Source organism: Perca flavescens, chromosome 8 (assembly GCF_004354835.1).
Source record: "Perca flavescens isolate YP-PL-M2 chromosome 8, PFLA_1.0, whole genome shotgun sequence".
NCBI classification, from domain to species: domain Eukaryota; kingdom Metazoa; phylum Chordata; class Actinopteri; order Perciformes; family Percidae; genus Perca; species Perca flavescens.
In genome coordinates this window covers 11422220-11494308 of record NC_041338.1, presented here as the reverse complement: position 1 = coordinate 11494308, position 72089 = coordinate 11422220, and the positions used below count along the sequence as shown (strand labels likewise).

At 41.0% G+C, this 72089-nt stretch overlaps 1 protein-coding gene and 2 long non-coding RNA genes across 3 annotated transcripts; all 3 read left to right on the top strand.

Moving 5' to 3' along the window:
* Positions 1-21314: 21314 nt before the first annotated feature.
* cry2 (cryptochrome circadian regulator 2) lies at positions 21315-47428 on the top strand. Its single transcript, XM_028584236.1, has 13 exons — positions 21315-21616; positions 24440-24548; positions 27709-27851; positions 32053-32237; positions 34237-34325; positions 34738-34878; positions 35078-35203; positions 37128-37313; positions 38453-38604; positions 38798-39000; positions 40082-40162; positions 40288-40856; positions 44365-47428. Exons 1-12 carry the CDS (start codon positions 21459-21461, stop codon positions 40848-40850), a joined length of 2136 nt encoding a protein of 711 aa, XP_028440037.1. The 5' UTR covers positions 21315-21458; the 3' UTR covers positions 40851-40856; positions 44365-47428.
* A 10701-nt stretch (positions 47429-58129) lies between these two features.
* LOC114560437 (uncharacterized) lies at positions 58130-59626 on the top strand. The gene is made up of 3 exons (XR_003693188.1): positions 58130-58382; positions 59126-59145; positions 59287-59626. It is a non-coding gene; the product is annotated as an uncharacterized LOC114560437 (long non-coding RNA).
* Positions 59627-60828: 1202 nt separating this feature from the next.
* LOC114560436 (uncharacterized) lies at positions 60829-65285 on the top strand. The gene is made up of 7 exons (XR_003693187.1): positions 60829-61713; positions 61824-61909; positions 62085-62258; positions 63034-63136; positions 63384-63446; positions 63728-63799; positions 64509-65285. It is a non-coding gene; the product is annotated as an uncharacterized LOC114560436 (long non-coding RNA).
* Positions 65286-72089: the final 6804 nt, after the last annotated feature.

The following is a 72089-nucleotide window of genomic DNA, read 5'->3' as shown; positions in this document are numbered from 1 at the left end:
CTAGTACAGCTAATCGCTAATTAGCCATCATGCTAGGTAAACTTGCAAACTCACCTGGTCTTTACTATTTGTTAAATCAAATGCCAATTGAATATGTTGATTTAGATAGTTTCACTCCTTATTTAATGAGTAGTGAGCTAGCTCGTTTCTACCTTTGCACTTGCTAGCCTCAAAGCACCTGAAGAGTAACTGCTTGTTCATCATATACAACCTCAGTTTTACTCCATGGACACAGAATAAACTATTTTGTTTTAAGGGCAATATGATACTGTCTACTTCATAGACTTCAAAGACAATGCAATCAATTCATTAGAAACACCTGTGGGTCCTCAAAATGGCAGTTCTGGGACTAAATGGTACCCATAAATACAGGAAATGTACATGTTTGTGTAAAATAAAAAGTTACTGTCATTGTAATGTGCATTCTTGCTTCTTTTTATTTCCACCATGGAAAATCACTGCAGTGACCGCACACAACCTCCGGTAAGTAATTGCAAAGTTTATTTCAGTGGTTGTTGCCACACAATATGTTTTTGAGGTGTCCTTACATGCAGAATCCCTTTCAGTCTTATGGCCATGAAACCGAGAATGTGCAACACCTTCCTAAAGTTCAGGTACGAGGCCCTCTTTACCCAAATGTTGAATTATCTGTAGCCTATCTGCACTTCATCTCCTGGTTGATTTTTTTTTTTTTCTTCTATTTTCCCTCTTACAGGTATCAATTAGGTTGCAGCTATTAATAAGGGCCAGGGATAGACTGGCTGCTGTAATCAGTCGGGAGCCCATTGATTTCGAATATCTTCACTTCATCACCTGTCAGGAACTGCAGTTTTTACGGGCAGGGGCAGCTTATATGGATATTCCTCAATGTGTTATAGTTGGCTTTGAGCAGCTCAATGAGGTGATCAAGGCTCTGCTTTCCAACAGTCCTGTCACCCCTTTAGTTGACAATGTAGCTGTAGTCGAGTGGAATGGAAGTGTGGGGCAACCTAGATTGAGTATCGGTAGGGATGTTATTGAAAGTCTTTTAAGCACCAACCTACCTTTGACCACTCTGGCTAATGCTCATGGCATTTCAAGATCCACCCTGTGTAGGAGGATGAGAGAGTATGGTCTCTCAGTCAGACGCAGCTACTCTGACATTCCCGATTTTGTCTTTGACAGGAAGGCAAGTATGACAGTAAATTCATGATGCATCAAACGTTATATACTCGAATATGGCCAGATTCCACAGGGGAGTTGTGAATTTGCATAGCATGGTCTTAACCTTTACATACTGTTCAGGGTCCAATTTGACCAATTTTAACATTGAGAGCTGTACAAACACATATCTGCTCGGTGGACTTTTAGAGCCAGACTCCATGTAAATAAGAGAGACTTTGACCTGTATTCATAACAAAAAATTCAAAAATCACCATTAAAGCATGTTACTGTATTATTTATATTCTAGCAGAGTTAATTAATCAACTATTAATTAATGACTGATGGGGAATTTGATGTGAATTGGGGCAGAGAAAGAACATGATCAGTATGTGAGGGTTAATCTATTGTGTTTTTCGTTGTCTTGTTTTTTTAAGACACCCACAATGCTTTTTTTTAAAACTTTGATTCTCCAATGTTAACAAGAGAAAAAATTCACCATCACATCATCAAAACATCACACCATGAGGATTTTTTGGAAATCTATGTATTCTTGGTGATTTACAGTTCAATGTATTAGCATCCAGATATGCTTCTGTTCGATTGGGAAGTCTTTTATTATTCCTAGACTTATGGTCTTTTGATAGATTTTAAAGATCATTATAGTTGTCCTCAGAAATTCATGTAAAAGGACATTTTCTGTTTTCAAGGACTATAAACCACAATGTTACTACACATTTTTGCCTTTGTCTGTAAAACCATACTTCTCTTACCATACATATCTCTTAATAGGGAAAATGGATAAATATGTATATAATAAACTGTTTGGACCACTGGCCATCCTTGTGTTTTCTGGAGGGAAGGAGTCCATCATTCTGACTAAAGAATACAATATATGACAATACTTTCTTTCAGATTTATTCCTTATGCTTTGCGTTACTACTTTCCATGTTCACCATTTACCATGCATAATGGATATATCCTAATTTTCCACAGATAAGCGTTAAAGTTTTTTCAGTAATTTTTGCCAACGGCATGTGTGATGAAATAAATCTTTAATTTCTATATTCAGCTTTTCTGAATATACTGAAATGAACTAGTCTATTAAATGATTAACACAATACTTTTATATACATTTACGTAAACTAATTCTAAACTGTACCTCAGAAACCCTGACTGAGACGTCCGTTGTGAGCAGGTGGGTCAATGGAGAATTAAGTTAATACATGGGGTAATAGGCTATTTGCACCAGTTAATCAATTGAAACTGCATTCCCCTCAAGTTTTGATTGAGTAGGCTATTTGTATTGGCTATTGATAAAAGGTAATACATGATTTCTAGGTGTGGTGCCATTCAATTACATGGATTTGTGTGCTATTGCAATAACTAAACAGACACAATAATTCCTGATTGATGCGTCAAGGTCAACCTGCTAACTTGTCCTGCCATCTTGTAGCGGTTCAGTTACTGCAATAGTACATACACGTCCATACAGCATAAGAGCTCAGCCCTATTCTAAATAGAAAAAGTAATTTAAAAAAAAAAAAAACTTTTTAGCTTTATTTGTTGTCGACAGTGCAAATGCTGGATGGTTGGTAAATATTATTCTTCATACATTGTGTCCATAATAGGCTATGTGCAATATTATAGTAATAACAATAAAAGTAATAATGCACACAGTGGGTAAGATCACCAACTATCAGTTTATTACCAGAATTTGTCACAAAAAAAAACACTTGTGGGCTGGAGCCTCCTTGCACAGCTGATTGACATGCTAGTGCGGAGAAAGAGATCCTTACAAAAGATCATACAGTTGATTCAACATGTCCTAGAAACAGTTAACACAAACTGAACATTCTGACAATTTTTCATATTATGGCCACCATTACCCTATCACTATAGAGCAGGCATTGGAGGTCTCTTACACGGAGACTGCTTTATCCCATTGTTGCTTGTGTAAGGAGTTGCTGTGTGGATATGGCCCTTAGGTCCTCTTGTAGTTGTTGGAACCCCACATCACCAACTTTGCTGCATCCTTGGAGATGGATGGAAGATGAAGAGAGAGACAAAGGGTGACAAGAATTTAGGTGATGTTAGCGGCCACATCTTCAATCAGTAATGCCAGCAAAACTGTCCTGTTAGGTAATGATAGCTCCTGTATGATTGATTTAATTTAAGTGTCATGCTTCAAAAAGCCCAGCTGATGTAGGCTTACAACAAACTTTAAATCCAAAGAAGTCAAATTGTGTTAAATAATACGACAGAAACAAATGCTACGTTTTGTAAACTGCTTATCCAGCACTTACAAAAGGAATGAGACCAATTGAAGAGCATGCATATAGATATCCCGCCCAAGAGAAGAGGACTCTGCAGTGGAGTTAATATCTTGTAAGGCCGCAATAGCCTCAGCTGACAAGGGGCATGCAGTTTCTGGTACTATGACTCCATGTTCTGGATCAGCACCACAAGCTTCCTGGTCATGCAAGTGTTCGATCTGTAATAGAAAATGAATGAAAAGTCAAACAAAATACTATTATAACAATTTTCTTCTAATGTACTGTGAGATTGAATATTCATACTATGTTAGGTCGTAGTTATCTAGATCCTTTATGTACATATAACCCACTTTAAAACTAATGTATTGCATGCTGCAATGTTTGGGACAAACCTCAGACAGATCTGGCTCTTGCACCGGTACTTGCATCCTCCCAATTCTCCAAAGCTGATTAGGGGTCAGGTTTGCTTCGGTCCTCAAGGGGTGACAATTCCATGTCTCTACAAAGTTTTGAAGGTCTGCTTGTAGACGTGGAATGAAAACGTACCCAAGACAGAAGAGGTGAACAACATTTGAGAGGTCTACAAACCCCTCTTCCTCCAAGGTGTGAAGCATGTTGTAGTACTGAGATGTTACAGCGTTTCACACATCTCTCCATAGTCATTCCACTCTGCAAATTTGTTACATGGTAAAGTGGTCAATTGCACTGAGAAAAAAAATACTAGTATTTACAAAATTATATTAGCCTGGCTACAAAAGTTAGAATCCAATTGACTGACGGTTGGTCTAGTGTAAGGGAAAGTGTCTTTTCCACTCTGAAGTTTAATAAACAGCGGCATCAATTGTAATGATTAGTCAATCGATGCCAAGGGCAGAAGTAATGCTTTTGTCAAAACGGTAGTCTGGACTAGTATCAGCTTTGGTGCCTGTGGCTTCTTGTCTATTCCGCTAGATATCAGTCTACTTCAGGTAATACCTCTCAAACGATATCTGTAGAGCAGTTCTTCATGCCTGAAAAAAACAGACAAGGCTCCCCCTAGGATGTATATGTAATACCCCGTAGTTTGGGGGACTTGCAATCAGGTTACTATCAGGTGTCAAACATAATCAAGCTAATTGTTGGGATGGATGTAGCTCACTGTAGGTAGGATACAATGTGAACCCTGGATTGAGAGGAAAGTAATAACATAGACCATCTTCACCTTTGGTTGTGCACACTTTTCCCAGCTATAAAGCTGCCACGACCTGTTCCTCGCACAGTGAACATGGATCTTGCTATCTCCACATTTTCTACGCCTTGGTCACCGCGTACTCTGAATGACAGAGATTATTGTGAGATTAATTTGAAAGCAATACTATTTGAAACTGGAAGGAGGGAGAAGGTCCTTACTTACCTTGATGGCCATCCATGTTTCTGCACACTCTCCATGAAAAACCTCAAACCAGTCTCTGCCTTATTATTCCCAGCCGCATTGAGGTACAAAACCTGATTGAGGATAGGAATTAAAAATGTTAGATTCCAAGCAAAACTAAAAATGTAAACCAGTAGTTCAATTTAAAAATTGTAAAGCCAACTGTACCTTCCGGGAAAAGCCATCGATGATTCCAAACACCACTATGTTGTACCTTAAAATTATCAGATTGGATATTATCTCTGGAACAGGCAACCATTGATAAGAAATGTGCAATTTGCTTATATCCACTGTAACAAATTATTTGAACATCACCCCATCCAACCCATCATTAACCTAACTACAATGTTTTCTCCATCCATAGACCAATGTGTGGCGCAGCACCAAAGAATCAACATAAAGGGCCACAAATTGATTCCGCTTTTTCTTTCCCCAACACTATTTTTTAAATATAAATATTATTCCATTCATTCCTCTTGGTGAGTAATTCTCAACATGAAACTTAAAAGACAGGTCTTCCTCCAACATAAAAAAATGTTTTTAGTTGTCTTCTCTTAAAGAACTTACTGCAGTTCCTGACAGGTGATGAAGTGAAGATATTCGAAATCAATGGGCTCCCGACTGATTACAGCAGCCAGTCTATCCCTGGCCCTTATTAATAGCTGCAACCTAATTGATACCTGTAAGAGAAAAAAATAGAAAAAAAAAAAATCAACCAGGAGATGAAGTGCAGATAGGCTACAGATAATTCAACATTTGGGTAAAGAGGGCCTCGTACCTGAACTTTAGGAAGGTGTTGCACATTCTCGGTTTCATGGCCATAAGACTGAAAGGGATTCTGCATGTAAGGACACCTCAAAAACATATTGTGTGGCAACAGCACTGAAATAAACTTTGCAATTACTTACCGGAGGTTGTGTGCGGTCACTGCAGTGATTTTCCATGGTGGAAATAAAAAGAAGCAAGAATGCACATTACAATGACAGTAACTTTTTATTTTACACAAACATGTACATTTCCTGTATTTATGGGTACCATTTAGTCCCAGAACTGCCATTTTGAGGACCCACAGGTGTTTCTAATGAATTGATTGCATTGTCTTTGAAGTCTATGAAGTAGACAGTATCATATTGCCCTTAAAACAAAATAGTTTATTCTGTGTCCATGGAGTAAAACTGAGGTTGTATATGATGAACAAGCAGTTACTCTTCAGGTGCTTTGAGGCTAGCAAGTGCAAAGGTAGAAACGAGCTAGCTCACTACTCATTAAATAAGGAGTGAAACTATCTAAATCAACATATTCAATTGGCATTTGATTTAACAAATAGTAAAGACCAGGTGAGTTTGCAAGTTTACCTAGCATGATGGCTAATTAGCGATTAGCTGTACTAGCGATTAGCATGCTAATAATATAATACACATTCATGAATATGAGTGCTATTCTTTGTCCATGTCAATCTGACAAACACATCAGTAATGGCAAACTAGCTTATATTTAGGATAGCCTATTTAACGTGATTTAATCTTCAGTGATGCTGAACTTGCCCAGCCAGCTACCCATTGAGTTGTGTGTGTCATCATCTTACCCAAACATTGGAGTCTTCACACTCAACTAAGGCAAGCGCATCTATGGCCGTTCTTCTACTCTTCTTCAGTTGCTTGTTTAACAGCGGATGCGGACTAACTTAGCGCACTACCGCCACCCTCCAGATAAATTGTGCATGATCATCACTAATCCATGGCCGTTGAATCGACAATGGTGTAATGATTCAGTTCGACTCCCAAGACAAGACGGTGCTCACCCGACTGGCCAATAGGAACGTGGCCCCGCCCATGACATTATTTTCACAGCGAGAGCAAAATCCTGACACGAGAGCAAGACATTATTGCATCGAGAGCAAAGACTTAGGTCTTGAGAACGAGAAGAAAAACGTTTTGAGAGAAACACATTTTTTTTGAGAGAAAATGTTTTCACACTGATAGCAAAAAATATATATTTGAGAGTTTGAAAAAGTATTTTGAGAGAGATTTTTTTATATTTTTTTATGTTGTATGAAAAAATACTTTCTCTCAAAACTTTTTTTAGTCTCATATATTATTATTTTTTGCTATTGGTATGAAAACTTTTTCTCTCAAATATTTGTTTTTCTCTCATAAAATGCTTTTTTGCTATCAGTATTTTTTGTTTTTCTCTCATAAAATGCTTTTTTGCTATCAGTAGTTTTTTTTTCTCTCAGATCATTTACTTTCTCTCATGTAATAAAGACACAAATCTAGCTCCATAGAATATAACCACAAAATGGCGTTAACTGTTATCTACATCGCAAGAGAAATGGACAAATCAGTCATATAAAAAAGTTATTGCTTTGGACAAAAGCGTCTGCTTTGGCTTGTTAAATAACAGATAGATAATAGATGGACAATAACAAATGTCACCAATGACATCTATAACTAATGGTTGACCTTTTCATTTTTCTTTCCTCATAGGTTCAAATACTAACGTTTAGCTGCACTTCAAGTTACACCATACCTAACAACAAAGGTTAGCCATGTAACTATAGTATAATTTAGATTAAAGTTGAATATAGAAACCAACACATTTACCGTAAGAGAGAATAAAATAATAAATTAACCTTGTGTAATACCTATATTGTAATATTATTATTTCAATGAACAGATTGAACAGCAATTCATTTGTGTTTTATTGTATATCAGCATAGACTTTTTTTTTTCTGTTTTGTTCGGATAGAGAGAAATCAATGGCCCGAGACAAGTTACTTGTGTGTGTTAACATATGTGGACTGACTCTAACATATGTGGACTGACTCTGACAAAACACTGTTCTGATTGTGATTACTGTATGCTATCAACAGGTCCAGTGATTTGGATCATGGGCAGCAGTTACATTCGTCGTCAGGGGTGTCGGACTGGGGGGAAAAATGGAACTGAGTACTGAGTAGATGCTAGTATGACTAGCTGTGGATGCGGGGAGGGGCCAATAGAAAATGCCTTTCTACAGGGCCCAGAATTTTGTGCTACGCCCCTGTTTGTCGTGGGGAAGAGAGGGCCAGAGAGACCATGGGGGCCAATCTTGGCCTAGAAGCCACTGTTCACTTGTTTGGCACAGATTCCTTCCTTTCTTCTACCGGTCCCTTAGAGGAAGAGCAGCACCGGATGTCCTGCTGATTCACTGTGGTGGGAACTACTTAGTATGCAGGAAGAGCATCGATCTCGTCGCAGTGATGAAGCAGGATCTGCAACATCTCCATCAGCGTTTCCCTCAGATGATCATCGTGCTGTCTGACATCACCCAGAGACGTCGGTGGAGATCGGGCCTTCCGGGGAAAATTGAAAAGTCCCGTAAATGGGATAACAGTGTCGTGGCTACCTTTGTCTTGAGAATGCAGGGGGGTATAGTGCATTACCTTCAAAGTGAATTTAACAAGCCTTAACTGTTTCTTAGGGACAACGTTCATTTATCCACTATAGGGGTAATGATATTTTTTTTAAATAATTTAGCTGAAGGTTTGAGAGTCTTAATCCAGTAGGGGTGATGCTGGATTAAACCTCTCAACATGTTTTAAACATGAAACAGTTGAAGAATGTTAAATTATTTTGGGGGTTGTGTATGTGCCTTTTGTCTTTAGTTTAATACATTATCACAGTGGTAGACATAACACTGTTCAATAGTCACTGCCCTTCCTCTTTTTTTATTGTTTTTATTTGTGTTTTTGGCTGACACTGGTTGTACACAAATCATGTTCAAGTTTCAATAAAGCAATATTTATTAACCAAATGATTCAATATTTATTATTGAAAGACACAGTAGACACTGCTCCTGGAATCATCACCTTATCGTGGTGGAGAGGTTTGTGTGTCCCTATGAACCTGAGGGCTGTGTTGTCTGGAGCTTGGTGCTCCTGGTAGGGTCTCCCTTGGCAAAGTGGTTTCAGGTGAGGGGCCAGACAAAGAATGGTTCATAAACCCCTATGAGGAAGAAGTGAAGTTACCCTGCCCGGAGGAAGCCCGGGGTCCCCGTCTGGAGCCAGGCCCAGATGGAGGGCTCGTCAGCGAGCGTCTGGTGGCCGGGTTTGCCACGGAGCCCGGTCGGGCACAGCCCGAAAAAGCAACGTGGCACCTCCCTCTCCATTCCATGGGCCCACCACCTGTGGGAGGAACCGCTGGGGGCGGGAACACTGCGGGAATATGGGGTGAGGGGGCCCCTTCTCAGGGCCATCCAATCTCTGTACGACCAAAGTGAGAGCTGTGTCCGGATTCTCAGCAGTAAGTCGGACTCGTTTCAGGTGAGGGTTGGCCCCCGTCAAGGTTGCGCATCGCTGCTCTTTGCAGATGATGTGGTCCTGATGGCATCATCGGCCAGCAACCTTCAGCACTCACTGGATCGGTTCGAGTGTGAAGGGGCTGGGATGAGGCTCAGCACATCTAAATCTGAGGCCATGGTTCTCAGCAGGAAACCGATGGAGTGCCTACTCCAAGTAGGGGATGAGTCCTTACCCCAAGTGAAGGAGTTCAAGTACCTTGGGGTCTTGTTCGCGAGTGAGGGGACAATGGAGCGGGAGATTGGTCGGAGAATCGGCGCAGGGGGTGCGGTATTACATTCAATTTATTGCACCATTGTGACGAAAAGAGAGTTGAGTCAGAAGGCAAAGCTCTTAATCTACCGGTCAGTTTTTGTTTCTACCCTCACCTATGGTCATGAAGGCTGGGTCATGACCGAAAGAACGAGATCCAGGGTACAAGCGGACGAAATGGGTTTCCTCAGGAGGGTGGCTGGCGTCTCCCTTAGAGATAGGGTGAGAAGCTCAATCATCCGTGAGGAGCTCGGAGTAGAGCCACTACACCTTTCCGTCGAAAGGAGCCAGTTGAGGTGGTTTGGGCATCTGGTAAGGATGCCCCCTGGGCGCCTCCCTAGGGAGGTGTTCCAGACACGTCCAGCTGGGGGGAGGCCTCGGGGAAGACCCAGGACTAGGTGGAGGGATTATATCTCCAACCTGGCCTGGGAACGCCTCAGGATCCCCCAGTCAGAGCTGGTTAATGTGGCTCAGGAAAGGGAAGTTTGGGGTCCCCTGCTGGAGCTGCTGCCCCCGCGACCCAATACCGGATAAGCGGACGAAGATGGATGGATGGATGGACAGTAGACACTTCAAGTAGACAGAAATGATGCTTTGACAGAAATGTCATGTGGTTTTATTACTTATGTGGTAGAGCTTCGTAATGATATATATTCAAAGTCAGTGGCCTACACAGTGAATATTGATAAGGGAGGTGTCAAGACATCTTTAGATTAGATTAAATTAGATTTATCTTTATTGTCCTGCTCACCCAACACAGTGAGCCGTATACCGTTAGTTACATTGATTAAACGAAGCTTCGAGGCAAAGAATTTAGCATCGAGGATTTTTAGTAATCAAATTATTTGAGTTACTTGAAGAATCGTTTCAGCCCTAAAAATTTGCCAAAGTAAATTGTAACTCATCTGAAGATAGCAATGTGCTTTCCTATGATTTGACAAGAGCGTGCAACATTTTTACTAATAAAAAGGCTGGCCGGCTGGTAAGCTAGCTTGCTTGCTAGGGGGGTAATTGTTTAGCGGTGCAGAGAGAGAGGTCTATTATGGTCTTTATATTAAATATTACAGTATAGGATATTAATTTTTAAGATTATTTTTTGGGCTTTTCCACCTTTAGCTAGGTGAGAAAGATGGAAGACATGCAGGAAATCGTCACAGGTCGGACTCGAACCCTGGCCCTCTGCGTCGAGGCGTGAGCCTCTCAGTATACGTACGCCTGCTCTACCCACTGAGCCAACCCGACCACGGATATTAGTTTATTAACTATAGTTTATTTTGTAATGTCTAGTAGAGGTCTTTTAAAAGACATGTTATTGTTGGAATAAATATGCCTAAGCAAGTAGTTATGTATATCTCGTTGTAGGCTACGTTTGCCATCTTATGGACATAATGTGCAAAAATAGTTATTCCAATTGTTCGAACCTGTGTTTTTAGAAGGAACATTCGAACGTAATCTTTGACCAGTTTTGACAGCTCTGTGTGTATTGGATTGATTAGATGAGATGAAAAATTAAAGGAGCCTTGGGTGTGCCTGTCACACGTTTGTTTGTTTTTCTCACTCTTGATTCCAGGGGCCTGTTTCACAAAAGCAGAATATATAAATCCAGGATAACTGATAAAGCGAGGCTTGACCTAGTCTAATCTGTGCATCCTGGCTTGGTGCGTTTCACAAAGGCCAAGCCAGGCTGAGGAGGAGCGACTAGGTCGAGCCAGGCTGAACTAATTCAGATAGATGCGCGTCCACGGATTTCCTCAAAAGACCGCGAGGTCGATCACAGATTTACTGATGCCAAAATGGAGAATACGCATTGTACATACTTTATACAGAGTGAGCAGCAGCTTCTTGTGGAAGTATGATGACGTGAAACACATTATTTGAATAAAAAGAAAATAACACGGCCGCTGTAACGAAACAGCGAGAGAAAGTGTAGCAGACGATCACGGACCGACTGAATGCATAAGCAGCCTAAATATATACATTAACTGACCACTGCTCTGAATGGAAACCGTCATAATCCTACCATTCAATGATTAGGCTACTAATCATTTGCACAAATTAACAATTGTACTCTTTGCCTTAAAAGTAAGCAGAAGATAACTTTACCATGAAGATCCATTTTCTAAAACGCTAGAATATGAAGCGTAAATATCTCTTTCACTCTGTTCCTCCCTCTCTCTCATTGGCTAAAATATTAATTTCCTAAGTCATATTAACTTCCACTACTCGCTTTTAATGCAAAGTGTACAGGTGTTCGTTTTTGCAAATGACAAGTGACACATTGAATGGTTTTATTTAAGAGCAGTAGTTCATAAATGTATATTTTTAGACTATCATTTAGTCGGTCCGCTATTATCTGTCACGCTTTTTCTCGCGTTTTTTTATTTTTTATAGAGGACGAGTTTCCTTCTCTACATATTATATGCCTTGCTCCCTGGTATATATGGACATAGAAAATAAAGACACTGAAGAAATTGCACTGTAAAATCTTGAAACTATAAAGATAATAAAGTGATAAATTCCATGCACACTATAAACATGAATGGAGCAGAGTATATTCATCAGTTATTTCCCCCCAGGCAAAATATAAGGTCAAAAACCATTAAGGTGTCCTCACCCTGTTGTTCCATGAATGTACAGTAGCCTACATCACTAGATAGTTACTGGTCCAGTGAACTAAGTCTATAATTTGGGAGGATTGTATAGTTAGGATATGTTCTTAAAATTGTACAATCCTCCCAAATTATAGTCCCAGTTTACTGGACAACACAAATTGTGTGCTAAGAATGCCAAATACAATGCACATGGCAGCAGAACAAACATGATCCTTATTGTTAAAGAAAAAAATAAATAAATTATAAACTAAAATAATTTAAGGTGCAATGGGGAACTATAGAAATGTACAGCATTGTATGTATTGCCCTTAGTAACAGACTTCATTTAAAACTCATTTGAAATTTTATCAGCCTTTTCTAATTATCTCAACAACTACCATAATATATTCATCAAACTTCTTACAACAATATGAACAGCAGTCTTCATACAGCAATATAACAGTAACAATGACAAATTTATAATTATAAAAAAAAAACAATGGTCACAACTTTAAATAATAACAGTACTTAAATGAACAGCAATATGCATCTGTTGTATTTTACTCCAGGCTGATAATAAAAGGGTAAAACCACTGCTGAGTGAACAGGAAAGGTTCCAGGATTAAATAAATCCTGGCTGTTAGCCTGGTCAGGACCAGGCTAGCGGCACAGAATAAATCTCCATGGTGATTTATGTGCCTCTGCTTTCGTGAAACCGAGTCAAGGCTAAATTCATCCAGGATAACCAGGAAATCCCGGCTTAATCCCTTATCTTGGTTTTGTGAAACAGGCCCCTGGTCCGATAATGCAAACGCATTTTTGTCTCAGTGCACATTGTCTTAGTCCCTTCATTTCGTCATGGCATTTATATAGCACATACTCTATGGTCTTACAAAGCTAACGTTTTTGACCGATTACAATTTAATCATTTTTTGGGAGCTGGAGAGCTCTCGTTATGAGAAGCTAGCTATAGCTCTGTTTGCCATTCATTCCAATGGGGAAACATCGCTGCTAGAATTTCGACATGCATTCCGGTGGCGTATTCCTTTAAGCTTTTCTTATTGTTTGTATATAACTGCTGACTCAATAAAACATGATTTTAGTTGGATCTGTTTGTCGGTCTTTAATTTTGCAGTGTTATTGTGATATATATGTATGGCTATAATTATCATTTTAGGCTAATGTAATAGCCCGTGTTAGCAGCAGGGTTACTCCTGAGTGTATGGTTGGTTTATGTCTTAAAATAATGGCCAGGATTTCTGGGAAAAGGTACGATATGTTAGTTTCAAAACATCACTGCAGGTTGATTGTTTTTTGCAGCAGAGGTTGATTGTGGGCGAGAGGGCGATAACACTGTCTTGGTTAGCTCGCCGAAGCTCTACTGCCACTGTCTTGGCAACGTTAGCTAATGTCCGCTAGCTAATGTAGGCTAACTATAGTCAGTTAGCTTTGTATGTAACGTAACAAAACCCCACCCATCTCAGAGGAGCAAAGCTTAATATTTAATTAAATAAAGTTATGTACAAAATGAGCACTAACGCCACAGGTCCTATGTTGGCAACGTGGACGCAGGTATAGTAAAGCAGTCGTAATATTTACCTAGTAGGCTAGGCTAACACTGTTGCGCTAACGTTAGCAAAACATCGGCGTAGCTTTAGCTAGCTGTCTAAACTTGTCTCGAGTCCGGACCTTTAATTGTCTATGGTCCGGACTCGAGTACCACAGCCCTGACAGGTAGATATCACTGAGCTGAACAACCACAAGCTGCAACTTTTCTGATTGATACAATGGGAGCCTGACTCTTGCATATGACCCCAATCTGCCCCTCTTATGGCTTGAAGCCATAACCTCCGCTGGTTTTTGACAAAAGCATGCTTCTCCCTAGGTATGTTAAACATCAGGCACCCATCACTGGCTCTGTTTGTACAATTAACTACGCAACAACTCCTTGGCATTTTGACTTACGCTATGCCGCTACTAGCTACACAAAACACCAGTGGTGTAGTCCAGGGTATACGCTGGTATACAGCGTTTTTCAGTCAGCATTGCGTATACCCACTTCTAAATCCCCCCTGATGCGCACCATTCAGTAATATCTGTGAGCCAGATTGCCCATTTTTTCCTCAAGGATAGTGAAGCCATGACCCACCCTCCTCTTCCTCTAATTGGCTGGTACTCGCTGCTTTCACTGATTAGATTGATTAAGAATTTAATACCAGACTGATGAAACTGATTATCTCAATGTCTATGAAGCTTGTTTATTATTGTAAAGGTCTAAATTATAAAGTTAGCCAAGTTACTTAGCTCTAAATTATAACATTAGCCAAGTTACTTAGCCATAACTAACCTATATGATCTAGTTTAATTTTACAGTAGCTAGGCTGGTAATTGATTTTTAAGTAAGTTAAAACACAATAATGGGGACAAATAGTTTAAGATTCAGCCTAAAACAATATTGAGGTCTAATCAGACTGTCTTATTTTGTATAGGGACAGATAACAATGAAAAGGAAGGGAGATATTGCTGACTTTTTTGTAAAGAGGCACAAATCAGGCCCAGATCAGGCCCAGGCAGACCCCACCCCTGAAACCAGCAGCCCTGGCAGCTCTCAACCGGGAGCTAGCCAGGCAAGTCACTGTGAGCATAGACAAGGACCCAGTCTACCACCACCAGGGGCCTGTTTCACAAAAGCAGAATATATAAATCCAGGATAACTGATAAAGCGAGGCTTGACCTAGTCTAATCTGTGCATCCTGGCTTGGTGCGTTTCACGAAGGCCAAGCCAGGCTGAGGAGGAGCGACTAAGTCGAGCCAGGCTGAATTAATTCAGATAGATGCGCGTCCACGGATTTCCTCAAAAGACCGCGAGGGCGAGCACAGATTTACTGATGGCAAAATGGAGAATACGCATTGTACATAGGCTACTTTATACAGAGTGAGCAGCAGCTTCTTGTGGAAGTATGATGACGTGAAACACATTATTTGAATAAAAAGAAAATAACACGGCCGCTGTACTGAAACAGCGAGAGAAAGTGTAGCAGACGATCGCAGACCGACTGAATGCATAAGCAGCCTAAATATATACATTAACTGACCACTGCTCTGAATGGAAATCGTCATACTCCTACCATTCAATTATTAGGCTACTAATCATTTGCACAAATTAACAATTGTACGCTTTGCCTTAAAAGTAAGCAGAAGATAATGTTACTCAGGAAATTTACCATGAAGATCCATTTTCTATAACGCTAGAATATGAAGCGTAAATATTCACTCTGTTCCTCCCTCTCTCTCACTGGCTAAAATATTAATTTCCTAAATCATATGAATTTCCACTACTCGCTTTTAATGCAAAGTGTACAGGTGTTCGTTTTTGCAAATGACAAGTGACACATTGAATGGTTTCATTTAAGAGCAGTAGTTCATAAATGTATATTTTTAGACTATCATTTAGTCGGTCCGCTATTATCTGTCACGCTTTTTCTCGTGTTTTTTAATTTTTTATAGAGGACGAGTTTCCTTCTCTACATATTATATGCCTTGCTCCCTGGTATATATGGACATAGAAAATAAAGACACTGAAGAAATTGAACTGTAAAATCTAGAAACTATAAAGATAATAAACTGATAAATTCCATGCACATTATAAACATGAATGGAACAGAGTATATTCATCAGTTATTTCCCCCCAGGCAAAATATAAGGTCAAAAACCATTAAGGTGTCCTCTCCCTGTTGTTACATGAACGTACAGTAGCCTACATCACTAGATAGTTACTAGTCCAGTGAACTAAGTCTATAATTTGGGAGGATTGTACAGTTAGGATATGTTCTTAAAATTGTACAATCCTCCCAAATTATAGTCCCAGTTTACTGGACAACACAAATTGTGTGCTAAGAATGCCAAATACAATGCACATGGAAGCAGAACAAACATGATCCTTATTGTTAAAGAATAAAAAAAGAAATGATACACTAAAATAATGTAAGGTGCATTGGGGAACTATAGAAATGTACAGCATTGTATGTATTGCCCTTAGTAACAGACTTCATTTAAAACTCATTTGAAATTTTATCATCCTTTTCTAATTATCTCAACAACTGCCATAATATATTCATCAAACTTCTTACAACAATATGAACAGCAGTCTTCATACAGCAATATAACAGTAACAATGACAAATTCATAATTATAAAAAAAAATAACGGTCACAACTTTAAATAATAACAGTACTTAAATGAACAGCAATATGCACCTGTTGTATTTTAATCCAGGCTGATAAGAAAAGGGTAAAACCACTGCTGAGTGAACAGAAAAGGTTCCAGGATTAAATAAATCCTGACTGTTAGCCTGGTCAGGACCAGGCTAGCTGCACAGAATAAATCTCCATGGTGATTTATGTGCCTCTGCTTTTGTGAAACCGAGTCAAGGCTAAATTCATCCAGGATAACCAGGAAATCCCGGCTTAATCCCTTATCTTGGTTTTGTGAAACAGGCCCCCTTTCAGAACATACAGGCAGTAAATTGCATCTCCAGTTTATTGAAAAGTGAAGCCTCACACTGTAACAAAAGGTGATTTTGACAGATTAAGCCTCATTTTGAATGTTGATTTAGCTTGTAACAATAGTTGAATTTCTGTGTGATGTTATTTATTTTATTGACGTTCTATTTATTTTGTCTGTATCCATGTTTGTTTGTTTTTTAAAATGCTACTGTTATATAACATTTTGTAAATTTTGTGTTAAATTTGTTGTTTTTTGTTAAATAAACTCTCCCAAGTATTTCACTCACTAATCTCCTGTATGCTTCAGCTTTACTTGCTGAAAATATTTCCACTTGGTTATGCAGATTCTTAATGTAAAGAGGGGGACCCATGTCTTGCTGATGACTATTGTGATCACAGGTGTGTGTGTGTGTTTGTGTGTGTGTGTGTGTGTGTGTGTGTGTGTGTGTGTGTGTGTGTGTGTGTGTGTGTGTGTGTGTGTGTGTGTGTGTGTAAAGGACCATGCACACATACAGGAGTAGTTACATTGTTTGTTTATGCTTCGCAGGATGTCTGGTCTGTAGCAGTGTGAACTCCATTGGGATCGACAAGGAGCAAGGTGTATCGCTCTCAAGAGAATGGATGAACTTTGAAATTCAAGTGTCTGGCCAGGGAAGTAGAACAACAAGTTTGTCAGTCTTGAGAAATAAGGTGAGGAAACATGCGTTGTCCAAGGCCCACAATCAGGCTGTGAAGGTGGCAGAGCAACAGAAAGAAGCTGCCATTGAGAATGCAGTGGAGACTATGACTTAGTCCTACATGAAAGAAACTGAAGCTGTGTTTCGAACAGCCTACCATCTGGCCAAAAAGAACCAACCCTTTTCTGACCATGAGAGCCTCATTGAGCTGCAGGAACTGAATGGTGTAAAAATGGGCTCAATACTTCATTCACGTTACAGTGCAACACAAATAATACAACATGTTGCTAGTGAGATGCAGAGCAAAATCATCAGTAGCATTATAGCATCATCCAGTAAGTTAGCTGTCCTAATTGACGAGGCATCTTCTTTAAGTCACAAAGCTGTCATGACAGTTTCTATTAAAGCATCAATTCAAGAAAAAAGCCCTGAGTTCATATTCCTGGAACTTGTTGAACTGGAAAATCAGAGAGCAGATGGCATAGTACAGGCGTTACTCACCTGTTTAACTAATGCTGGCTTTACAGAAGAGTGGCTTCATGAAAACTGGGTCACATTTGTATCTGATGGAGCCAGTGTCATGCTAGGAAAGAAGTCAGGAGTAGCAACCAGACTGACTTCGAGATTCCCAAAGCTTTTTGTATGGCACTGCATGAACCATAGACTTGAACTTGCTGTGTCAGATGCAGTTGATGAGGTAAACTCTGTCAATCACTTTAAAACTTTTATCCAGAAGCTATACTCTCTGTATAGTGTGTCAAACAAAAATGAACGTGAACTTGTAAATGCAGCAGCTGAAGTAGGGTCACAACTTCTTCGCATTGGCAGAATCTTGGATGTACGCTGGGTGGCCAGTAGCTTTCGGACTGTTCGTGCTGTTTGGACATCCCTGGGAGCTCTTGTGCAGCACTTTAAAAATGCTTGCAGTGATGAGATGAGGTCCACCAAATCACTGCAAGCACTTTAAAAATGCTTGCAGTGATGAGATGAGGTCCACCAAAGAGAGGCAGATGTACAGAGGTTTGTTAGACCGTGTTCAAAGTCCAGAATTCATTTGTGACCTTGGCTTCATGTACGACACTCTCCATGGACTAAGTCTCCTGTCACAGGAGCTTCAGTCTCGTTCTATAACTCTCCTCAGAGCAGAGCATCTGCTGAAACGCTCAATCAGAGTGATCCAGTCATTCAAAGAGAGTCCAGGTGAGAAATATAGTGAGGCTTTAGAAGCAAAACAGACTGGGGAGTATCGGTCTATAGCCCTGAAAACAAATGCAAAGCTGAAGTCTATCAATCCAGGCCAGTTCATACAAAGCCTTGTGAACAATCTGGAGAAACGCTTGTCTTTTGAAGATGAGACCATCATGGACCTCAGCATCCTTGATCAGAGTAAGTGGCCATCAAAGCCCAGCATCCGCCATGGTGAAGAACAAGTTAAGCGACTGTGCAAGCGATTTAACTTGTGCACTGACCAAGCACTGAATGGGATGCGGGACCTACTGGAAGAGCACAGTAGTGAGCCCAAGGACCTAAAACAACTTATGAACTGTATGAAAACATTCCCTGTCAGTACAGCAGAGTGTGAGATGAATTTTAGCCTTATGAACAATATAAGCTCAGACAAGAGGGCTGTCCTTCTGATCTCAAACATATCAAACTTGATGATGATTAATATCAACGGCCCACCAACTTCCAAGTTTGATCCTAGAAAATATACAAGGACCTGGTTGAAGAGCCATCGTGCTGCCTCTTCTGTGCGTTCTAGACAGTGCAGTGTGAAAGCTCCTGCAGAAAACAAATTTGTCTGGAATATACTGTAGTATGAGCAAAGGTCAGAAACCCAGTGCTGGGTTGAGAGAGTATATCACTGTTGATGTGTTGTTAATGCATATATTTTTGTTAATTGTTAACTAAATATTGTTGTAACATTATTTTGTTGAATGATTTACCGGTAAATTAACATGTTCAAAACAAAGCATTAATTCAAAAAATGATGATATTCAATATTTGTAGTGATATTTATATATATCTAATGAAGTATTCTATAAAAATAGTGTTCAGCTATTGAAAACCAAATAATTTCGATTTTATGACAGTGCACTTTTAAGTTTATCTGATTTGGTTTTGATGTTTGGAAGAGAATGATTTGTGTGTTTTATTTAAGATGAAATATGAACAAGGATGCATTGTCAACTTCAGATTTGAAGTATTTTATTTAAATAAATGTTCAAAAAATAATCGAAACACCATGTTTGCCTCATGATAAATACATGTTACATTTATCCAGGCTGCTTGTGTGACCAGTAGTAACTACAAACTGCTCCTAATCAAGTCATGATCATTTTATAATAGTGAGCAAGTAGAAATGACAGATTTTGGGGTAAACTAAATCATAGTCTTACATGTCACTGTTTCTAAAACAGGGCTTTTTTTCTGGACTACTTTAAAAAAAAAAAAAAAAAAAGGTGAAAACTGAGAGTATACCCACTTCTCCAGGGACCACTACACCACTGCAAAACACGTCTTCTTTCTGCCCCCCGGTTGCGTGCGCAAGCAGTGATGACGTTGCTGAGAAACCCATGTATGGGGTATGATATACTGTCTATGGGCATGACGGGCATGACACTGCTCTCAAACGTGACACAGCCAAGGGGGTAAGCTTCGCTTCAGAACCATTGACATATATATAATGGACCAACAGAGCCCGTTGCTCTGGACGGAGACCAGTGAAGGATATTAGAAGCACTTTTCCGGTGATGGCCAGCTTTACTGCGCAGCCTCCAACTGAGAGAATGTGACGTGAGCAACGTGTCTGAAAGTTGTAAGTCTTCTGGTAGCTGTGCCAAGAGAAATCTCAATCATTCCCAATCTTACAGATACGGAGAGTGTAGGTATATGTAAGGAGATAACATAGACACAGGCTAATTACTGATCACTAACATGCTAGTTAACATTAGTAATTAAACCTAAACAGCTAATGTAAGTCCAAACTGCCTGTGAGCTTCTCCTGTACTATACGGTAATTCCTCTACTATGCGACAGTAAGTCACTTGGTTATGACACAATCTTTAGCCTATTTTTACAAAAACGTCTACTATAACGTGAGGTACAAGGTAATGGAGCCTTTTATACGTTGTTGTGTTTCTTTAGAACTAAACAATGGACAAATCGAGTTTTTAAACGCTTCGGATGTAAAGTTATTCTCAGTCAAGTGACGTAAAACAATAATGGCGGTCAGCGGAATGCTAACAGGAGGTGATTGCCAGTTAGCAACAAAATGGTGCCATGATGGCTCAAGTTCTGAAGCGAAGCTTACCCCCTTGTTCAGAACGCGAACCTCCGATGGCGCCATTTTGTTGCTACGAAGCGATCACCTCTTGTTAGCATTACAGTGACCGCCATTTTTTTTTACGTCACTTGACTGCTAATAACTTTACATCTGAAGCGTTTAAAGACTATTTGTCCATTGTTTATTTCTAAAGAAACACAACAATGTATAAAAGGCTCCATTACCTTGTACCTCACGTTATAGCTCCGTAGCAGACGTTTTTGTAAAAATAAGCTAACGATTGTGTCAATAACCAAGTGACTTACTGTCGCACAATAGAGGAATTACCGTATAATATAGGAGAAGCTCGCAGGCAGTTTCGACTTACATTAGCTTTTTAGGTTTAATTACTAATGTTAACTAGCATGTTAGTTAGCAATAATTAGCCTGTGCTTATGTTATCTCCTTACATACACCTACGATCTCCGTCTCTGCAAGATTGGAAATGATTGAGATTTATCTTGGCACAGCTACCAGAAGACTTACAACTTTCAGACACGTTGCTCACGTCACATTTACGTTGTCTCTGTCAGTTGGAGGCTGCGCAGTAAAGCAAGAGATCACCGGAAAAGTGCTTCTAATAGCCTTCACTGGTCTCCGTCCAGAGCAACGGGGTCTATTGGTCCATTATATACTGTCTATGGGCACAGCTCCTCAACCCGCGCTGCCATTTGCCAAACAACCAATCAAAGTTCTCCAGTTTTGTCATTCATGCTGACGTTTTACCATGTGCCCAATCCGCGAGCAGATACGGGGATAACAACATCACTGTACTACCCACGCCCCCCCCTTCCAGTGTTGCTTTTCGACTGACAGCTCGCAGCTAGTGAAGTTTACTGGGAGTCTACAAAACGGTCACTGTTTTAGCCTCCCCTAGTGGATTTTGGCTTTATTTCGAACGATCCCTCGGGATTATTCTTTAACAATGAAATAAGAAGTAATCATGGTAGTAAATTCAGTGCACTGGTTTCGCAAAGGTCTGCGGTTGCACGATAATCCGGTGTTGCAGGAGGCCCTCAATGGAGCGGACACCGTGCGGTGTGTTTATATCCTAGACCCGTGGTTCGCTGGCGCAGCCAACGTGGGAATCAACCGATGGAGGTTTGTCATTTAGCTTTATCTGTGACACGTTCCCATTCCGTTAAACGCTGGTTGCCAATAACGCATTATGTGAACACAATTTATCAGGTCGCCATTTGTGTGATTCATTGCCTTATACATGTGCAACGCTTGGAGTTTAGGCTCTGGCCTCCACTACATTTCAGTTAGCTAACGTTAACGCTATCTTACAATGGAGATAATTCCATGTCAAGCACCATGGAAAAATCGAACAAGTTTAGCTAATGTTAGCCTTGTACATCGGCAAAGTATTCCCCACCTAAAAGACCACAGTAGCTACTGTCCACTGGTATGTTCGGTATAAACGAGAACTGCCTTGAAACGGTTTGTCAAAAAAACCAAACCTAGCTTAAAAAACAAACAAAGGCACCACTATTTTGACTATCGCCCAACTGATTCTATTGAAGTTTGGAAGAAACTGAAACTGAAAGGTCGCGGTTATTCCAATTCACGGCTAAATAACATTTTATTTAAGCAAGTCCTTGATTTTGAATTGTGATTATGTCCACATTCGGACAATTTTTGGTAACATACTGTCAACAATTCCTTTTTTAATCACAAACGTAAATGGAAGTTTAATGGTGTAAAACCTTTATTTATAAATGTTAGCAACAAGACAAGTGAAAGTAGCCTACACCCCACACACTCCAACCCACACTCGTTGGTGAGTGAGTGTAATCAGTGTAGCGTAGTAGTGTGCGTTACATAGGCTAAAAGATAGCTACAAGAATCAAAGTTCCACTCGTCTCGGCTCTGACGTCTCCCAGGGCCAAAACTCTTCTCAGACAAGGGGCTGAGGTGGATTTCTGCTGTGTTATGTCATTCTCTTGTTTGGATTCCTCTCACCTTGGGTCCTTGGTAGAGGGAACATATGTGAGCAGGTAGTATAGGCTAAAGTAGGTCCTAACTTGTTTTAACTGTATTAAGTAGGGCTGACGTCTCCAAGTCCGTAGTTCAATTGGTTGATCAATATTCCCTTGTATGTAGAGCTGTAACAATTCAAAATGTTACTGTACAATTAGTTGACTAAGAAATAATTGTGATTAACAATATACTTGTCTCTTTCAGTCAATTTGTTTGTTACTTTTTCAAACAAATAAAGTTTTGAATGAATCCCAGATGACCCAGATAACACAAGTACACAGACTATGAATTAAACCACGCCTTTTTTTTATCATAAAACTTTTTTTTTTTTTTTTTTTTTTTTTTAAATCTTAAATAAACATAAAATGAACAATTACCAATACCAGTTATACCCCTTAGGAACTTAGCTAATGTTAGCAATCATTTGCGGTTTAACAAAGAAACGGCGATTATGTAAAAAAAATCGCGTTTAGACAATTATGTAATAATTGTTACAGGCCTACTTGTACGACCACATTGTCATTGGTCGGCAATCGATGGTGTTACTTTCATAAGGCCACCTTTCCCCGAAAGCATTTGTTCCCAGCTGAAAATGCCAGGCGGTCTTTTGAAAACACCCAGCTGGGATCGCTGAAGATCGTTTTCAAAATGTTATTTTGCGCCGAAACAAGTTATTTATGGTCACGATTCACCTTGGAGATGGTTGGCTTGGTTCCAGGCTTACAACTCTTTTATAAAAGCATTTAATGAAACGTCAGTGGAGATATTGAACGGGAACAAAACACTTCTGGAACCAGCGCCGTTAAAAAAAGTGGGTGGTCACTCTTGAGCTCTATTGTTTTTTTTTTTATTCTTTAGGGAGACCTGTAAAGAGTTTAACAGATGGGGTCTCCTGAGGTACATTCTTTGGTATAGAGGGAGAAGAGCAGTGTGGAGAGAACACATCCCTGGGGGGCACCAGTATTGATGGTATAGGTGCTGGATGAGATTTTCCCCAGCCTAACCTGGCTGCCTCCAGTCTGTCAGGAAGTTTGTGATCTACTGGCAGGTGGAGGCTGGCTGGGACAGTGAGCTGGGTGAGTTTGGAGTGGAGGATTTCTGGTTGACTGCATCATCCACTGACCTGTTTGCCCATAAGGCAAACCGCAGGGGTTCCAGCAGGGGTCCTGTGATAGCCCTCAGTTCAACACCAGCCTCTCGAAGGGTGGAAGAAAAGGTGCAAGGCAATGAAAATAAAGACAGTTTTTGTTTAACTACATTTTAGTGTTGTCTTTTTCCGTCAACTATACGTGTTTATATCGCCACAGTCAGCGTTTAATGACGCCGGTGCTGTCTCGTCTCGTCATTACTATCGTTAACGAATTTAACACTTTAGCAGAGGTGTTCATTTCCAAACAGGCTTAGTGGCTTGACAGCTAATGTTGAAGTATGGATTTGGTTTGCGGGGGTATTTTGCGGACGGTAATGTTATTATTGTTATAAGTTAGCAGCACACTTCAACAACCGCACCCAGGGTGAGTCTGAAGGAGGAAGACAGCTCTCTTTGCCCGTCAGCTCCGCTATGACGTTTTCTTCTGCTGTGTGCTTAGAAGTGGGGAATTTACAGCGTTTTTCTTTAACCTTTATTGTGCGACCGTTTAATTCACAGTTTAATAATATCCAATAGCCTGTGCTGTCCAAACTGCATACTCCATAAGATAGCGTTAACATACTCCATGCCCTAAGTTCATTGGGTACCCAGGAAACCAAGTAGGTAGTAGATTGAATATGGATGAGATACTATACACACACACACACACACACACACACACACACACACACACACACACACACACACACACACACACACACACACACACACACACACACACACGGACAATGACAATAAAAGGCATTCTATTAACTCAGAGCCTTTCCCACTAATTTCCCTTATGTGTGCAGGTTTCTGCTGGAGGCTCTGGAGGACCTGGACAGCAGTCTGAAGAAGCTCAATTCCAGATTGTTTGTAGTCAGAGGGCAGCCTACTGATGTTTTACCAAGGCTTTTTAAGGTCTGTATTCCTGCCCACCACCTGTCCGCTCTGTGTCTGTCAGGGACCAAAACTTACACCACGCACACACTGAAGGCTCATGACAAAAAGAACCATGCAATACAGGCAGAACTTTTTGAAACAAAACCATAATTTCTTGTTCGAACTGTATCTGCTGACTACTGACTGTGTCACTCAGAACAACAACTGTGTGTGAAATAGACTCTTTCCTGGCTCCATTATTTGAATGGTTTGAGGCAGGACCCCTAAACTGATTCATAAGATTTTCGAAAATGTTTGCTTTTAGATGTTTTACAACAGAAAGTGCATGGAACCTATGCCCAAAACAGTCATACATTCTGTTATTGTGTTAGTATGGATGAAATTATAGTGACATGTTTACTGAAACGTGTTCTCTTTTTCTTTGCTCATACTCCTACTACTCATACTTACTCGTAATAAAAATTGTCACTTTTTCAGGTTTTCCATTATACTTTTGTACTATGGCTGATATGACCAAAAAACCGGTATTAAATGGAATTCTATGTGACATTAAAAATGTCATAAAAGTAATTGCGTGGAAGTCTGGGACAGTGCCAAAGGAGTGGCAGACCTGGGTGGTGGTTCCCCTTTTCAAAGAGGGGGACCAGAGGGTGTGTTTTAATATTTATGGACAGGATATCAAGGCGTAGTCGGGGTGGGGAGGGGTTGCAGTTCAGTGGGCTGGGGATCTCATTGCTGCACTTTGCAGATGATGTGGTCCTGATGGCATTATCGGCCTGTAAACTTCAGCACTCACTGGATCGGTTCGCAGCCGAGTGTGAAGCAGCTGGAATGAGGATCAGCACCTCTAAATCTGAGGCCATGGTTCTCAGCAGGAAACCGACGGAATGCCTTCTCCAGGTGGGGAATGAGTCCCTACCCCAAGTGAAGGAGTTCAAATACCTTGGTCTTGTTCGCGAGTGAGGGGACAATGGCGCAGTAGATTGGTCGGAGAATCGGTGCAGTATTACATTCAATTTATCGCACCGTTGTGACGAAAAGAGAGCTGAGCCAGAAGGCAAAGCTCTCGATCTGGGAGGAGGCCTCGGAAGACCCAGGACTAGGTGGAGGGATTATATCTCCAACCTGGCCTGGGAACGCCTCACGATCCCCCAGTCAGAGCTGGTTAATGTGGCTCGGGAAAGGGAAGTTTGGGGTCCCCTGCTGGAGCTGCCCCCCCCGCGACCCTACACCGGATAAGTGGACGAAGATGGATGGATGGATGGATGGATAAAAGTCTTAAATTTAACTTGCTAAACCCTGGCCAAATATGGAAAATTTAGCAAAGGTTGGAGTACTACAGGTTTATCAATCCTGCAAAAACTGATTTATTTATTTTTTTTGTCACTTGGAAGTTGTGAACTATACATTGACATATCATCATCTTTATATTGAATTGTGAACTTGTTGGCAAACAGTTGCTAATTTACATGGATTGGATAACCTAGGTACAAAGAGCCCAACTACTTTTTTAACCCTACTAGGTCAACGCTGTTGTATATGACAGGAGAATACGCACTTTGTGTCTTATTTAATATCTCCAGATCAATAGTGTAGAGACTTCCTTTTTTTTAGTTTAAAAGCAGAGAAATTTGCCTTTTCAACGAGGTCCTCTTGACAATTGTAGGCCATCCAGAAGCTTTTTTTAATCCATCATGGCATTACAGTGTCTTTTGTGACCTAAATAAATAATTATGATTCCAAAAATCAACTTGTGTATGTTCCGTTTGCTTTACAAGTGTCAGGCTACGCCTTGGTCAGGTGATCGGGTTAATTGTTTTACCTGTAACCACACCTGCAGTAACAATGATGCCACGATGTACACACCCTGTTGTGTTTTTATGCTTTCGTGCCGGTGATAGCTGTGGTTAGAGGCATTATGTTTTCCAGTTGTCTGTCGTGATCTCTCTTCAACCCCTGGAGGGAATTTCTTCAGATTTGGCACAAACGTCCACTTGTACCTCAAGGATGAACGGATTAGATTTTGGTGGTCAAAGTCACTGTGACCACACAAAACGCATAACTCAAGAATTTCTCTGCTAATTATGACAACATTTCACAAAAATGTCCAATAGGATACAATGATCAAGGGATGACACAGGGCTCTAGAGTGCGACCAAAATTTGTAAGGGTGCGACTAAGATTTTTCCTAGGTCGCACCGGTGCACCTATGGTCCTGCTGCGTCGGGGAGTAAACCTCTATTGGCGCCCGCTCTACCAACTGAGCTATCTGGGCGCCCCACAAGTGTGTCATTTTCAGTTTTGATCACATACTAGATTCAATATCAATTAGGTTTGGGATATTTCAGTTACAATACCAAGATTGTGGCGATATACAAGAGATTCTCAGAGAACTTAAGCTGTAAATCGTACAAGCGAGAAGCAACCCTCAAATACTTAAATTGCACCAGTTTGTTTAGATCAAGAAAAAAAAGTTTGTTTAAAGTATTTATTACTTAACAGGACTAACATTGCAGTCACTACAGCAACTACAGCAGTCGTCAATACAGTATAGTGCAACTGTAGACTCTGCAGCCAGTGAGTGGAGTGACCATGTTGAAGAACATTCTTGTAAAACAACTATACAACTGTACCATGGTATACAATTTTTAAAAAGCCCTCTCTTTGACAAATTCACAGGTCTTCTGGTCTTTACAGTTACATTTAGCTAGGAAAAGGTGACTGTGAGCCGTGTACAATTCACAGTGACGTTGTGGTTATTTTAACGGCCGTTGCAGTTGAGTTTAACCATCAAAAGGTGACTGTGAAGGCACCATGAGGCTACGGTTGTTTCAGCAGCCGTTACAGTTGAGTTTATGTGACCATCATGCAGCAACAGTTACATTTAGACACCAAAACGACTCGGGACACCAACTGTGCTCCCCGGCTTGAAAGCCCTGTGTGTCACGTGATGCCCACATACATCCATGGTGGAAAGGCATATATTAAAAGTTCCATTTTGGGAGTTTATATATCCATACAATCAATTCACTCAAACAAAAATTGATTTTAGTTGAAGAATTGTTTATTTAAACTCAGCCCTAGTGCGAAGCATCTGTGTTTATGCACCCTTTTTGCTCTTGTCTCGCTGCCTTGTTGATAAATAATTTTTGCCTGTTCTGTTTTTCTTTCTCTGCAGGAATGGAAAGTGACCAGGTTGACATTTGAATATGACCCAGAGCCTTATGGGAAGGAGAGGGATGGAGCCATCATCAAGATGGCCCAAGAGTTTGGAGTGGAGACCATTGTCAGAAACGCACACACCCTCTACAACCTGGATAGGTTCGTAGCACACGCTCATTATTCATGTGTTCAATGTAGGGCTAGGCACGGAACGTCGATACTTTTATGGCACCGAGAGATCCTATGAGTATCGAAAAATTATTTACCTTTCTGTGCCAAATTTTTGTTCCAAAAGTGTCTGTGAGCCAATAATCATGTAGCATACTTGTGTGTGTGTGTGTGTGTGTGTGTTTGTGTGTCAGAGCAGAGATGCAGACGGAGTAAACTCGAGCTCTGCAGTTTTGTTGAAGTTTCAAGTGTGGTTACAGTTTTTCAAAACTTCATGCAGACAGGGTATGATATTAATGGCGAGGCGAAAGCGGTCGCGGTGCTGTTGACGTATACTTCCTCTGAGACAAGTGGGCACAACAGTGGTTTCTATGCCCTGGTGACTGACTGACAGGCTGAGATTGTAAGGCAGGGCAACTTTATTTCTACAGCACCTTTCAGCAACAAGGCAATTCAATGACATTCCTTTGCACTTAAGTTAGTTCTCCATTAGTTCAATGTTGACAACAGGGCAGGTTTGTGTCATTATGCAGTTTGCACCAACAAGTCTTTGTTTACATTCCTTTGCATTTTAGTTAGTTCAATTTTAGCCTGTACACAATGTCATTTGTTTATTTATTATTTATAATATCTTTTTTTGTTAATGTTTTGATACTAGGGGTTTGGATTGATACTAGGAGTGTGCAAAAAAAATCGATTCACATTTGTATCTCGATTCAAGCTCTACTTATTCATAGAATTCCAAAAATCAATTCATATTTAAAAAATAATAATGGCGTGTATACTATTGTCTTGAAATTAGTTTAGCTCGCCAGTCCTATAGACAGCGCTGCGTCAGATTCACACTGACGCCTGGGCACTCTTGGCATAATCAAAAGAAGAACGAGTGCAGTAGAAGTAGTTTAGTTGGCACAAACAATGGCAAACCTCACAGAATTATTCAACCTGCTCCATCGTCATTGAAGGTGAGAGTTTGGGCACATTTCGGCTTTTATAACTTCGAGGGGAAGACAGAACTTGATAGAAATCATGCTTTATGCAGGCTTTGCAAAGCGGAAGTTAAGTATCTTGGAAACACCACAAACTTGAGAACTCACATGGTCCGCCATCACCCGGAGATTAACATTAAAGACGTGGACGAACAACAACCTAAAGTAGCTAACCTGCCAGTCAACCAATGCACTTTCAATGCTCTAAACTCCCACCGAACTCTGAACGAAAAGCTCCCTTTATTTAACGGTTTTATTTTATACTTGAATTAAATGTATTTGAAAGCTGTCCAAAGCTTGGCACTTTGCAGTTTTTAGTTGCACACGTTTTTATTTTTGTATGTAGACATATAAAGTAATATCAAACTACATTTAATTTGTTGTTTCTTTTCTTTTAAATTGTATGTCTACTGCAATCACATAGGAAAAGTAACTAAATATTTACATACTGTGAATCGTATTTTTTTTTTATCGAGAATCGTTTTTGAATCGAAAATCGATTTAGAATCGAAGCATGAGCCTAAAAATCAATATTGAATCGAATTTTCCCCTAATTGATACCAATCCTCAGTATCTGACGGGCGCACCCCTATCCAAAAGCACAACCAGTTACTCTGAGTGAGCAGTGTTACCAGAATTTTTATTTTTTATTTTCAGAACTGTTTTGATTCACAATTAAGGTGAAAAATAAAAGATTTGTGTTTTAATGGATTTTTGTTGATGTTGAAATGGATTTTAAAACATATGGTATCAAAAAAATTAGCGTTAAGGAACCGGTATCGAAATTGGCACCAGATCGAAAGATTTTGAACAATGCCCAGCCCTAGTTCAATTTGTCAACCACACATGAATTTACACAAAGTTGTGACCTGAGGAGATCATTTACCTCAATTTAAAACCCTGAGATTAGAGGTTTATAATGATGAATTGCACAATTTGAGCAAAATTAAAGAGCGTGCTAATAAATCTTCAAACCATACTGAATTAATGGAAACAATGGATGCATGGAAATGTAAATTTCTGAAATGCAGCAGCACAGTTTCCTAAGTAATTGCTTCGATGTATACCGATACCAATACTGTGACTTTGATACCGGTTCCGTGTTACGGCACAAATATTTTATTTTAATTTTTTTTCAGCTCCTACTATGTGAGGCATCTCTGTGTAACGTAGAGTTTTTCCTGCGCGTCTCTATGACGTGTAACATTAGACAGACAATCACAGACATTATAAGATCTTGGTAGAAACATGCCGCATGCTGATTGGCTCACTGACGCTGATGAGATTAACTCCTGAGGCATTGAAATTGAATTGAATGACGAGGCATTTTTCGATACTTGATACTTTAGAGGAAATTCGGTCGGTGCCTAAAACGTATTAAATTCGGTACCCAGCCCTACTTTTAACTATCCATTTGATCTATTACTTTGACACAGAGGCGAATGCTTAATGATGGGTTTAATAAAGAGGTTCGATTTATTTCAGTTACACTCCCTTGTACAGAAAACCTTCCCAACATCAGTAGTCCACTCTTGTACAACCCCTTAGTAAGCAAGGGGATGGAGTGCCATGTTTCAAGTTTCAGTACAACAGTTGGAAGTACTTTGTACCAAGAACAATGTCAGCTGTTTGTTTTAGAGTTTTTAGTTGTTTAGAAAATCACCAGTAGTCCACAACATCCAAGAAGAGCCTGAACAAAATCTCAACCTTCTTAATCCCTTCTGAAAGCATCCCATGCATTAGAGAGCCCTCCAGTGGTCATGTAAGGGATAATCACCGAGAGGCGGGGCAATAAACTGTTTGATATGCTCGGCTTGTGGACGGCTTACCTGACCTACTACTTCTTGCTTGCCAACATAATAAAACAATTCAAATACTTTAATAATTATGCTTTTTCTTATTTGTATTGCATGCTTATTAAATGTATACTCTGTTTAAGTTCATCTCCCTCAAAAAGTAGTCCCCTTTAGAACTATGGTGAATAATGTTAGCTCAGCTGTAGCTAATTAGTTTCTATAGCAACCACACAAGGCTGCATCTGATCACCAGTTTACTGTCACTGTCAGTCTATCCTTCTGGTGGCTCTTCCACGTCCATTTTTAAAACACTGTAATGTTTAGAACTACGGCGAATAACGTTAGCTCAACTGTAGCAAAACATTAATTAGTTTCTATAGCAACCACACAAGGCTGCTAACGTTAAAAAAAAAAAAAAAAAAAAAATGCGCCGTATTGATCTACTATTTGACGCTGTGCTCAGTCAGCGGGCAACCTGCCGGGTTAATGCCCTCCTCCCAGCCAATCAGAATCAAGCATTCTTAAACGAAGTAGAATAACTCATGTTACTGCTAGCACCCCCCCGTCCATGTGCTGGGACCAGGTGGCAGAATGAGTTAAGAGCAGAAGGAGTAAGATAAGATAAACTTATAAACTTATTGACCCGAAGGAAATTCGCCTTGGGCAAAAAGTGCTGCCAACAGCTGCACACAAACATAGACTGTACATTACATATCAATCACTCAGTTAGTAATAGTAGACCGTACAATCCAGTGCATGACAGTACATAACAAGACAACAGTAGTCGTGTTTCCATAAACCTATTTGTGTGCGCATTTAGAAAATGTTGATGGAAACGGCAAAAAAGAGAAAAACAAACTTCCTCAAATTCGCAAAAGAAGTTTTTTAAGCTCGCTTGAGGTGTTTTTTTTTTGTGCCTTTTTTCGAACAAGAGTTAATGCGCAAAATTGGAGATCTAAACAGCTTTGCCGAGTAAGTTGTGACGTAGCGAACATGACTATAGTCCAGGTATCCATCAGATGGGGGAAGGATCAGGAAATGGGTCCCTAAATCCAGTGCGCCGTACACTTGTGGCACAAGGTGCGTAGTGGTGCGCTATAGGCTGTGCCTCAGCCACTTTAACACAGTTTGTTGTTTTGTCCATCAATCAAGTAATGTGCACTCAGTGTAATGAGCATTTTAGATTCAAGGTGCCATTTTCACATAGTCTTGCTGGCTTAAAGCTAATGATAATCGTTTAAATAGTATATAAAGTACAGTGTTTAATAAAATTGCACCACAACCGTCATATTAAGGGGTAACTCCAGCTTTTACCATTTTATTATATTGTAGTAAAATGTTGTATAGGTTTGTATATTCTGCTGGATATTGCTGTATTTTTCAGTGTCTTTTCTGTATGGGTCACAGGATAATAGAGGCGAACAACAACAGTCCTCCTCTGACCTTTAAGCGGTTTCAGACCATTGTGAGCAGACTGGAATTGCCCAGGAGACCTTTGCCTCCCATCACCCAGCAGCAGATGGAAAATTGTCGCACTGAAATAGCTGATAACCATGACCAGCTATACAGCATACCTTCACTGGAAGAACTAGGTATTCAGGATGATATTTATTACATTACTAGACTCATAATGCTGATGAGCACTGCAAAATGGACCTTTTACATTTTGTTGTTCTCTTGGTGTACTGAGGGACAACTAGAAGACAGGATGTGATGATTTAGATTTATTAAATACGGTTAGTCATACCTTATCAGACGTACAGTTGTTAAAGGTCCTATGACATGCTGCTTTTTGGATGCTTTTATATAGGCCTTAGTGGTCCCCTAATACTGTATCTGAAGTCTCTTTCCTGAAATTCAGCCTTGGTGCAGAATTACAGCCACTAGAGCCAGTCCCACAATGAGCTTTCCTTAGGACGTGCCATTTCTGTCTCTGTAGCTCTTAAATGCTATTGAGGAGGAGGGGGGGGCAAGGTGGAGGGTGGGGGTGTGGCCTTGACCAACTACCATGCTTTGCTTGTTTGCTAGCCATGATGTCTCTCTCTTTCTCATGGGTGGGCCAAATTCTTCTTTTTAAAAGTCACATTTAAATACCACATAATTAAATGGAATTTATCGTAATATTTCCTTCATGCAGTAACACTCAACCCTGCACTCAACCCATTCAGCCTTCTTTTTTTCTTATACTAAACAGCTATTTTGTATTTATTATTTATTTTTTATTAACATTTAATTTGTTTGTTTGGGTATGTATGCACCAATCACCAAGTCTAACTTACTGTGGCAATAAAGTCCTTTTTTTAAATTCTGATTCTGAACAGTTTGCACTTGGGTAAGGTTTGGTTAGTTAGCTCAGGAATTTAGGCCAAGGACCCCTTAGCTCACATTTGTCAAACTTGAGGCCCACGGGCCAAAACCGGCCCTTTGCAGATTTAAATCCAGCCCGTACCAACAGCACGGGAAAGTGTTTTTTAAACTACAGTTATGTGACATTCAAAGCCGAATTTGGCAGATTTGTCGACTTCAAGACTCAGAAATTCCCCCAGAAGCATAGAGTTTTCATATTCAGGCTGTGAAACTTCATTGTTTTGCTTGATTTGCTAAATTCTATGATGGCTAAGGAACTTTTTTTGCTGACTTTTGTAGGCCTTTATGTCGACAAAAATGCACCAAAAAGCCTAAAAATGTCTGAAAAATAGACACATTTTAAAAATGTGGAAAAAACGTCTGAGAAAGACACATAAAGTCGGTAGAAACAACGAAAATTACGAAAAAAAAACAACATGCAGTTTTAAGGCAAAGATATTTACTTTTTCAATGAAACAAAAGCATAAACTTTAATGTCTGGCCCTTGATGTGATTCTCTTTTTCCAGTGTGGCCCTTAGTGAAAATGAGTTTGACACCCCTGCCTTACCCTCTTGTATAAAATAGAGTTGTATTTTAAACTGGGCTGGGTGGATGAAAATGGATGAATGGCTATTCATGTTTTAATGTTAAACAAACACAGTGAATCCTGAAGTGTAACTGTAGTGGATGGCTCCCATAGTGGCTACCTTACCTACAGTAAGCCTATTATCAATGTTGTGCTAAAAATATATTGGATTCATGTTAATGTATATTTTCAGACACATTTTACAACAACAATTTAATTTATTAAACTGCAGTAATTCTGGGGCCCCCTTAGGGGTTGCATAAAGACCCCGTTGAAGACCTATGAGAGTTGGTTAGTACCGGGGGGCTGCCAAATTATGTAAAAAACAGTTATATTTTTGGAAAGTTTTTTTCAAACATTGAAGATAAGCTTACTATAATTAAGTATGGTAGCCATGAAGTTAAGCTCAAGGAGTCACTGTGCCTTCCAGATTAATGTTTAACATTAAAACATGATGCATAAATAATATCTTTTTTCTTTTCATCTATTTGGCCCAGTTTAATATGCAACTTAATTGTATACAATATATGCTGTAGGGGGTCCCTGCTCCATCTCTCTTTCAGCTAAGGGGTCCCTGGCCTAAAAGACAATGTTAGACAATAGCTGCTTTTGTTTTTGATCTTATTTTTGATATGTCTCCATGTAAATGTGTGTCCAGGTTTCAGGACAGTAGGTTTGCCTCCAGCTGTGTGGCGGGGAGGAGAGACAGAGGCCTTGGACAGACTCAACAAACATCTGGACAAAAAGGTAAACCATAATAAGTTTGTTTTTGTTATTTACGGTTATTTAAGTTGTGGTGGCCACCTATGACCCTGTTCGTTGGTTTTGTTTCTGGTTGAGTTTGTTGGCACACTTGTTGTCGTTCAGGGATGGGATGACATCCCGTTAAAATCTTAGATAAAAACCTGTATTCAAATAATGACAAAATCTCAAAAAAACCAGTTGAACACAGCAGGAACAAATAAAGCCAATTTGTTAATATGTGAATCGGTGGAAATACCTGCCCCCAAGTAGAATATATGGTAAATTAAGAATAATGTACATTTCCACAGCACTAAAACTGAGACTGCAGCATTATAAGTGAATTTCTTTTTTCTTTTCTTTTTTAGATGACAATTTCTTAGGTGATCACTTGTATTGATTGTGTCTGTCTGCATAGGTGTGGGTGGCCAACTTTGAGCACCATCGTGTCAACACGTGCTCTCTGTATGCCAGTCCCACTGGCCTCAGCCCCTACCTGCGCTTTGGCTGTCTGTCCTGTAGGGTTTTGTACTACAACCTCAGAGAGCTCTACATGAAGGTACTGTGGACACCTGTCGCTCCACCAGAGAGACAACCCGTTTAGGCTACACAAACACACACTGGTGCCTGTTTGCTCTGTTCTCTGTCAATTACGATAAGTTCGTTGTACCATCAAATTTGGAATCGCCACTTTTTAACCACAATTGTCTTCTGTCTCCTCTGTTCTTTCTCTCTGTCCCTCCTGTGCTCTCTGTCAGCTCCGTAAGCATTGCAGTCCTCCTCTGTCCCTGTTTGGCCAGCTGTTATGGAGGGAATTCTTTTACACAGCTGCCACCAACAACCCAAACTTTGACCGCATGGAGGGAAACCCCATCTGTGTTCAGGTGGGTCTTTGCACCACTTTACTCAAAAGAAGAGGTTCAACCTTAAGGCCTGCTACACACTGGCTGCGTCGCGTGAGCGTGTCAGCTGCGTGCCATGTCAGTTCATATTTTGGCTCCCATGTTGACAGGTTACAGCTTACACGCTGCCTGCGTGACACTCAGGCGCGGCTCGAAAACGCATGCATGCTAGAAATAGAACTGACGCCTATTTTTCGCGCAACACGCAAGCGTTTTGGAAGTGTTTCCAGGCAAAATAGAATAGGAAAAGATGTCATTGTATGTCATGTCATGCATGTCATATTTGACACGAATACATATTAATAACTGTCAATACAGAACGAAATATTCTGTAGCCTATTTTGCCCTCAATACTGCCGACGTTGTCTTTGCTGTAATCAAATCAGTATATATTTATGTTTAACATGGTATTTAATTTTATCGATGGGAAACATACATGTGTCCAGACAAGGCTAGCAGCAGCATCCCCTCGTCAGACACGTTTCTGGTGTATAAAGACATAGAAAAATCCACGCAGCCGACACGCAACCGAAACGCCACGCTCACTCCACGCAGGCAGTGTGTAGCCGGCCTAACCCTCTTGTGTAATCCTTTTTAGAACCTCAACCTTGTAGTGCACAATGCAGTTATGGACATCATAGTTTTCAGGACAACCTGAGGATATAATAATAATAATAATAATAATAATAATAATAATAATAATAGCTTTTATTTATATAGTGCCTTTTCATAAAACCCAAGGACACTTTACAGAAATTACTGTGACTAAGTTTAGCTAAGGGAGGTTGTAGGCTGTGGTGAAAAGGTGGCGTGTGAGTAGTAGTTTCTAAACATGTCCAGGGATGTAGCATTTCGGATATCTGCAGGGAGGGTGTTTCAGAGGGATGGGGCTGCAACACTAAAGGCTCTGTCTCCGAAGTTACAGAGTCTGGTGTGGGGAATGGAGAGCAGGCCAGCATCTGAGGACCGCAGGTTTCGCGGTGGGGTGTGTGGTTGGAGGAGGTCGGAGGGGTACTGTGGGGCCGGGGCATGAAGGGATTTGTAGGTGAGAAGGAAGATTTTATATGTGATGCGGGACTTGATTGGGAGCCCCTAAAGGTGGATGACGGTTGGGGTGATGTGCTGCCAGGTCTTGGTGTGGGTGAGGACCCTGGCGGCAGAGTTTTGGACATACTGGAGCCTGTCTATGGTTTTGCTGGGGACCCCAGATAGGACTCCATTGCAGTAGTCCAAACGGGAAGCGATAAAATATAAATGATATGTATGCTGCAGGGATGTCACATAAATGTAACAATTGCTACACCTCCTACAGTACTATCCAAATGTTGATGATCTATGCAATATTCATTACATTTACACTGTTATAGCATTATTTTGGCTTGTTCGTTCCACTTTTAGTGTTAGTAGCAGCAAAGTAATACAGTCAGGAAATTAACAGCGTCGGCTGCCGTTAAACACCAAAGAAGAAGAAGAAGATAGTCAGGAAGACAGCCTCTGATTGGTTGACGCATTCACCCCACTGCATTCTGGGATTCAAGATGGCCAGAGCTTATAGTAAAACACTACCTTTTCATACGAAAAGATAAATAAATACCTGTTCGGTTGTGGATTTATGTTTTTGGAATTCTAGGAAGTTAGATTGCAAAGCTTCTAAAAGCATTTGAAAGGCCTAAGATCGCAAGGAAGACCTTGTTAAAACGGCTCATGTCATTTTTGACTTTTAAAAACCTGACATCTTGGAGAGAAAGAGAAACTTAACATCCACCGAACCGGCGTAGTGTACCAACCAGCTATTTTGTAGCGAGGTTAAATTAGTAGAGATGATAAGGATTTGTCTCCTCCTGTATAGAGAATGAAAAGCATATAGCTAATATCTCTCTCCTGTGTCATATGTGTTTCTTTCCAGATCCCATGGGACCAGAACCCAGAGGCACTAGCCAAGTGGGCTGAGGGTCGGACTGGTTTTCCCTGGATTGACGCCATCATGACCCAGCTGAGACAGGAGGGCTGGATCCACCACCTGGCCCGGCATGCCGTCGCCTGTTTCCTCACCAGGGGAGATCTGTGGATCAGCTGGGAGAGTGGCATGAAGGTAGGACAGAAACGTGTTTTAATTGCACTCACAGCAGTAAAAGTGAATAACCGGGTTATGCTAGTTCCCCCCATATACACGAGCGGGGCAGAATGGGAAGAATGACTGGAGTAACTCTGTTTCGGGTACAGTGGGTGGCGCTCTGCCAACGTACAACTGGTCGAAACCATGGTCGGAACAAGGCTTTTTCTTCCAGTTGGCAAAAATCACAGCAACTTGGAAGCAGGGAGAATATGGATGGCTTTCCAGTCCCAGAAATGGCTCTTCTTGATAGTAGTCCTCAGTTGGTTTAATGGTTTAAAGGTCCCGTGTGTAACGTGTTTAGTTGTTCATTATGAAAATCTGTGTTGCCCGTTCACAAACTTGTCCTTTTTCATGAATATTTACCACCACCATCAATTCCAAGTATTCCTTTTGCATGAACTGGGGTAGACGCTCCATATACATGTGACATCTTGAAATACGTTAACCGGTAAGGGACATACAGGACATACTGCTCCGCCTTTCGCGTTTTCGCTGTCACATGATAAACTCACAGGTGCTGCTAATGCTGCTGATGGGTATCGTAGCTTCCCGGCCCCGGCAAGTTTTAAGAAGGAAACCTGGTGGACCACACGTATTCAAAATCCAAATTTCAGTAACAGGAGTCTTCTTCTTCGCCCAGAAAAAGGAAAAAGGATATTGAAAAGAGCAAGAGACCGGCTTTTTGAAGCGTGAAGGCTACCGTAGCTGTAATACGTACTGTGCACTGCGTGGTGCGAGAGAGTTGATTGCGATATATGATCTTAACACTAGATGGGAGAAATTCCTACACATTGGACCTTTTTTAAAGCTTATGTTGTTGCACCGTTGCTTCCAAATGCTCTCTTCTATTTCTGGGTCAAAAAAAAACAGCAGAGTGGGGGAGGGGTAGTTATAACCTACAGAGCATGTGCAGACGTGTAACCCGAGTTTACCCCGGTTAAGGTGTATACATGCACGAATATCCCGGTTACTAAAAAAGTTATCTAGGTCTGCATGTAAACACACGGCCTGTCTCGTTTGGCAGCATCATTGTCTTTTTGTCTATGTTCACTGTATAACCGATTGATAGTATAAATATAAAATGTTGTATCTGTGTGTTCTGTGTATATCTGCAGGTGTTTGAGGAGCTGCTGCTGGATGCAGACTGGAGTGTAAATGCTGGGAGCTGGATGTGGCTGTCCTGCAGTGCCTTCTTCCAGCAGTTCTTCCACTGCTACTGTCCTGTTGGCTTTGGGAGGAGAACTGACCCATCAGGAGACTACATCAGGTAGACATTATATTGGTGCTCATACAGTATCTCCTATCGTAGCACAACATTTTCCGTATTATTATATCTCTGCAAACTCGGGGATGGTTCCTGAATGTTAGCGGCGATCTGACTAAATATGCATTTAAATGTCAGCAGCAGAAAGGCTTTAGGTTCAAATGATTTTGAACGTTTCTTTTGAAATTTCCTGCAGGCGTTACATCCCCATCTTGAAGGACTATCCAAACCGGTACATTTATGAGCCATGGAACGCCCCAGAGTCGGTCCAGAAGGCAGCCAAATGTGTGGTGGGAGTGGATTACCCCAAACCTATGATCAACCACGCAGAGGGCAGCAGGCTCAACATTGAGAGAATGAAACAAGTTTACCAGCAACTCTCTCATTACAGAGGACTCAGTAAGTCATCTAACAAGACTAACCTGTTGTGTGTGTGTGTGTGTGTGTGTGTGTGTGTGTGTGTGTGTGTGTGTGTGTGTGTGTGTGTGTGTGTGTGTGTGTGTGTGTGTGTGTGTGTGTGTGTGTGTGTGTGTGTGTGTGTGTGTGTGTGTGTGTGTGTGTGTGTGTGTGTGTGTGTGTGTGTGTGTGTGTGTGTGTGTGTGTGTGTGTGTGTGTCGATCGATCTATCTATCTCTATACAATTCGATTTGACTTTCAATTTTTAGGTCACGATTCGATTGCATTTTTGATTTCATTATTATTATTTTCAGCAGTGTCGGCAATGCCGCAATAACAGCCACGAGATGTTAGACGGTACTTCAAACGTTTGAGTTTTTCAAAATTAACCAAGTGCAATTGAGGAAGGGGTTCTGGTTTTTGTTTTGTTTTTGAGCCAGAAGTGACCATATTTGGACAAAAGGGCAGAGCTGGGAAGGATGACATGGCTAAGCCAGTGTTGTGTGCTACACTAAGCTAAACGTTAATGAGGGAAAAGTTGCCAATTTTCAACCCTTCTGACGCAAGTCAGGGAGCGGAGTTTTGCCGGCGGGTAAATGCTGACCTCCCTATACTGGTGCTGTTCATTTGCATGTACGGCAGTACACAGAGCTGGTTGAAAATCAACAGACTTTCTTATAAGATACCGGCTAACACCAGCTAAGACATTTTTCTGCGTGGCCGGGTTAGCTCAGTTGGTAGAGCGGGCGCACATGTGTAGAGGTTTACTCCGACCTGTGGCCCTTTGCTGCATGTCATTCCCCCTGTCTCTCCCCTTTCATGTCTTCATCTGTCCTATGAAAATAAAGGCCTAAAAATGCTCCAAAACTTGAAACTAGCGATTGAGAGCATAAACTCGTTAGGAAAATGTTTACTAAGGGTCATTTCCCCATAGACTTCTATAGAAACTTCTTTTTGGAGCCAGTGGAATAGGCCCCCTGTTGGGAATTGGGAAATAATGCAGGTTTAAGGCACTCCTGCATTGGCTTTACTTTTCAGGCTATTTCAGGTAGGAGAATTATTTCAGTGTGTGTGTGTGCGCCAGGTTTACTAGCATCGGTACCAACGATCCAAGAGGAGGCAGAGCCACCAATGACTGATGAGTCCCGGACCAGCAGTGGCCCTGGTAGGAGAAAACACAAAAACAAGATGGAAGATATAGAAGATGTTCTCATTTATATTACTTGGACACATGTGTCACAGGCAAACTGTACAAAACATGTGTTATATTACTATCTCATGTTTTCCTAGACTCTCCTCCCAAAGGTCCTGCTGACAGTGAAGCAGCTGACTGCTCTACAGTTCCTGATTCATCCACAGTCTCCACCTATTCCCCATATCCAGACCTGGAGGGGGCAGCAAACAGTCACCCTTCCCAGACACCCTGCGCCTGCTCAGTCTCACACACACAGCCATCTGCAGCCATAACATCTACAGCTGCCAGCCAAGCTCTGTATACAGCAGCTCCTCCCTCCCCATCCTCAACACCAACCCAGAGCAGTCTGTCAAGGTTCAAACCCTCCTCCCCTTCTTCTTCTTCATGTCCCACCATGTCCCCATCCCCCAGTCCAGCCATGACCATGACTCAGCACTCCTTTTTGGGGCAGAAGAGGAAAGGCCTGGTCAGCAAGGTGCGGTGTATCCAGAGGCAGCGAGGGCAACAAAGCTGCACTGCAGCAGCCGGGGAGGTAGAGAGGAGAGCCGAGGAGGAGGAGGAGGAGAGGGAGGAAGCCGGAGTCGAGGAGAGGATGGAGCAGGATGTTGAGCAGGATGAGGAGAGAATGGAGGAAGAGACAGCAGGTCATCAGCAGTGATACGAGGTACAATATACATTATCTTTATTTACCATTAGCATCTGGAAAACCTGTCAAAGCAGGGCTCCAGGGTAACTTTTTGAGTCCTGTAGCCCCCCCCCTGAAGATTTTAGGGGCACAGGCAGAACAATTAGGGGCGCACCCTTTAAATCAACCTGCAACACATCTTTTCACATTTCCCACTTTTTAAATGTATTACTGATAAATGCTTGAGTAATAAATACGGAAACTACAATCTGCTGTCATATTTCAGTTAATGGTCACATTTTAATTGAATGTTGCTAAAAGGTCCAATATGTAATATTTGTACAGTAATAAATCCAAAAATGACACCAATGCCTCATCAGATATTAAGGAAACATGTTAAACTGAAATACTATCTTTTCTGACAACAATGCTAATTTCAATATTTTTCTTTTTGAAATTTACATTCCGTGACGGAATTTATGTTTATGTTTTGATTTGTGTGTTGTTATCAACGGCCCAGTTTGACAGGCAGGCCGGGTTGCCAGATATACCTGTAAAAACGTAAACCCGGCGCGCTACAGCTGTAACGTTAGTACAGCCATGAAAGCAGCAAACAAACCAACAGGATCAACGGAGATAGATTCTACATGACATAAAAAAAGAAAACAGCATGTTTCTAACAGTTGCGTGACCAGAGACGTAACAATCCCCTGGTAAATATTGGAGATGTATTTGAAAGATGGAGACAGCTTAGAGCCCAAAAGGACGCAGAGTTGGCTTATTTTCTCGTGAACCGGTAAGCATTAGCTCCACGCTAATTTATCACAGCTACTAGGGATGGGCATTTTTTGTCATTTCAACATTTGTGTACTCACATTGAATTATATAGCTAGAGTAACCGAGTTGGTTACCGTAAAAACAATTGAGACATAGCCAGTAAAGTGATCCCGACTGGTCCTGGCTAACGCCGCCATGCTAACCCTGCTAACTGTTAACGTTACCGGGAGGACCAGGCAAGCAGCCCATGGCTGTTTACAGCGTGTAGCCTCTTCAGCGGCTGGAGCCGACAACGGTGAGTTATTTTAAGCCACGAGAAGGGGGCTGTAAATCGGAAAGAGGGGACTATGAGTTTGCAGTGTGTTTAGCGATTGTTGCCGTAATTCTAAGCCAATGAAGTGTGTTCCGTCGGCAAGGTAGTGGTATTTTTAGCGTTTCGTATTGTAATTCTAAGCCGAGGAAGTGTGCCTGACTGGCGTGTGGAGAGAACAGTGAGGTTGTTGTGTTTTTAGCGGTTCATACTGTAATTTTAAGCCGAAAAAGTGTGTCTGTTAGTTGGTTACAGAGCTCCACGTGAGCACGGGCTTTTATGACTGTCAATATAGCCAGCATCTAACGTTAGCTACTCGGCTGTGCTGTGGAGTAATGTCTGGCTGTGTGAGACTAGCATCTACCGTTAGCTACTCCGCTGTGCTGTGGAGTAATGTCTGGCTATGTGAGACTAGCATCTACCATTAGCTACTCCACTGTGCTGTGGAGTAATGTCTGGCTATGTGAGAAAAGCGTCCAGCTACATTGTTGTGAATGCTGCGGTCTCAGCCTGGCAACCCCCGTGAACTTCGAGTCTGGGCAGGAGGGGGTGGGGGAGACGACTCTCCAGTATTTTGAATTGGTAGTGCAGTAACTATTTTAACCGCTAGCTGCCAGTATTACACACAATATTACATATTGCACCTTTAACAAATTCACTTAACAAATTACATTCAGAAATGTAAACATTCAGAAATGTAAACAAAGTATTATTATTATCAATGTACCGTATTATTGCCTCACAAAGGCTCTCCCTCCCTCCTCTGTCTTTTACACAAACTCATAGGCAGTTCAGTGCTTGTGTTTAGTTTTTTGTACCCTCATAGGGTCTTAAAACTTTCTTGTGGCAGCGATAGACATGATTGGCCACCGCAGCGTGACGTCAGGTTGCGTTTCTCAAAAAGTTGACTGGGTCTCAACTTTTCGGCACAGGCCGCTGCAGTTTCTTCTTCTTCTTTTTTCGACTTCCCCGAAAACATTTTAAGCGAGAAATAGGCCGTGATGCAGTTGCTGAATCTGTCTTCATTTCAGCTCAACAAAGGTCAGTTTAGAAGATTTTCGTCAGATTTTGAGACTCTAGTCACCTCATTGCGCTCGCCATTTCCGGGTGAGTCCCGACTGCCCTGCCGGCGACTGAACTCTCGGCTCGTTGGAGATGAACTGCGCCTTGCCTGTAAAGTAGACGAGAGCAGGCGACAGCAGCCGGGGACGGTGACAAAAATCTGCTCTCAAGTCAGACAGTTTCTACCCGTTTCAGCAGCCTTCAGTAGGACTAAATAAGCCATAAGCCAAATTGTTGCTGCTGCTGTTCTGAAAGATATTAAACATTCTGAACTTAGCAGAACCTTTCCTTGTTTGTTTTTTTCTTCATATTTGCAAGGTTAAGTGATTTAGCATTTAAATATTCATTATTACAAGCTTCGGTCTCAATTTAAAAAAGCGATTAATCGCGATTAATTACAGCAAATTGTGCAATTAATTAGTTAATTTTTTTTTATCGATTGACAGCCCTATTGTTTACATATGGCAACAATGCTTTGGTGTTTAGATATAACAAGCATTTTAATTGCATAGCCTCAGCAGTCAGCAAAAGGCAGCACATTTTGGGAAATAAGCGTATTTGATCTCTTTTTAAAAGTGAGATGACCAGATTGAGGCTCGGACTCATGTCTGTTAAGTACAACGCTGGAGTCAGGACATGGTCAGCCTAGCTTAGCATAAAGACGGGAGTTGGTGCAACTGAGAGTCATTCCTTGTATCTGTCATGTGGGTTTCGCCACTGCCACGCATCTTTAGGAGACTAGTAGCAGGTGCTGAGTGTATTGATTCCAATGGGAGAAGGGAACTTGAAAACAGATTATGACGGATTCTTTCGTCCCATTGGCACCAACGTACAATGCTGGTTCCACATTTCACACTAAAAAAAATTTTCAGTCAGGCAAATCGGGAGAAAATTAACTTTGTTCGAGACCTGTTTCAGTCTCCGCAACAAACTATCACAAGATCTGGCAACACAGATAAGCAACCTTTTTAGAGGTGTAAATATCTATCGTTGACCAGGCACTAAGTCACTAATCACTCTTCCAGCTAATAAAAAGGCTCCTAAGCATCTTAATAAAGCCAGGTCACATGGGGTTATTCCTTTTTATTATAATTATTTGGGCATTTCTGCCTTTTAATGGATAGGAGGGCTAGATATGAAAGGGGGGAGAGAGAAGGGGAAGAAAATTGTCCTAGGTCGGACTCAAACCCCGGACCTTCTGCGTCGAGGAGTAAACCTCCTATATATTTTATGTGCGCCCAACTGAGCTAACCTGGCATGGGGTTATACCTAATAAAAGAATTTCCAACACATGCTATATCAGACAACTAAGAGCTCAGTGTGATAGATGAGTAATGTCTGCAACATTACATGTTGGTTCATCAGAGTTACAATACTTCTTTCTGGTTTCTCTTTCAGGTGGAAATCAAAAGAACAATCTTCAAAACATCCATCCCAGACAACTGGACTCATAAAGACATACAAGGGAAAGTGTTCTGGATATGTGTGCAACATAAATATATATTTGGGTGGAAATCAAAAGAACAATCTTCAAACATCCATCCCAGACAATTGGACTCATAAAGACATACAAGGGAAAGTGTTCTGGATATGTGCGCAACATAAATATATATGAGCATGCATACAACACAAGTGGAAGCTGGTACAAATGCATTTTTACTCACATTTACTCCAGCCAGAAAATAAAAATGAAAAGCATTTAAATAAGCGTAGCTCCATGAAAATAAATTACCCATTTTAACATTTTAGAACTGAACCAGTCTAGAATGATAGTAAATTACTCAAATAACATTTTTATTTAAAAAAAAAAAAATGGAGGAGGTCCTAAACATTTAAGTATTTTTTGACGAGTAATCTTTTCTGGTATATATTTCGATCTATGAGACACATGTAGCTAAGAATGGGCAACCTAATGCACTGCAACTCTCACACCATATCCACATTGAACCCATACAACATAGTGTGGCGGTTAGCACGACACCCCTCTGCTTGTCCTTTTGATTCTGTTAACGTCAACTGCCTAAACACACTTGTCCTGTTTCTACACCAGACTCTCTCTGGGCTCTTTTGTTCTGAGAAAGAAAAGTAACTCAGTCAGTGGATGAAGCATTGTATTTTGACATTTTGCGGTAATGAATTTGCATAACAGCAGGTTCAGCAAGTTAATGACCACTAAGTCCCAAAGTTGGGGCGGCCTCTAGTTCACCCGGTACAGTGTGCGCCCCATGTAGGCGGAGTCCTTTGCAGTGGCCCCGGTTGGAATCCGACCTGCGATACTTAAAGGCCCTGGACGCCCACACAGGTGTTTTCGGATAATCTGGCTGACTGGACCTCATCCCAGGACTGTGTCTAGGTGTATATAGACTGATTGACATCTCCCTGAGCCTCATGTTAGCTTTTTTGCACTTGTGAGGGCAGGACAAATGACACCTTTTTATTATCCTTATTGGTAGATGAAATTTTTGACTTATCAAATTCCCATCGAAGCTCCAGCCCACCTTCAACCTTAGCAGAGGTCTAATCCAGCCAGAACAACTGAAATCACCAGTCCCAGAGTTATGGGGCGGCTGTGGCTCAGGTGGTAAGAGTGGTCGGAAGGTTGGTGCGTGTCGAAGTGTCCTTGGGCAAGACACTAAATCCCGAATGTCTGTGAATGTTTATCTGATTAACAGGTGGCACCTTATGCTGCAGCCTCAGGCACAGTGTATGAATGTGTATGCATGGTGAACGGTTCCTGTACTATGTTAAAGCGCTTTGAGTAGTCGTTAAGACTAGAAAAGCGCTACAGGCTACATTCTGGGTCCATAATCAAAAACGTACTATTCTCATTTAGAGACATGCAGGAACACTAATAAAGCTTCAGACAGATATACTAACTTAACTTTCAGTAAAATGTATTAAACTTCACTTTATATTGTATAATGTTAATTTACTTCTCAATGTTTAGTTGTGGACATTTTGGGCCTCATTTTTATTCAGTTGGTAAAACCGTGAAGCCAACTCTGGCCCCAGGGAAATGGAAGGTTATTCTTTTCAAGTGGCCCTGGTGAATTTGTTCAGGATGTTCTCCTGGTTTTGTTTTTAAAAAAAAAAAAAAAAAAAACTCCCTTTTGAACATTTCGTTTATTTGAATCACTTACAATAATTTTGGAAGATTGTGCATGATGAGATGTGAGATGTACATGTTCTTATTTATGTTATTTTAATTATATTATGTGTATTTTTACATGTTCAAAATAAACTACAAAAACTAAACTTAAAAACTAAACTAAAGAAAATGCTACATGTTAATATTTAAATGTCCAATGTGGATGTTTTGGAAAAGATCTGATATTTTTTGCTAGATGCATTTTTATATTCCACCTTCCTAAATCCTAAATTCCCTGTCTGTTTTGGAGGGTCACACATCTGTGAAAGTATAGCAAATTGCTAATTGAAACTATCTGAATTAACAAGTCAAGACCTTCTCTGTGAACAGATTTAATCTAGCTGGCAATTGAAAATGCCACTTGTGTGGAATGAATGTAGAGAAAAAACCCAAAGCAACCACTAGAGGGTAGTAGATGTAGTAGTAGCCATTTCTGCACATGGTCAGTGAATTGTAGAGATTAGTTGTCGTAAGTTTACTACGATGGCAAATAAAGCTTGGTTAACTAAGCTAACTCTTGGTTATATAGCCCTGTTATGTGACCCAGATAAAGTAATAACACAAATACAGCCTATGTAGTAAACCACCCCTCTTTATTATCATAAAACATTTTTTCTAACTGTATCCCTTCTTGTCATTTGTCTTGCTATGAACGTGTACAGGGTCAAGTGCCAACAATTAACAATTGAGACGAATATGACTTACATTATATAATTACAATTTGGCATTTCTTAAAATCAACAATTACCAGTCATACGCCTTAAGATTTTAGCTAATGTTAGACATGAATTGCGGTTAATCAAAGACACCGCAATTGGACAGTTGTGTAATAACTGTTACAGGCCTATTTTCCAAGTTAAACTTTCAGTGCAGAATAAGCAAGCCATAGTGGCAGTTTGACTTTGTGAAACCCCCTCAGTGTTGCGTGGATGGGTCGAAGTTTAGCCAAAGAGAGATTATAGATTTTTAAGAGACAAACCTCACAGCCATTGCAAGTGTTGTTCTGTTTATGTAAAAGACAAGTGGTAACTGTAAAGTTTGAATCCTAAAAAGGTAAAAAAATGAAATAAAAAATTAGCTATTGGAACCCCCAGTTCAGGCTCTCAGGGTTGAACTGGACTAACCAAAGGTCAGAAAAGCTCGCAGTTCCCACTTTTTCTGAACACAACACAAGTCCTGATCAGATGCTTGTGTTTTGCCATACATTCCAACAACAGTATGATGCTCTGCAGGCCCAGAGGTCTGTCTAACTGGATATTTATTTGTTTTTTATTGTACAAAAAGAGTTTATTTTCATTAAAATTGCTGAAGGAATTGTGGTTGAAATGGGAGTTTATGCTGTGCTTTCTGTTTATTCTACATTATAAATTCCCCAATAACACATTCGTGTATTAAAATGTAATTGGTTTCACAGTAAGGGATTTGATGGAGCCATTCTTAAATCAAAAGCTACATCACTTTCAAGAAGGAAAACAAGAAAAAAAAAACTGTTTAAACTATACAGAATGCAATTTCTGAAGAAAGTACAGTGTGCATGCTTGATGCTGAAAGGCTGGCTACACTGGATTGCTGGCTTGAATGTGTAAGAAGTTGAACTAGTATGAATTGTTGGGAAAGTGGGAAATGGGTGGGTCAAAGTACTACATCTAAATTAGCTGTATTGAATATTTTTAAAAGGTATCAATGGGATTTGAAAGTTGTAGACAACTAATGTATGAAATATGTGGAACATTTTAAGGTTAGAATGGAGTATGAGTTGATAATGCATGATAAAGCAGCTGAAGCAGTATGAATAGTTGGGAAGGTTAGAAAGGGATGAAGGATGCAAAAAAAAGAGCAAGGAAAGAAGTTAAAATGGGAGTTTTAGAGCAAGAACTTGAGTCTAGACGAAGCTGAGGTTTCCATTAATTGTCTTTGTAGGGTAAGAGTAACACAAATATGATCTAAACCCTGACAAGAGATGAACTATAAATACTTTTGGAAACATTAGGTTCATCCCTTAGCTTCCTGTTAAGATACAGTTACTCTATGGGGCTTTTATTTTAAAAAGAACAACCTTGTCCTGAGTTCCATGTTAAATTATTTTATTATTTCTGGGCCTTTTAGTCTGAGAAAAAACGGTCCATCCCTAGTTTCCTGTTAAAATACATTGACTGTTGGGAGCTTTTATTTTGAAAAGTCTCAAGTTCACAGAGCCATATGTGCAAGTCTGTTTGCTTCCATAGTACTGTGGCTGGCAAATATATTTCTTCATTTTGACATAAACTTCATGTATGAAGAGTGGAAATGTTTTGAGTGTGAGCAAGTCTTTTTTGTTTTTGTTTTTTTAAACAGAATTTGTTAAAGCTCCTCTCCACTCTAGGGTCAAGTAATTCCCTGCAACACACACTAATCTAAGCTTTTAATGGAATGTGGAAGTTAAATAACACCCAGAATGTACATAAGAGTACATGTCTGAGTAGATAGTGTTTCTGAAATTATGAAAGTTTTGAAAAGATGCAAAGAATAACTATTCGAGCAGAATTTCTTTTGTTTAAATGAAGTTTCTACGTTTTAAAAAGTGTAGGAAGTTAAGTGCTCTCTTCTACAGCTACCATTGATTGCCTACTCACAATTCAACATTTTGGTTAAGTCTGAGATTATAATGATACCTTTGAATCTTGGTTGTATGAGGCCTGTAGTCAGATTAAAATGTTCTGGAAAGAACAAGGATATGATGAGAGCGGCAACAGGTATTGTGTTCCCCTCTCTCACTTCTTTTTTTACACATGAACTTTAACTGTGTTCTCAATTTCACATTCCTTGTCATAAATAGATTATCAAGCAAGTTACCATAATTGCAACATAACGAGCCAAATAAACATAATTTTCAGAATCCATGTGTTCTGTTTGTCTTTATATACAAATGAAAAGAAAAACAATTTTCCCAAACTTCTTTGATTACTGCGCTAACGTTACTAGTTAAATAACATTCCAAATACACTGTCAGAATGCTAACATATTAGCAGAATGTTGTTAATCCTAACTCTGTACATGTAAACAATATTTCAAACACACTTGCTAAAACAGGATTTAACATGACAGGGCTTTACGAAATAAAATCACAAAGGAGCCTTAAAATAGGACAACATAACGCACATATCATACGCGCGTTATGTTAGTGAAGCTAGCTTGCACAGCTTTAGCTGTAGCATTCCGACCATGTTACTCTGTTTCTCTAAATAACTATTATCTACAATCATATATACTGACATTATTTTGACCACATTTAGTGTTTTTACTAGCGACTAACCGGGAAAGAACAGGGAAATTATGAGACCCGCCTCTGTGTTTCCTTCTCCCGCGGCTACGGCCGCTGTCTCACTGGGAGGCGAGGCGCCCTTGTGATGGGAATTGGACTACAGCTTACAAAGTTAATTTACACCAAATTCAATTAATGAGGCTCTTATACAGCAATGCCAATATACATATGAAAACAATAACAAAATATATATACATAATTAAACCCCATTATGTGGCCAAAACATTACTGGGCGTAACATATGCGATTCACATTAAAATATACATGTTGACTTGCACAAAACATAAATATACCATGCCAATTATATGATTTTGCAAGGGTATACCCTTGACACGACAGGACGAAATATTTGGATTAGTTTTAGGAAATTGTGTTTGGATTGTGCTTAAAAAAATGTCACGACAATTTTGCAAGAGCACAGAATGAGGATGAGGGTCACTATATTATTCCAAGAGAGAAGCTATAAACTGCGAATCTGTGGTAGTATCTTATCAGTCTGACAAGCACCAACAAAAAATGTCTGTTAGATTCCTCATAGGATTTACTGTAAATAATTAAATGAAGTTAAAGCCCCAAAAAATTATCTTAAAAAAACAAAAAATTAAAGCTGCAAGCAGCGTTGGATGGGCCCTCGCACCTCCTTGCACGTTGGGGTTACTGGCAGACGCCGCTCCTTGCGGCCGTGCATTTGCGCAGCACTCAGACACTGCAAATCGTCACCAATGAAAAGAGAACTCTCTTCTGAGTTCAATGATACCTCACACAAGACTACCTTAAACGTTTCAAAAGTTATGAAAGGGGCCTGGGTAAGTGGGCTTGGTTAAGTTAAGTATAGGGGGCGGCTCAGTATCACATGTAGACCATCAGTGGCGGTTTTACATGGAGGCCTAGGGAGGCCCGTGCCTGGCCACCCCTGTGCCCCCCACCCCCAATGAAAGTTAAAAGCTCTAGTCACAAAACAAATAATTAAGTTTGTTTTAATGTAATTGTAATTTTGTGGAACATGATGGAACATGACTCCATTTCCCAGAATGCTTTACTTTAAGTAAGTTTTTAAAATGGTTAACAAAATTTGTGGTGGACATTTGTTTGAAAGCTTCTTTTCTACACAATTTGATGGTCAACATTGGACTTTAAGTTTCAGAAGACCCTTACAACTTCAGATTACAAACGTTTATAGATTTGACACCTGTAATAACAGCAACATGGAAAATAATAGCAGGCCTAAAAGGTCATCTGTACTAGTTCATTTTGAAGAATGAATTCCAACACGAACACCAGGGGCCTCATGTATAAGACTGCGCAGCTTTCATACCAGAAGATGGCGTACGGCCAAAACTTGAAAAGTACCTACGCACAGAAATATTCACATATATAAAAAGTCGTCCCCTACCACCCTGCAAAACAAATTTTGCGTTCGCGGGCCCTGACTTGTGCAATGGCATGCAAATTATCCAATCCAAAATGAAAAAAACAAGACCACCTTACCAGGGAATCAAACTCCAGACTCCAAGACCAAAGCTGTTCTAACCACTCACCTAGCAGTGCTTACAGAATGTTGTACAACCACTTGATGTCTTCAAGCTAGGTAACCATACTGTATACAAAAAATAGGTACCAACCATAGACAGTATATATAGAATGAACCAACAGATCCTGTTGCTCTGGACGGAGACCAGTGAAGGATATTAGAAGCACTTTTCCGGTGAGCGCTGAGCATTAGTGCGCAGCCTCCAACTTTTCAGGTATTATTCATTAAAACAAGCATTAGATTATTAGCGTTATATTAGTTATGTTTCATCCGACCTGCTCCGGTGGGACAATTGAAACAAAGCACAACTACCGTTCAAAGTCAATTTATACTTAAATCATTCTATATTTGTACCGAATAACACATGATACTTAGAGAACACATATGTGAGTTGTTAATCACAAAAAAAAATCTATCTGTAACCTTATCTTAGAAAATAACTTTATCTGAAAAGTGTTTCAACTGTCCCGGCTCTGCCCTAGTAACAATAACCGGAACCATGGTATTGTTGCAGAAATAGTCAAAATGCTTACAAGTACTACACATACTTTTCCAGCACTTCAAAACTCTATTACCATATTTGAAATTTTATTTTGAATGCAATGACCAAAAGATTTTTGTTCATCCTTCAAAGATTGTCTCCATTTATAAAAAGTAAAAGTTTCAAGATGTAGGAAAACTTATTTAAAATTAAAAAAAACATTAAATTATAATTTTATCAGTGCTGTAGGTAGCTGCAGAGGAGCGCTTATTAGCTATTTCCATTCCCTAATATACATACAGTATACACTCCTTTTCATTTGAATTAATATTAAGATAAGAATTATTATAAAATTAATTGTATCTACAGCTCAACTCAAGCTCAGTGCTTTATTGTCAGCCCCCCATCATTGCTACCAAAAACTTTTTGTAGTTCTTATGGCTCTGGTGCTGCTGCCCTCAAATGTTAGTCTGGAGCCTGTGAACTTAAAATAAAAGTGCACATTGTAATGTCTGTATGTTAAGTCTATTTATTTAATATTTAAATGTGAAAAAGTGCATTCCATTCAATTTTATTTATAGTATCAAATCATAACAGAGTTATCTCGAGACACTTTACAGATAGAGTAGGTCTAGACCACACTATAATTTACAAAGCCCCAACAATTACAGTAATTCCCTCAAGAGCAAGCATTAGCAGTGGCTATTGCAACAGTGGCAAGGAAAAACTGGGTGGGTGCAGCAGACGCAGCAGGACGCGGCCGGGCGTTTCAAGAAGAAAGAAGAAGAAGAAGAAGAAGAAGAAGAAGAAGAAGAAGAAACATAAGGACTCCAGGGAGTAAACTCCCCAGAGCTAGGTTAGTAACAAGCAGTTCTGGGACAGGATGCATATAAAAGGAAACAAATGAAAACATTGATGAGAGGCCGTACTGGCCTGCCTCCCTCTACTCACACTATATTATTGATTATATGATCAATAAATCTGATGACTACGAAGAGAAGCAGGTGGGCCGGGTTAGGCGGACGCTGCAACTCCTCACTTCTTAACTATAAGCTTTATCAAAGAGGAGAGTTTTCAGTTTATTCTTAAATGAGGTGATGGTGTCTGCCCCCCTAACCCAGACTGGGAGCTGGTTCCACAGGAAAGGAGCCTGGTAGCTGAAGGCTCTTGCTCTCATTCTACTTTTGGAGACTCTAGGAACCACAAGTAACTCTGCATTCTGGGAGCGCAGTGCTCTAGTGGGACAATAAGGTACTAACAGCTGTTCTAGATAGGATGGTGCTTGACCATTTAGGGCTTTGTCAATCAAGGACTTTAAAGTCAATCCTGAATTTTACAAGAAGCCAAAGCAGAGTAGCTAAAACAGGAGAAATATGATCTCTTTTCTTAGTTCTCGTCAGAACACGTGCTGCAGCATTCTGGATCAGCTGGAAAGTCTTAAGGGACTTATTTGAGCAACCTGACAATAGGGAATTACAATAGTCCAGCCTGGAAGTAACGAATGCATGGACTAGTTTTTCAGCATCGTTTTGAGACAGGATATTCCTAATTTTGGCAATGTTACGAAGATGAAAAAAGGCTGTTCTCGATGATTGTTTTAGATGGCCGTTAAAGGATATATCCTGATCAAAAATAACTCCTAGATTTCTGACAGTAGTGCTGGAGGCCAGGACAACACCATCCAGAGTAGCTATATCTTTAGATAATGAAGTTCGGAGGTGTTTAGGGCCCAGCACAATAACTTCAGTTTTGTTACAGTTTAACATCAGAAAATTAAAGGTCATCCATGATTTTATATCTTTAATACATGCTTGAAGTTTAGCTAACTGACTTGTTTCGTCTGGTTTGATTGATAAGTATAATTGGGTGTCGTCCGCATAGCAGTGATAGTTAATTGAGTGTTCCATCCATCCATCCATCCATCCATCCATCCATCTTCGTCCGCTTATCTGGTGTCGGGTCGTGGGGGGAGCAGCTCCAGCAGGGGACCCCAAACTTCCCTTTCCCGAGCAACATTAACCAGCTCCGACTGGGGGATCCCGAGGCATTCCCAGGCCAGGTTGGAGATATAATCCCTCCACCTAGTCCTTGGTCTTCCCCGAGGCCTCCTCCCAGCTGGACGTGCCTGGAACACCTCCCTAGGGAGGCGCCCAGGGGGCATCCTTACCAGATGCCCGAACCACCTCAACTGGCTCCTTTCGACGCAAAGGAGCAGTGGCTCTACTCCGAGCTCCTCATGGATGACTGAGCTTCTCACCCTATCTCTAAGGGAGACGCCAGCCACCCTCCTGAGGAAACCCATTTCAGCCGCTTGTACCCTGGATCTCGTTCTTTCGGTCATGACCCAGCCTTCATGACCATAGGTGAGGGTAGGAACGAAAACTGACCGGTAGATCGAGAGCTTTGCCTTCTGGCTAAGCTCTCTTTTTCGTCACAACGGTGCGATAGATTGAATGCAATACCGCACCCGCTGCGCCCGATTCTCCGACCAATCTCCCGCTCCATTGTCCCCTCACTCATGAACAAAACCCCAAGGTACTTGAACTCCTTCCCTTGGGGTAAGGACTCATTCCCTACCTGGAGAAGGCATTCCATCAGTTTCCTGCTGAGAACCATGGCCTCAGATTTAGAGGTGCTGATCCTCATCCCAACCGCTTCACACTCGGTTGCGAACCGATCCAGTGAGTGCTGAAGGTCGCAGGCCGATGATGCCATCAGGACCACATCATCTGCAAAGAGCAGCGATGAGATCCCCAGCCCACCAAACTGCAACCCCTCCCCACCCCGACTACGCCTCGATATCCTGTCCATAAATATTACAAACAGGATTGGTGACAAAGCGCAGCCCTGGCGGAGGCCAACCCTCACCTGAAACGAGTCCGACTTACTCCCGCAGCACCTCCCACAGTATCTCCCGGGGGACCCGGTCATACGCCTTCTCCAAATCCACAAAACACATGTAGACCGGTTGGGCATACTCCCAGGCTCCCTCCAGGATCCTTGCGAGAGTGAAGAGCTGGTCCGTTGTTCCACGACCAGGACGGAATCCGCATTGTTCCTCCTCAACCCGAGGTTCGACTATCGGCCGAACCCTCCTTTCCAGCACCTTGGAGTAGACTTTACCAGGGAGGCTGAGAAGTGTGATACCCCTATAATTGGCACACACCCTCTGGTCCCCCTTTTTAAAAAGGGGAACCACCACCCCAGTCTGCCACTCCTTTGGCACCGTCCCACACTTCCACGCAATGTTGAAGAGGCGTGTCAACCAGGACAGTCCCTCCACACCCAGAGCCTTGAGCATTTCTGGACGGATCTCATCAATCCCCGGGGCTTTGCCACTGTGTAGTTGTTTGACTACATCAGTGACTTCCGCCTGGGAAATCGACGACAATCCCCCATTATCCTCCAGCTCTGCCTCTAACATAGAGGGCGTATTAGTCGGATTCAGGAGTTCCTCAAAGTGCTCCTTCCACCGCCCTATTACCTCCTCAGTTGAGGTCAACAGTGTCCCATCCTTACTGTACACAGCTTGGATGGTCCCCCTCCTGAGGTGGCGAACAGTTTTCCAGAAGCACTTTGGTGCCGACCGAAAGTCCTTCTCCATGTCTTCTCCAAACTTCTCCCACACCCGCTGCTTTGCCTCTTTCACGGCAGAGGCTGCAGCCCTTCGGGCCCTTCGGTACCCTGCAACTGCCTCCGAGTCCTCCGGGATAACATATCCCGGAAAGACTCCTTCTTCAGTCGGACGGCTTCCCTGACCACCGGTGTCCACCACGGTGTTCGTGGGTTACCGCCCCTTGAGGCACCTAAGACCCTAAGACCACAGCTCCTCGCCGCAGCTTCAGAAATGGAAACTTTGAACATTGTCCACTCGGGTTCAATGCCCCCAGCCTCCACAGGGATGCACAAAAAGCTCCGGAGGTGTGAGTTGAAAGTCTGTTGGACAGGGGCCTCCTCCAGACGTTCCCAATTTACCCCGCACTACACGTTTGGGCTTACCAGGTCTGTCCAGAGTCTTCCCCACCCTCTGACCCAACTCACCACCAGATGGTGATCGGTTGACAGCTCTGCCCCTCTCTTCACCCGAGTGTCCAAAACATACGGCCTCAGATCAGATGAAACGATTATGAAATCGATCATTGACCTTCGGCCTAGGGTGCTCTGGTACCAGGTACACTTATGAGCATCCCTATGTTCGAACATGGTGTTCGTTATAGACAATCCATGACTAGCACAGAAGTCCAACAACAAACAACCACTCTGGTTTAGATCAGGGAGGCCGTTCCTCCCAATCACGCCTCCAGGTGTCTCCATCATTGCCCACGTGTGCGTTGAAGTCCCCCAGCAGAACAATGGAGTCCCCACTGGAGCCCCATGCAGGACTCCAGTCAAGGTCTCCAAGAAGGCCGAATACTCCGAACTCCTGTTTGGTGCATATGCACAAACAACAGTCAGAGTTTTCCCCCCACAACCCGCAGGCATAGGGAGGCGACCCTCTCGTCCACGGGGTAAACTCCAACACAGCGGGCGCTCAGCCGGGGCTTGTGAGTATCCCCACACCCGCCCGGCGCCTCACACCCTGTGCAACTCCGGAGAAGAAAAGAGTCCAACCCCTATCCAGGAGTATGGTTCCAGAACCAAGACTGTGCGTGAGAGGTAAGCCCCACCAGATCTAACCGGTAGCGCTCCACCTCCCGCACCAGTTCCGGCTCCTTCCCCACAGAGAGGTGACATTCCACGTCCCCAGAGCCAGCGTCTGCCGCCCGGGTCTGGTCCGCCGAGGCCCCTGACCTTCACTGCCACCCATGTGGCATCGCACCCGACCCCAACGGTTCCTCCCACAGGTGGTGGGCCCATGGGCTGGAGAGATGGGAGCCACGTAGCTTGTTCGGGCTGTGCCCGGCGGGCTCCGTGGCAAACCCGCCACCAGGCGCTCGCCGACGAGCCCGCCCGCCTGGGCCTGGCTCCAGACGGGGCCCGGGCTTCCTCCGGGCAGGGTCACTCCATCTCTGCTTAGCTTTTTCATTGGGGTTTTTGAACCATTCTTTGTCTGGCCCTTCACCTGAGACCACTTTGCCTTGGGAGACCCTACCAGGAGCACAAAGCTCCAGACAACACAGCCCTCAGGTTCACAGAGACACACAAACCTCTCCACCACGATAAGGTGATGGTTCACGGAGAAGGTTAATTGAGTGTTTCCTAATGATATTACCAAGAGGAAGCATATATAAGGAGAATAAAATTGGTCCAAGCACTGAGCCTTGTGGAACGCCATGTTTAACTTTCGCGTACTTAGAGGATTTATCATTAACATTAACAAATTGAGATCGATCAGAGAAATAAGACTTAAACCAGCTTAGTGCAATTCCTTTAATTCCGATTTAGTGTTCTAATCTCTGTAACAGGATTGTATGGTCAATAGTGTAAAGCAGCACTAAGATCTAATAAAACAAGAATGGAGACAAGTCCTTTGTCTGCAGCAGTTAGAACGTTGTTAGTAATTTTCACCAGTGCCGTCTCTGTGCTAAGATTCTTTCTAAATCCTGATTGAAAGTCTTCAAATAAGCTGTTGCTATGGAGAAAATCACATAACTGATTAGCAACTAGTTTCTCAAGGATCTTGGAGAGAAAGGGAAGGTTAGATATAGGTCTATAGTTTGCTTAGACCTCAGGATCGAGGGTGGTTTTTTTCAGAAGAGGTTTTATCACAGCTACTTTAAATGACTGTGGTACATGACCTGTTAATAGAGACATATTGATCATATCTAGTAGAGAGGTGTTAACTACGGGTAATGCTTCTTTGAGTAGCCTCGTTGGGATGGGGTCTAAGAGACAGGTAGATGGCTTTCCTGAAGATACCTTTACCATTAGTTGTTGAACGTCTCTAGGAAAAAAACAGTCTAAGTATATGTCAGGTCTAGTCGTTCTTTCTAGCAGTCCTGCGTTGAAAGGTGAACCATTTGAGGGCAAAAGGTGATGAATTTTATCTCTAATTGTTATAATTTTATCATTAAAGAAGCTCATGAAGTCATCACTACTCAGAGCTAGAGGAATAGATGGCTCATTAGAGCTGTGACTATTTAAAAGAAACCTTGGGTTGTTCTTGTTTTCTTCTATTAATGATGAGTAATAGTCTGATCTGGCATGTCTGAGGGCCGTCCTATAGGTTTTCAGACTGTCTTGCCAGTCCAAACGAGACTCTTCCATTTTGGTGGAGCGCCATTTACTTTCAAGTTTTTGCGAGTTTTGCTTTAATTTACGAGTTTGGGAGTTATACCAAGGTGCTAGTTTCCTTTGCTTCATCTTCTTTTTGAGTGGAGCAACAGAGTCTAAAGTAGTCCGTAGGCAGGCCGTAACACCATCTACACAATTGTCGATTTGAGAGGGACTAAAGTTTACATAAAGGTCCTCTGTTGTATTAAAACAAAGTAATGAGTTTAGTGCTGTTGGAATGTCTTCCTTAAATTTAGCTATAGCCCTGTCAGATAGGCATCTAGTATCAGAGGTGTCAAGTAACGAAGTACGAATACTTCGTTACCTTACTTAAGTAGAAATTTTGGGTATCTATACTTTACTGGAGTAATTATTTTACAGCATACTTTTTACTTCTACTCCTTATATTTTCACGCAATTATCTGTACTTTCTACTCCCTACATTTTAAAAATAGCCTCGTTACTCATATTTCAGTTCCGCTTGTTTTCATTCCAGCTCGTCCGTCATCACCCGCTTCGAATGTTATCATTGGATTGAATGGGCGTTATCAGTGGTTATCAGCCTCATAGATATGGGTCAGTAGGGGCCTGCTGCGCCTATTGGTAAGCTCAGAAGGCTGTTATCATCCATTCGCATGGTTAATCACGGATAAATACACGAGAAGACTCCAGATCCAATCCCAGAGCAATCCAGGTCGCCGCTAACCGGAAGTCTGCTGGATAACGGCATATGTATACATAGGTAAGACCATTAAAATGAGAGCCTTTAAACTGTGATTATTTAGTCAATAAGCGTCAATAAGCGAAACGAATACAGAAAAAAATGTTTAATGATGGCGTGATATTAGTGTTGACATGAGATAACTGTTGCAATTGCGTTAGCTAACGTTATTGTATTATTAGCCTAAATGCGTTACGTTAGCATAAAACGTTACTAATTAGCATGTTTTGTTTTAAATGTCCCAATTAGCTTGAAAGTAAGTAGTTTTCCACACTGTTCACAGTGTAAATAGTAGTTTTCAACACTGTTCACAGTGTTAATAGTAAGGCTTATTGGATGTAGCTGCTCATTAACGTATTCATACGCCTATTGAGTGAAATATTCAAACCCAAAACGTATTTTTATGGTTGCACCAAGGATTGCACCTGTAGCATTGATGATACATCAAATGGACTCCAGGTGTTCAGAGTTTCATTGTATACATATCCATGAATTTAAGCCTGCCATTTCTGTTATAAGATGACTGTCCGTCTATTAGAAATAGATAGACTGTGGTGTCTCTGTTGCTTATTTGTAAGTGAGCAGTGAGAGAGGCTAACATAAACATTCATTGTTGTCCTGAACATTGAACTTCAAAAATAATACCCAAAAGCATAGGTCTGTCTGTCTCTATGTATGTTTGCATGTCTGTCTGTCTGTCTGTCTGTCTGTGTAACGTTAATACAAATCTGTCATGTACAAGTTTCTCTCTGTTTGTGTTTCAGGTTGAAGATGGCCCAGAGAGGTAAGCCTTACAATTGATAATCTAGGAGCATTAGGCGAGTGTGTATGAGAAAGATAGTATGATATTAAAATACATAACTAACAATGACACTTGTTTATTACTGATTATTGCTGACCAGCTTTTTCTTTATTATTAAACAAGAGAGAACACAAATTAATGAAGAACAAAGGGAAACTTTGAAAACATTTTTTGAGGATGGAATGACACGGGTTGGTTCCCCCCTCATATCAAGAGCTGCATCAGATACTGGTTTGGAAACCAATGTCATAGAAGTAAGGTTTACTTTAATTCCACACTTACAATCAACATATCAAATAAATACATAATTCTTCTGTACTGCTGGTAAAAATCTAAAGTTTTTGTTAACATCCCTTCTCTTCTCTGCTTATCTTCATAGTTGTCAGATTTCTCTACCAACCCTTATAGAGTTGGCTCAGGTTTGCCTTGGACCAGCTCTTAGTTATGCTTTTATAGTTTTAGACTGCCGGGGCACTTCCTTCCTTTGACACACTGAGCTCCTCTCTCCTCTCTCTTTCCATTTGTGTGCATCCATGTCCTAGAAATGCTTGTTACTAACCTAGCTCTGGGGAGCTTATTCCCTGGAGTCCTTATGTTTTCTCACCCAGCAGTTTTCCTTGGATTAGGATGGCATCTGCTGCTGGGGTCCTGCTCAACGCCCTGCTATACCCTGCTACGTCCTGCTATGCCCTGAAGTGCCCTGTTACACCCTGCTATACCCTGCTACGCCCTGCAGTGCCCTGCTACGTCCTGCTATACCCTGCTACGTCCTGCTACACCTTGCATTGCCTTTCAGTGCCCTGCTACGCTATAAACGGACGGACACACACACACACACACGCACACACACACACACACACACAGTAACTCTTGGGGGTAATTATTGTAATTGTTGGGTATTTGTAAATTATAGTGTGGTCTAGACCTACTCTATCTGTAAAGTGTTATGAGACAATTGTTATGATTTGATACTATAAATAACATTTATTTGAATTCAGTTTAATTGGGGTAATTCTCTTTTTTTGTGTTTTCTCTCTTTCAGAACTGGATTGGTAACTACAAGAGGTCCTTTAAAGCTTGTTCTAAGCCAGGGCCGCCAAAACAAAAACTTTACAGAAGAGAGCTGTCACCGTACAATCTTTTTTGTCGGGACATTCTCAAAAACAAAGGTGATGAACAATATTTAATTGATGCTTTTAAATGTTATACTAAATGGATTGTTGTTGTACATAGCGTTTACATCAGGGGTTCACAAGGGTCATTAAACAGATTTTCAAGAAAGTAATTGCCAAGTATTTCACAGACTCAGTGTAAGACTGCTGTGTCTATTGAAAAGAATCACCAGGTGATCTACTGCAAACGTTATCTTGTTTTTGCAGCGTTGTTACAGGGTTTTACAAGCCAAGTGAACCAGTGTGTTGGACAGATTGTCAGATTTTCTCTGTATGAATTTACTATACAAAGAGATGCTGACTCTATGGTGTTAAGTTTTCTGTGCATCTATTTTTGTTCTCAGGCACAATGAATGACATTAAGGGTAGGTGGTCCACATTGAGGGAAGATGTGAAGAAGCAGTATGTTCAGGAGGCAGCAGCACTGAAGGCACATGGGCAGACACAGGACCTTAGCCCTGAGATGAGGGAGCTTAAAATAAAAGGGCAAGAAAGAAGCTTCCTTTGCTAGGCATTAGTGGTATCATTATAGTATTAGATGTAAGGATAATTGATGGCAATTGTGATGTGAGCAGTACATTGTGACAGACAATTGGAGTGTTTATCTGTAGATTATTTTAGAATTTCAAATGAATTCATCCCAAATAAACATTCCATCTGATTTTTAAACATCTAGGGTATACTAAATCAGGTCCTCCGATGATTCACATACTCAAACCATATCCATCCAAATGTATGTTATAAGCAATTATTAAACATGAAATGGCAAGCATAAAATAAATAAAAATAAAAGAATAAACACTGTAAGACCATAATTAATCTGTAAAACAAAGTAGTAGGGTCAAGTGTTTACAAGGCTATCGGCATCAAATATTCTCACATTAAAAAGATTGTCGAAGGCTTATACCACCCCTCTCAAACAAACTTTTTACTGGTTGGGCTAGTCTATTCAGATCAAGGTGGTCAATTGAAACATTAGTAGTCACATATGGCTATGAGTCCATTAGACTCCATGTATATGGAGCTAATGTATAGTTTATGTAATCTCCATAAGCACTTATTTCTCACCTGTGACAACACTGTTTTCATAGAGATTGCCTAGCCCTGTTAAGAGTTGTTTCGTCAGTGTATGTTGGATCTTTAAAATTAACGTTTGTCCATTTTGTTTATAATCAATTATTTACTATTTTTGTGGTTTGCTTGTTTCTCTAAATATTATAAAGGTGTCCAAGCTTGAGGCTCTGGGTGTGGAGACGGCCATTTTGTCCTTTGACAGTCAAAAGGCCAGCTTAGAGGTCTTTGAAATGAGTAGCAAAAAAAGCCACTGTGTTCCTTGACTCAACGGACACAGTGAACAATTTTGCACTGCATTTCAAAGGTAATATTTGTTGTATGAAAGACCACACAAATGGACTCAGCCCCATAATAGTGCAAATATACATAAAATAGTTTTATGGAATTAATTGTTGTCTGTTTTCATATCTGCAGCCAGCTCCTCAGCCGCAACACCTACTACTAAAGAGCCCATCAGTGTGCTTTTGAAAAAAGTACAAGATCTTTTCAAGCAAGATATAGTAAGCATACGTTCAAACACTTTTTTAATATTATCAAATTAATAAATTATGTATCTAATGTACCCATCAACCATAAGATTATGACACTTTAACAAAACTAGCTTTCAACAGGAGGGAAGTCAGAATTATCCAACTGTGTAACATGTGCATGCATATGTGTGCCCATGTCTTTCAGAGGAGGCCGGAGGTACTGGAAGGCTCCCCTACCAGTCCATTGTGAATAACGATGATGTAACAATCAAAGTTGCTGGGCTGCCCATTGGACTTCATATCAAGAAGCCCTCCTTCTACGGAAGAAACCAATTAGAGGCCATTTTGGCAGCTGCCGAGCAAATTTCATTTGAAATAAGTAAGTGATATTAACAGTGGTTGTTGTCTTTCTTCACTTGTGTTCCTGCAGACCATTTGGCTCTATGCAAAGTTGGGAAAATAAGTTAACTAAAGAATAATACAGGCCTTCATGTGAGTCTTTGTTTAGTGCTGGGCCATTGCAGACATCCAGAATAGCTTTATTGCATTTGCGTCTTTGGCAGTTTGTAAGGATTGTTACAATATTCCTCAGTTGGAGTTTTCATCATTGTGGGGGTGGCAGTAGCTCAGTCTGTGGGGAGTTGCTGGTTCAAGTCCCAGTACGGACCAAAGTACAGAGCGTGGATTGGTAGATCTAGAGATGCCAGTTCCTGGGCACTGCCAGCAAGGCACCGTACCCCCCCAACCGCAGCCCACTCACTCTGACTCTCCATTTATGCATGAATAGGTCCTGAGCATGTCTGTGTGTGTTTCAGGCCAGTGTGTAGTGATTTCTAACAAACAGAGTGTAAATTGTAATTTCCCCACTGGGGATCAATAAACAGTATAAATTAATTAAAATTATAGTATAACACGTTTTCTAAAAAGGCACCTCTTCAGAATATCCTGTAAGTGTTTAGTTAAATGTGACTGGGATGGCCCTTGGCAATGGTTTACATATTTTTCATGCTCATTAAACTATTAACTATAAACTATTAAACTAATCTTCATTGATACTGCTATGTGATTATTTGTTCTCCAGTAATGCATGAAGACCAATTATTTGTTATGCTCATATTACACATGTTTTCCTTTTTCCTAAACATATCAATTAGATACAGCACAATGCAACCCCACTGACATGGCAGAGGGAATGTCCGAGCACATGGACGCAGAAGCTACGCTGAGTTGTTTTATTACCTCCTGGGAACTGCCAAGGTGATCGTTAGCAAGGCACCGAAACCTCCCAACTGCTGGAGATCAATACAAAATATGAATTAAAAAATTGAATTAAATTTAAATGAATATTTAACATTAAACTTAAGAAGCACATTTCACTACATATGTAACTTTTGTAATTCAACCTCATTACACAGCATATTTGACCACTGTCCACATGTCTGATGCAAATTATATGATGAAATTTTCACCTTTGTGTCATGGTTGAATGTCTTTAAATCAACAGACACAACAGTTTGCATCCAAAAGAAGTCAGTGGAACAGATCTTTGAGGCTATGTGTGGAAATGGTATTTCTTGCAATCTTATTACATTTTGAAAAACAATTGCTACAAATCATTTACTTGTTTGAAAATTACAATATATAGATACAATATTTACCCAAGTGACATTAAACAGCTTCTATAAGCTTGGTATCCTGATCATTTCACACTTTGAATTGGCTGTTGAGATTTAGATTTAGATGTTTACTATAACCATTGACAGTATAAATGCTAAATTACAAATTTGAATTAAGATTCAAAATTTGCATCTAGAAAGATGTTATTGTGTTTTCTTTTATGTTCTTTAGGTGCACAGCAGATGGAAGGAGAGTCCTCAGAAACAGCCACTAATGTAGCCATTGTGATGACTGAAGATGAAGGTATCTGTCCAAACTGTGGTTATATATATTTAAGGAAGTCCAATTGATACTAATAATGCCTTTTTCAAGCAGCAAAGATAAAAACAAGTAATTTCAACAGATTACAATACTGCACTATGTTATCACAATTATGTTATTACAGGTGAAAACTGGTTGAATTGGATTTAACCTAAAATGCATTAGATTTAGGTGCAGTCCAGTGGAAAAAAAAGAAGTTGAAACAACTGAAAATAAAATATAAGAACAAAGGTTCTGACATGAAAATTAGGGATATTCCATGTACAACTAAAAAGGCCAGGCCTGTTATCTATGGGGAAAAAAACGACAGTTTTGTGTTTTTTGACCATGGTAACTGTTATGCTGTGATAAACTGAGGTGCATGTCACCTGATAACAGGTGTCACTAAATAATTACTTAAATTATCTCCCTAATTTAACATTTTCAGAAATTATTTTTTCATTTCCCAGCCCCTCAGCCCCCTCTGATTGTCAAACCAGCTCAATTTAAATGTCAACTGGGCTACACAGTCTTTTCTGACTTATTTTATTGTTATTTAATTTTGCTTGGTGTTTAACCGTTTAATCAGGGGGATTTTCATTTGGCAAAAGTTGTAAATGAAATGGCTGCCTTAGAGACATTGTTTTATATATGTTAATGATTTCAACTAACTGGCTTCACTTCCAAAATATTTATGTTTTTCTTTCGGTAGATGGAGGCAATTTGTGCTGTGTCTGGCGCATCCATTTTGACAACCAGAAGAAGAATGCTACAAAGAAGTGGCCTTCATGGTCTCAGTGCTCAGTGTGTCAATCATGGTCCCACACTGCTTGTGGTTTTAAAAGAAGCATGTGCCTTTATTGCCAGGGTCAACACACCATGCAAACACCCTGATTTCTAGTAGTCTATATCTAGGTCCATTGCCACCGAAAATTCCACGGATGTCCCTCATTTTCAGCTGATGTCCGTCCCCTTCCTGTTTCTTTGTGTTGACAGCTAGCTAGACTATCTGTCCAATCTGAGTTTTCTGTTGAATACAAATATTTACGTACGAACGTACACAAGTTTGAGGTGTTTTTACTGTGTTGATGGCCCCGACTGCATCCCTACAAACACACACTCCGTTTAAAAAGAACCCTGGAGTGTTTGGTCGGAAAGTCCGGCTTGAGTGAAAGCTCATCTGAACTCTGGTGCATGTCTGTATGGATTGTATATATGTATACGGATTTGGCCGGCAGCCTTGAGTTGACACTTGATTTAAAGCCTGTTAACATTTATTAGGTGCCTGTTCATCATTTTCATTAAAATAGACTCCTTGTGAATCTTGCCTCTACATGCCTTTGGATTACACTTATATATTTTAATTTACCCTAGTTAAAATTCTTTGTACTTTATTGTTGTTTATTGACTCCATCAATGTGGTCCCTTTCAAACCGTACAATGTGGGGAACATTTAAAGTTATATTGTACTGAATTGAGTACACATGTTGGAAATAAAAGGTATCCGATTTCTCAGTTTCATTATTGGCTTACTTATTCAATACCAGGGTCACTGTATGATTTGATGTTTTACATAACTTAAACTTATTTTCCACAGTCCTACTACCCAGAATGTCCTTGTTTATTGTCACTAGTAGGTATTTTGCAAAATTGATACTGAAAAGAGGGTTTATGTCAAAGGGATTAGTAAACTTGTGAAAACGTGGGCATACAGTTGGAAGACTACACTTTATTTCTAATTTAAAAATAAATTAAAAAATAATGGTTGGATTTTCAAATGTGCAGCATGACATTAAGTATCAAAAGAAAATATGAAAAGTACAACAATTGATACATCAACAAGATAGAAGAAGAAAAGCTACAAGCAAAGAAAGGAAAAAAAAAAACATAAGATAAAGATACAGAAACGTAAGTACGCTACACAACACAACCCAACAGCTAGCACAAGACAACCATTGTTTTCATTGGTTGCTATGGACGCTGCTTTAGCTGAGGCTGAAACCATGGGGGTAAGCTTCGCTTCAGAACTCGAGCCATCTATGGCGCCATTTCGTTGCTAACTGGCCATCACCTCCTATTAGCATTCCGCTGACCGCCATTTTTTTTTACGTCACTTGACTGCGAATAACTTTACATCAGAAATGTTTGAAGACTCTATTTGTCCGTTGTTTAGTTCCAAAGAAACACGACAATGTATAAAAGGCTTCATTACCTTGTACCTCACATTATGGCTCCGTAGCAGACATTTTTGTAAAAATAAGCTAACGATTGTGTCATAACCAAGTGACTTACTGTCGCATAGTAGAGGAATTACCGTATAGTACAGGAGAAGCTCGCAGGCAGTTTCGACTTACATGAGCTGTTTAGGTTTAATTATTAATGTTAACTTGTTAGTTAGCAATAATTAGCCTGTGCCCATGTTATCTCCTTACATACACACACTCTCCGTATCTGTAAGATTGGGAATGATTGAGATTTCTCTTGGCACAGCTACCAGAAGACTTACAACTTTCAGACACGTTGCTCACGTCACATTCTCTCAGTTGGAGGCTGCGCAGTAAAGCTGGCCATCACCGGAAAAGTGCTTCTAATAGCCTTCACTGGTCTCCGTCCAGAGCAACGGAGTCTATTCAATTCAATTCAATTTTATTTATAGTATCAAATCATAACAAAAGTTATCTCGAGACACTTTACAGACAGAGTAGGTCTAGACCACACTCTATAAATTCCAAAACCCCAACAATTACAGTAATTCCCTCAAGAGCAAGCATTAGCAGTGGCTATTGCTACAGTGGCAAGAAAAAACTCCCTTTTAGGAAGAAACCTCGGCAGACCCAGACTCTTGGTAGGCGGTGTCTGACGGGCCGGTTGGGGGCGTGATGAACAGTGGTGATAACAGTCACATTAGAAGTCACAGTGACTTCGAAGGTTATCGTGGAAGTTCATGTCATAGCAGGGCACATCGTGTCATACTGAGTAGTGCAGTCTCTTATACCGGATCCTGACTACTCTGTGCATAGGAACATCACAGCAGGGCGTTGCGGGATGTGACGTGGCGCTGCAGAGCACGGGTGGATGCTGCGGGCGCAGCAGGACGCAGCAGGACGCAGCAGGAAGCGGCCGGGAAATGCCGAGAATCGCAGAGCATAGCTCTGCGAAGAAGAAACATAAGGACTCCGGGGAGTAAACTCCCCAGAGCTAGATTAGTAACAAGCAAGCATTTCTTGGACAGGATGCATACAAAAGTAACAAGTAGAGATGAGAGAGCAGCTCAGTGTGTCTTAGGGAGGAACAGCCTCCCCGGCAGTCTAGAATTGTAATAGCATAACTTAAGAAAGGCAGGTTAAAGAGAGGTGCCTGGTCGGGCTAGAACTCTCCCCAACCGGATCGGGCTGTACTGGCCTGCCTCCCTCTACTCTCGCTAGATTATTAATTATACAGTATATAAAACTGATGACTATGAGGAGAAGCAGGTGGGCCGGGTTAGGCGGACGCTGCAACTCCTCACTCCTTAACTATAAGCTTTATCAAAGAGGAGGGTTTTCAGTTTACTCTTAAATGTGGTGACGGTGTCTGCTCCTCGAACCCAGACTGGGAGCTGGTTCCACAATACTGGAGCCTGATAGCTGAAGGCCCTGGCCCCCAGTCTACTTCCAGAGACTCTATGAACCATAAGTAGCCCCAAGTCTATTGGTCCATGATATACTGTCTATGGCTGAAACTAGCTAGCTTGCATCATGGCTTGCATGACGTACTTCCGCTCACAAGTATTCTTTACTGTCACGTGTTAAGCTTTTCTTTCTAACGTTTTAGAGAAAATATGAAAGTGTCCATGACAACTCAACAATATGATGGGTTTATGTTAAGGATATCCGTTTTAATTATTATCCATCGATTCTGAGAAGTACATTTTATTACGTCAGTTTGGATAGCGGAAGGCTAGGGGCGCGTTCGAATCATGGTTAGAGCTGTCCGCCGTGGATGGGCTCCATTCCGTTTCAAATTGCTGCCGGTCGGCCGCAACCCACATCCAAATGCCACTAGACTATATCTCTATTAAGAAGAAGACGTTTAATAGCCTGTGATTTTAAAATTTTATTTATGTCATTTGATTGTATACTTAAAATAATATGTTGCTGGGGATATGCTACTTAATATTAAATCAGCGTTCTTGAAACATAAAACAATTTCTACTTTAAGTAGGCCTACCATCTGGTTGGATTTTACAGTAGGCTAAATAGGCTATGCTATGCTAGATTTGCCAAACATAGCTGAAGCATTTAGTTGCTCACAGTGACAGGGTGTTGGAAGGAGGAAAATGTTAAGAGAAAAACTAAATATTTGCCTTTTGTAAAGCTCAAAATAAAAAATTTCAATGGAGGAATAGCCTACAGAGAATACAACAGGGCCTAGGGCTACACTATGTGTCCTCTTGGTTTTGAATAACACTAATAATACATGTTTGATTTACAACCCTAATAGCAGCATTAACATAATAGCCTATGCCATGTGTGTCCCAAACAGAAATAAACTGTGTGTGTGTGTGTTAAATATTTTTACACAGAGAACTTTTGTGTTGGAGTTTGTAACATTTCAAAATGTTAATTTTGACTTAAAGATTAAAATTTTTACTGTAAATGCATACTGTATTGGTTCCAAATATCGGTTATCGGTTTAATTAACTACTAAATCAGTACGGGTTTTGGCCTGGAAAAAACAGTAACGGTAGACCCCTACTTTATATAGAGCAGGTCTAGACCACACTTTAATTTAGCAAGAATGAGTTTTCGGATCATGTTACTCTCATTATCAACAAACAGGAATCACCTGACCCTTTATACAGAACCAACCTGCAACTCAAACAAGGAATAGAGGTTTGGTTAGTTCAAGCTCAATTTTTGCTCCAAGACACGCAAATGCAGTGGTGCCCAACCAGCCGATCGTGATGTACTAGTCGATTGTTGGATGCTTACTGTAACCCTGGGTTGAACCTGAAGTTAGCTCGTTAACGCCAAATCTTGCTTCGTAGTACAGGCCTAAGGTGATGATTGGAAGCAGGCCTCAATGCACTGTGTAGATTGGCTAATGATAAAGGTGGGCAGGCATAGAGAAGGTTGTTTACATCATACTGATTCAAGATCAGTTTTGTAAAGGTCCAATGTGTAGGAATTTCTCCCATCTAGCGTTGAGATCATATATCACAGTCAACTCTCTCTCGCCACGCAGTTCAAAGTACGTATTGCAGCTACGGTAGCCTTCATGCCTGGGGTTGTTGGCATGCATGCGGAGTGTGGCACGGACGCGCGCTTCACACCACAAGCAGGCAAGCACACCACCCGACGGAAAGGAGAGCGAAAGAAAAGGAGACTGCAGTGGTCCGGAGGATAATTAACTAGTCAGGATATGCTCCAGAAATTAAGGGTAACACCAGTCTCCTGCTCTTTTCAATATTCGTTGTCTTATTCTGTGCGAAGAAGAAGACTCCTGTTCCTGAAATTTGGATTTTGAATACGTGTGGTCCTCCATGTTTCCTTCTTCAAACTTGCTGGGGCCGGGAAGGGACGATACCCATTAGCAGCAGCTGTGAGTCGAAAACGCGAAAGGCGGAGCAGTATAGCCTGTATCCCTTACTGGCTAACATATTTCAAGATGGTGCATGAATATGGAGCGTCTACCCCAGTTCATGTGAGCACAAATGTAAAATTTCAAAACCAATAGGAATACTTGGAATTGATGGTAGTGGTCAATATTCATAAAAAAGGACACATTTGTGAAGGGCAATACAGATTTTGATAATGAACAACTACAAACGTTACACACTGGACCATTAAGAACGAGTTAAGATTAAAAGAGTGGGATTAATTTGTAACAGATTCACGGTCAGATTGGGTTGTATGAGCGAGTAAAAGTGTGGAGAAAAGTACCAGAAAGTTGGTGTTTGCAAAAAATGGACAGCAACCAAAAGCCCAGTGGGGCTGCCAAGAGAAAGGGGGGGAAGGGGGGGAGGAAGAGAAAGAAGCTGCTGCTGTTTAAAATGTCCCGCTAATAAATAGCTTCTTTAAAAGAGCCAAGAATGATGAAGAGGAGGACATCAAGGCGCTAACCACCGTTAGCTTGGAAGAATCGCTGCCCCCTACCAGCTACGCTCAACCTCAGCTAACGGTAGCTAACATTAACTTTAGCGAAGTTGTTGTGGAAAAAGACAGAGATGAGGCCGGTCATCATCAGCAAACTGAACAAGGTAATGACACCTCAGGTACCATCATCTCTGAAGACCCTGCACTATGGGGATTGCAGAGAACATCCAGGAGGAAATCATACTCAGAGAGATATTAGCCTTTCAGAATCGGGCGGCTAAATATCCAGCATCTCGGAGGGGGAACAAGGCTCGCGGTGGAAAGACAAACTCTCTCACCAACGAGGCACTGACCCGTCACCTTCACAACGGTGAAACTGTGCCACGGGAGTGGATTATATATTCACCGTCCACCGGAGGCATTTTTTGCTTTGCTTGTAAAGTGTTATCAACACACAGCAGCGCATTTGTTGTCTGGTTTAGTGACTGGAAACATCCAGAGAGAATAACGGAACACGAAATGAGTGGTGAACACAGAAAATGCATGCTTTCACTTACACGTTGCAGTAAACATCTGGGCAGACACATAAGCAGAGTACCCGGTTGCTTACGGGCCCGGACCAATCAGGGACCCGCGTGATTGGAAGCTATTGATTGACAGCCAGGGCCCCCTATTGCATGTTCATTACTCGCAACAATCCCAGGAGTCCCACGTGTAGCCAATGACCAAGCGGGAGTGAGAATGGGTCAAATTTATTTCCTTGTTTCTGATTTGAGAGCTGAAGACACGCCCCTTCCAGTGGACCTCATGGGACCTTAAAGGTACAATATGTAACATTTCTGCTTTAAAATGTCTAAAAACGACCATACCTATGTTATATATTTTTATGAGTTGTGTTCTTACACTATCCCAAATGTTTCCACCAAATGTCAAACCCAGAGAAATCTGTTATTTTATTTTCAGACACAGAACGTTTCCTTTAGTCGCCCGTCAGTGGCGTCATATAACCTTTCACCCTCCAGTTACTCTAACTTCCGTCAGAACACTGGCACCAAGATGATACGTTCAGGAGTAATTGTAAATCATACAATGTCACAGAAAAAAAATACTTGTAACCGTAATACTGCTTCTTTTTTTTGCCATACAGCATCATTTTGTGATTAATTACATCCCACTTTTTATCACAGTAATACAACAGAGACCTTATCTATTTTGTAAGTTCAATATCGATACCAGCTTAACGTTACTACAATGTGCTAACGTTGATGCTAATGCTTTGTGGGTGACATTATGAGGTTACATCGTTCAACACGCTAATAGTTATTTTTAGTATGACTGTTTCGACCACAGCTAACAGGACTGAGCTAACCCACGAATAACTTCACTAGTAACGTTAACGTTAGCTGTATAGATGGATAGTTTTTTTATATAAATAATGCTAATTTAGCCAGCTAGCACACCCCGGTCTGTCTGCCTCACTCCCCCGGCGCAGAGAGACTCAGTCGGGATGTGTTAAGAATTCTCTAAAAGACGTGTTCGTTCTGATTTCTGGAGGAGAAAGGAGAGGCTGGGGTCGAATTGAAAGTTAAGCAAAAGGTTTAATGAAACTGCATGAAAACGACAAGACAAAACACAATCAAACATAAAACACTGCAGCTGACAGCGGACTGATCTCATGCTTCTCCTTGCGGAGTTACAAAAGAACAGTCATGCGACATGGCAAACAATACACTGTAAACAGCGGACTTCAACGTGCTTCCCCTGTCGGGGTCACAGATTGAAGTGCCGAAATCACCTCAGTTTTTCGAATTATATTCCTGTGGAATTGTGGGTCTCTGATTAAAGACTCACCTCTGATTTTAGGTTTACCCCAGGTCACAGTCAAATGTCGTTTCACATGGTAGTGCCGATTCTGTTCAAGTTTACAGAGTTTGCATTTCCTTTTTTCTAATCACGTCTGGCCCTGCAGGGAGTGGCTCCCCAAAACCAGAAACAATAGTTACCTTTCCTGTGGGGACAATGAGTCTTCTTCATATGCTAAATGTCAGACATGACCTGATCAATTCTTTAGAAGCTAGGTTTTGGGTGAGGTAGTCAAATGCTGATTAGTGTAGTTACTTGATTGAATTTAGCTGCAGGCCCCATTAAACATTGTTTTCCAAACATAAACCGGGTTTTAACTTTTTAACTTCAACAGATGACAGCTGACAACTGGG

Bases quoted from the DNA above. Each gene is read 5' to 3' on its own strand.
- cry2 (XM_028584236.1), top strand. From the start codon at position 21,459: ATGGTAGTAAATTCAGTGCACTGGTTTCGCAAAGGTCTGCGGTTGCAC. The intron at 24,549-27,708 runs GTCTGTATTCCT...CTTTCTCTGCAG, and splicing joins TTTTACCAAGGCTTTTTAAG to GAATGGAAAGTGACCAGGTT. The intron at 38,605-38,797 runs GTAGACATTATA...AATTTCCTGCAG, and splicing joins CCATCAGGAGACTACATCAG to GCGTTACATCCCCATCTTGA.